The 71,625-nt window shown below is 45.5% G+C and overlaps 1 protein-coding gene across 1 annotated transcript; it reads left to right on the top strand.

Annotated features, from left to right (window-relative positions):
* Nucleotides 1-37,791: 37,791 nt before the first annotated feature.
* On the top strand, nucleotides 37,792-62,301 carry ZBTB10 (zinc finger and BTB domain containing 10). Its single transcript, XM_054167354.1, has 5 exons — nucleotides 37,792-38,995; nucleotides 46,372-47,269; nucleotides 57,923-58,096; nucleotides 60,062-60,237; nucleotides 61,137-62,301. Exons 1-5 carry the CDS (start codon nucleotides 38,051-38,053, stop codon nucleotides 61,440-61,442), a joined length of 2,499 nt encoding a protein of 832 aa, XP_054023329.1. The 5' UTR covers nucleotides 37,792-38,050; the 3' UTR covers nucleotides 61,443-62,301.
* The last annotated feature ends 9,324 nt before the right edge of the window (nucleotides 62,302-71,625 follow it).

The raw sequence follows: 71,625 nt of genomic DNA, 5'->3' as shown, positions 1-71,625 counted from the left end.
TCCCCTCCTCCAAACCTCAGCTTTTGTACAGTGTAACTGAGGATCGTTAACCACTCACCATATTCAGTTCTGGAAAAGACTGCATTTTGCTTATGGCTGAAAACCATAGAATCATAGAATTGTTTCAGTTGGAAAAGAACTCTAAGTTTGAGTCCAGCTGTCAACATAAGACCACCATGGCCATTAAACCATGTCCCAGAGTGCTATGCTCACAAGTTTCTTGAATGCTTCGAGGGACAGTGACTCCACCACCACTCTGAGCAGCCTGTTCCAATGCCTGACCACTCTTTCAGTAAAGAATTTTTAACTAACCCTCCCCTGGCACAAATTCAGGCGATTTCCTCTTGTTCTGTCACCTGATATGAGGGACAAGAGACCAACATCCACCTGGCTCCAGCCTCCTTCCAGGGAGTTGTAGAGAGCAATGAGGTCTCCCTTAGCCTCCTTTTCTCCAGACTAAATAAACCCAGTTCCCTCAGCCCCTCCCCACAGACCTGTTCTCGTAGGATGTTATCTTTGCTTCTCCAACAAAGCTGGCAGATAAGCCTGTCCAGAGCTGCCCGTTCCCACCCCCTCACTGCTCCCAGGCTGCCCCCGCAGCTGTGCCAACACTGCCTGTCTGCAGGGCTGCCCATAAACTGGATCACTGAACTTTAACTGGGTTAAAAGCCCTCAAAAAAAAAAACCCAACCCACCCCAAAACAAATCATAGCCAGGGCTGCACTGCTCACAAAAAAGAATGTAACATGAAACTGTGGCCTCCCTCAACCCCTCCTTCAAAACAGTCTCAGTTCCTTGATGAATAAAGTGCACTGAGTTTCCTCACTGTGGTCGTTCTAATTCTAATTCAGGATGGAAAAAGTCAGCACATCAGGTTTTCATAAAGAAGAGGAATTCCATTACTTTATTGGGGTCAGTCAAACAATTAGGGTACTTTCAAAGCAGGAAATAGATTTTTAAAGGCAAAAAAAAAAATAAATATGGTGATTCTTAGTGCTATTTTTGAACCCTATACAATTCCACCCCACCTCCTACCCCCTCCCCCCAAGACTTTCCTTTTTCCTTTCCTTCAGTTACCTTGTGGAGGGAAAGTAAAGATTGAAAACACACAAGCACAAGCTCCCTGTTTTGAGAGTATCCTCATCTTTGGCAGAGCTGAACAGAGGAGGAAGCCGTGTGCCTCCAGCTGCGCTCTACTGCCTCTTGAACAGGCAGGGATGCTGGCACCTCATGAAGACCAAGCACAGACAGACCTGGAAATCTTTTCACCTGCTGCCAGTGCAGCTCCTCTCATCAGAGGAAGCCCAATTTCCTCTTTTGCTCAAAAAGTTTCCTTCTGCTCTCTTGTTATCCTAAAATAACAGCAGGCTGTTGCCATTCATCTGTCCTCTCTTCCAGGTTCGGGCACATTTTACTTCTTCTCCTCAGAACTGCATGTCCTTCCACTCATCCACCTGAGACCACCAGGCACGAGGACTTCCACTCACTCACTCCACCTCCAGCTAGCACCCTAGAAATTATCCACAAATCCTGGCTGCTCCTTACCCAGCCCTTATGCAGCAAACAGGGAGCACAGAAAAAGCAGATGCTGCCCATCCCCATGCACCCCATCCATCCACTCATCCTTCACTTGGAACATCCTGTATCCCCAGCTGGACACATTCCCACTCTGATTCTCCAGATTTCCCAGCTTTGGGCAGCCAGTTGCCTGCCCTGGCTCTGAGCAGACCTGTTCACTGCCACTGGAGAGAAATGCCCATATGGATTATTTGCAAACCTGCCCCTTAGCTCGCTCCAATCCCAGCATAAGACATCACACAAGGAGCTGCACAGGATTTAGCAGCCAGAGACTCGACAGCTGCCTGTCTCTGCACAAATCTGAAGCAACAGGTCCACAGCAACTGCTTTGGTCATCTTCACACTGACATCTGCAGCCACCTCAAGGGTGGACAAAGCCCTCAGGTGGGAGTCAAGACCATCCTAGGCAAGGGGCAAGTAAGGTACACCAAAGTCCAGAGTAGGGAGTGCCCTGGACTTTGTTTTGCTTTAATTCAGGTTTGCTGAACTCAGTTTTCCCTAAGTCCTGTTCCTTCAAAGATCCTTTCACTCCACCTAGTTCTGGGTAAGGAAAAACTCAGATCCAAAGCCCAGGCTTTCAATATGTATTGCAGAACAGGGATTTCTGCATAAAGAGGACTGACAGAGTCTGGAAGTACATCAACATGGAAACAAGGACCTTTTACCTTCCAGCAAGAAAAAAAACCAACAACCAGCAACCATCTTCCAGAGAAATATTTAACTGTCTCTGCCTTCAGACAGACAGTCCAATGTGGGTGAGGGTGTGCTTATTTTGGCAAGACACTCCCAAATTGAGCTGTTTTGTGTGTGGTTAGGAGTGGTGGATGCAAGCTCAGTAATTTGCTAGGGGCATCTTGTGGTAAGCAGTTCTTGCGAGGAGGCTGACTACACAGCCAAAATGTAGGTCACCGGTGGGTGGAGTTCACAGCCTCCTCATTCCGAAGACAGGATGCAGAAATTACTTCTCCCACAGCATGTGAAATTATTGATGCAGGCTGAAAGCTTGGCCACTAAATATAAGCTTTCAGGATGATAATTTAATTGGCTGCTCATTTACGTTTGACGGTACATAATGCCCAGTGTGTTCCTGTTACTTGGGAGAACTTCAGGCCACGTGCAAAGACACAGGTCAGTGGGTGTGGGCACATGCAGCTCATAAACAAAACATATTTTGATCACAGCATCATAGAATCAATAAGCCTGGAAGAGACCTCAAAGATCGTCAAGTCCAACCTGTCACCACAGACCTCATGACTACTAGACCATGGCACCAAGTGCCACGTCCAGTCCCCTCTTGAACACCTCCAGGGATGGTGACTCCACCACCTCCCTGGGCAGCACATTCCAATGGCCAACAACTCTCTCTGTGAAGAACTTTCTCCTCACCTCGACCCTAAACTTCCCCTGGTACAGCTTGAGACTGTGTCCTCTTGTTCTGGTGCTGATTGCTTGGGAGAAGAGACCAACCCACAACTGGCTACAACCTCCCTTCAGGTAGTTGTAGAGAGCAATAATGTCACCTTGAGCCTCCTTTTCTCCAGGCTAAACAACCCTAGCTCCGTCAGCCTCTACTCATAGGGTTTGTGCTCGAGGCTTGAACATACAGTTGAAGATTATGAGTACTGTGTCCAGTTTTAGGTTCCTCAATTTAAGAAGGACATTGAGACACTTGAATGTGTCCAGAGAAGGGCAATAAGGCTGGGGAGAGGTCTCAAGCACAGCCCTATGAGGAGAGGCTGAGAGAGCTGGGGTTGTTTAGCCTGGAGAAGAGGAGGCTCAGGGAAGACCTTATTGCTGACTAAAACTACCTGAAAGGAGGTTGTAGCCAGGTGAGGGTTGGTCTCTTCTCCCAGGCAACTAGTGGCAGAACAAGAGGACACAGTCTCAAGCTGTGCCAAGGGAAGTTTAGGCTCGAGGTGAGAAGAAAGTTCTTCACAGAAAGAGTAATTGGCCAGTGGAATGTGCTGCCCAGGGAGGTCTTGGAGTCACCATCCCTGGAGGTGTTCAAAAAAGGATTGGATGTGGCACTTGGACCCATGGTTTAGTTGTCATGAGGTGTTAGGTATCAGGTAATAGGTTGGACTTGACTTCTTTTCCAACCTGGTTGATTCTGTGATTCACAATTCCAATACTGCCAACCTGTGTCCTTCTTTCTTAATGCACACTTCAAAGTGATCTTCTGGCTCCTAAGCTCTGATGGCCATTTAACTGTCAGGGCTTTCCAGCAATGGTGGGTGACAACCAGGAGGTTCTCCATCCACATCCCTCTGTCAGTTGCCTGGCCAAGCATTTAGTGAAGACAGTCAGGGCAGGGCACTGGCTGCTCAAATGGTCATTTAAAATAAGTTCTGTAGAGCAGCATGCCACTCTTTATCCTTCCTGCTGCAGGTACTGCAGAGAAAGGAAACCTTAATGATTTTTCTAAACAAAGAAGCCAAACCAACGCACTCTTTTATGTCTGCACACCCTCCATAGCCACCTTCACTCCAGGCTAAACCACTTCTGGATATCTGCATAATCTTAAACCTTAGCAAATTAGAAAATAAATACATGAGCATGCATTTGAACCAGCACATCCTCCTGCAGGCTTGATCTCTCTGTAGCTGCTGAAGTCGTCTGGCAGGGATGCTCCTTGCCGTCCCATCACACAGATCTGTGGTGAAAATGTTTCAGCAGTTTGCAGTGCAGAGAGAAGAGAAGAGAAGAGAAGAGAAGAGAAGAGAAGAGAAGAGAAGAGAAGAGAAGAGAAGAGAAGAGAAGAGAAGAGAAGAGAAGAGAAGAGAAGAGAAGAGAAGAGAAGAGAAGAGAAGAGAAGAGAAGAGAAGAGAAGAGAAGAGAAGAGAAGAGAAGAGAAGAGAAGAGAAGAGAAGAGAAGAGAAGAGAAGAGAGGAGAAGAGAGGAGAAGAGAGGAGAAGAGAGGAGAAGAGAGGAGAAGAGAGGAGAAGAGAGGAGAAGAGAGGAGAAGAGAGGAGAAGAGAGGAGAAGAGGAGAGGAGATTAGAGAAGAGAAGAGAATGGAATAGAATAGACCAGATGTTCCATCAGGATTGTCACCAGGAGGCTCTGGAGGGATCTGTAAAAATGAGCTGTGCCTGGAGCAGGCTGCGGTGCGTGAGCAGGTCTCTGCACGCAGTGGCTGCCCACACGTGGAGTTACTGCACATGGCACCTCTGGTACATGAAATATCAGGTTTTCTGCCCCAAATGGTAGCTTCTCTTGTCTCTGCCAATAGGAAAACTGACCAGGCCAGTTAGAAAGTGGCCCATTTGATGTCTGTGTGAGAGGCACCGGCAGGATTCATGAAACAAAGCTGGTGCTTAAGGCTTGAAACAAGCAGGACCCTCTTTTGAGCAAGTAACATAAACAGAATCTTGTGCCATAAAGCTTCATGTTTGTAGTCTGCTGCCCTGTGGGACTGGCATTAATTGTAGGCAAAGGTATTTCATGCAGGGGAAGCGCTGCTGGCACCAACAACAGCCCAGTATCAGGGCTGTCTTTGCTGCTGATTCTGAGCAGTCAGTCCTGACCAGGTGAAATCACCTGTCAGATTGATCCCTTCAAAGGGCAGGGATGCTCAGTTCATTGAGCCCAAAGCTGGAAATTAAACTAGCAACAGAACAACTACGACAGACTAGTCAAAGGGGGCTCAGGAAATAAGTTCTTAGGCACCTAAGAAACTTCACAGGTGGAAACACAAGTGTCCCAGAAGAGGTAGATACTGCAGGATGAGGGAGGGTTTCTGTCCCTTGGGTCTAGGCTGCCAAATTCCACTTGGGTTGGGAGGTTTAGGCTCGATATTAGGAAAAGTTTCTTGACTGAAAGGATTGTCAAACATTGGAAGGATCTGCCCAGGGCAGTGCTGGAGTAACCATCCCTGGGGGTGTTCAAGCTGTGTGTGTGGACCTGGGGCTTAGGGACATGGTTTAGTGGTGACCCTTCAGTGCTGAGTCGAAGGTTGCAGTGGATGATCTTCGAGGTCTCTTCCAGTCAGATATGTTCTGTGATTAGGCACCTGATTGGGTTGCAGTGGATGATCTTCAAGGTCTCTTCCAGTCAGATATGTTCTGTGATTAGGCAGCTGATTGCTTTTCTGGATTTGGTTGTATATTGAGCACACACAGGAAGACTGTGGTGGAGTAGGGGATTGATCACTGATTTTCCAAATTCCAGCCCAGTGCCTTAACCACAGGTTCCTCCTCCAGTGGTTCTGACCTCATATGGATGCTACTGTGCCATTGCTATTTATTTCCCTGAACTTATTCCAAATTAGCACTGATACCAGAAAAGGAATAGACCCTTTCATCACAAAATAAACACAAATAGTCCATCAATGTTAATGATACAATTTGTGTGTGGTAAATACAGCTTCCCACTGGGCTGGCAGATGGAGTTTCTTGTGTCTGAGATCAAACAGTGATTATTTTAATGGGCTTTGTCTCAGTAATATGTTTTAACATTATGGTTAGTATCTGGCAATTATGCTAGGCTAACACCCAAGAGTAATGGAAGGACTGAGGTAAATGCACTCAGAACAGAGACCCCACCAAGTTCAACATAAATGTTTGCTGCCAAAGAATGATTTTCTATTACAAACAGGTATGTTCTCATTCATGCTGCTGCATAACTACCCAGGAGTAGCAAGTGGCCCTTGTCCCTTCCAGTGTCAAACAACTAAATCATGCTGAAGGCTTTAAATGCAAAACTTTTGATGCTTCTCATGCCAAACACTTCTCATGCCTATACAAACTGAATGCAGTGTAACACAATGTGCCATAATGTTATTATGTGGCTATCAGATACGTTATGCCTTATGCCATATGATAATGTCTTCATTATTAAGCCTTTGTTATATCCTCCCATCAGGTATTTTTCTGCATGGATAAGATGCCCTTCACCAAAAAAAACCTTCTGTTCTCACAATTTGTTTGCTTTTTCTCTGTGAACTTGGTGGTATCCTCAATGCTGGTTTCCCTAACTCCAGCACTGATTTGAACACAGTCTCAGGCTGCACCAGGGGAGGTTCAGGCTAGATGTTAGGAAAAAGTTCTATACAGAGAGAGTGATTGCCCATTGGAATGGGCTGCCTGGGGAGGTGGTGGAGTCGCCATCATTGGAGGTGTTCAGGAGAAGACTTGATGGGGTGCTTGGTGACGTGGGTTAGTTGTTTGGGTGGTGTTGGATTAATTGATGGGTTGGATGCGATGATCTTGAAGGTCTCTTCCAACCTGGTTTATTCTATGTATTCTATGTATTCTATGTATTCTAACTCAAGGGCTGCCCATGTCCTTCCAGTTACTTGGATGCATTAATACCTGATGGGACAGCTGTACTGTTCTCATAAATGGATTGTGGGATCAAACCCCAGGAATGACATGATCAAGAAGAGTATGCTGTTCTCACCAAGTTTCTTTTTCTCCTCACACTGAAGCCCATATGTCTTTGAAATACAGAAAAGGAAAGTGCCTTTTCCTTTTGGCAAATCCTCTAAGAAAGGTTCTGTGGGAAGGCAAAGGAAAAAAAAGAAGAAGAAGAAGAGGTGGAATATAGATGCCACTCCATCATCATTTTAATCACTTGGCCCTGGGAAGCAATCCAATCCATGTGATGTACAATCACTGGAGAGTAACCAAGTGCAAACACTTCCCCCTCTCCTCTGACAGCGCACCACAGGGACTAGATGCACCCCAGCAGCAATTCAGTCTGCTCAAGTGTGATCATCACCTCCTTCAATAACAACATATGGAACTGGGGGGGAACAATTATGCCCCTTCATCCATTTGGCGTCATGGCCACAGAGCCTCCTTCAAAGGCAGGTGCCAGAAAGAGCCCAGTGGGAGCTTATACAGTAGTCCTAGGAGGTTTAGGAGTTAGAGGCTGTGTTTTGAAGCATCTGTGCAGTCCATAGACTGAAGCTCAAGTCAGAAGAAAATTTTAACCACCTGGGCAGGAACTAACCTTTGGAAATCAGATAGCAAATGAAATGTGCTGGACCAGGTAGAAAGCTGGTCAGAGACATCCTTGTGATAGCCTGAGAGTCGGGCTGAATTGAATTTCAGGCGCTGCTTTTTTGCATCAGACTACCCAGCATGGAATAAAAGACTGCTCCTCTTCTGCCACTGACATGATGTGCTGTTCTCCAAATGCATCAATCTTTTAAAAACTGAAAGCAGCCTCAGATCCTCACCTCCAGCTGTCACTGCTTTGGCTGTGAAGCTTCCTGGCACTGTACTTGAGAGGCTTCTCTGCCTTTTTTTTTTTCTGATCCCAAGAGCTTTATAAGCTTTGTAAGTAAAACTGAAGCTATTTAAAAATAATGCTGTTTGGATAGCAAATTCAGGCTCTCAGAAGTTAGGAAGTACCAGATCTGTGCAACTGCAGTTTTGCTCCCTTTTAAATTCACTTTGTGCTGTTCTGTCAGCAAGTACATGAGCTACTTGCTTACTTTAATTATGGCTCTGTCATTAATGTCAGCACCATCCTAAGCATGCACAGAGGGGAAATAATTACAGTGGCACAAGCAGCCAAATAATTTCCTCTTCTAAGCACTTGCCTTCGTGACCTAGCTAACAGTAAACCAGCCTTCCTCCTGACCTTCATCTGTACCTCTGTTTCCTTCCTAACCACCATAACCTAGCCACTGCAACAGCAGCAGCATTTGGAGCTCTGAACCTTGTGTACTGTGTATTGAACTGAGATTCAAGACTGTAGCAGCAACTAGCCAGAAGGAAAGCTGTACTCTTAATGCCATGCAGAGATTGCAGGGCCCCAGTTCAAGAAGGGTCAGCATAAAGTCTGAGCTGGTAGTCTTTGTGCCTTGTGCAGAAGTCAGAGACCTTCTGCTATACGTGTTGCTGCTGACACACACAGCAATTAGGCAGCAGGGCCATGGGCCATGTCTACTTGATGTTACTCTGTCTGCTCTTTTCTGCTTAAAAGCTGAAGAGTGAGAGAAGGCTTGGTGTCTCCAGTGTCATGTTATTCCTGGGGAAACCCTAAAATAGGAGCATGTATGCCACATGAAGGAGATAATCCAAAATAGCTCTCTCAACCTTCAGAGTTTTTCCTCTCAAAATACAGTCTGAGTGTCTTAGTCTCCAGGTTTTATGCTAGGAGAAGAAACACATATCCAGGTGACAACACAGAATTTTCACTAAGAAAGAGGTTCCTGAGCACCTTATTTTCTGGAGTAAATAGGTTAGCTTAGTGTGGCTTACAATGAAGTACACACAGCTGGGCACTTTAAGCACTGTCCTACCTCAAAATCTGAGGGGGATCTTACAGGCTAGACCCTAAGCTCTGTGGAAAGGCAGAGTTTGTGACAAACTGAGTAGAATACTATAAAGAACAAATATTAATTTACTCTTTTTTTTTTTAAGCAGACTTAACTCCCACTGTTCATCACATTCCTCATCTCACTTCTTCCCCAGCAGATTCCATTTGTAGGATAATTACTGAAGTCTTTTATCTTGAGACTTTTTGTTTCTTGATTGGCTGCCCTGTGCAGATAAAATCTTACCATAGCTCCTGGCACACATGGTTGCCAGTCACATGCTCTCTGCCAAGCTCAGCTCCGTGACCCAGTTGTCAGGATCAGAGCCCACTAGGAGAGATTCTGTGCTCGGTGAAACTCAATTCTCACCTCTCCCTGGTAGCTTATTTCTCCTGGACATGCAGGAACATTATTGTCTATCAAGACACATACCCTTGCATGAGATGTGCTCAAAGCTGCTAGTAGACCAAAAGATGTTAATGAGAGGGACACACAGAGGTGATCACACAAGTTGGCTTCCCTAGAGGTGGTGGCAAGATGTATGTTGCATGCTGGTGGAGAAACAGATGGAAAACACCATCAGAAAGGCTTAGCATTTGATTACTCCTTTGCTTCCAGTGGTGTCACACCCAGCAGTGACTCCATGGGGTGCTAAACCCACCGGGATGTGTGTCCTGCTGCCAGCTCCAATGCATCACAGCCATCTGACAAAAGGTGTTGACGGGCTGCAAAATCTTTCTGCCACTTCAAGTCTGTTCAAACGACACTTGAAGCAGCAGTTTTATACCTAAAGATTGCCCTTTTTCTTTTCTTTTCTTTTTCTTCTGATTAGGTGTAATCTGTCCTCATCCAGATGGCATTCTTCTGGGTAATTCAACACAAATACAATCCTGAGTTCACATCACACCTGCACAGGGGTGGTTATCCACAGCTGTAACCAGAGCAGAGCCATGTCCTGATACACAGCATAGTGGCAAAGGACTCAAAACTCCTAAGAAATAAGATCTTATTTCAAGCTCTTTCAGGAACTGCCAGATTGCCCTTTGGCAGCTCACTGAATCTCTTTGTCTCTCTCCTCTTTACCCCCCAAAAGGGGACGATAATTACTTTCCCATGCAGGGAGGAAGGGATGACAAATGGGAAGTGTTGCTATCCTACAAACAAGCCTTAGCTTCTCAGGATTAATTCACATTCAGACTCGTTAGTCTCAGGAGTTGCAAAAACTTTTGCTTCTGCTCTCATGTGTGTGGGAGTAGATCATCACTGGCTCCCCTGAAGTTAATAATGAAGCTGGGCTGAGTAAATGCAGAGCCAAACCCTCCCAGCAATGAAACACCCCAGCCCCACTCTCACAGGAGCTGAACTTCCTCCAGCCATTTTCAGCATCTTTACAATCCTCCCGTGACAAAAGACACCTGCTTCATACTTTACTCCTCCAGGAACCCATACAGATCTAATGTTTCTATAGCTGACCTGTTTCCCATGTCAAGAGTTGAATTTTCTCACCTGAAGAGCAGTTAGGTCACCCACTATGGTGTTTAACTCCTGTGCACAGACACCATGGAACAAGAAGGTTTCACGGCCTTTACCAACAGTGAAGACCACACACACAACAAATCCAGAATCAGAATCACAGAAACATTCAGGTTGGAAAAGACCCTCAGGATCACCAAGTCCAACCAATAACCCTACTCTACAAGGTGCACCCCTAAACCATATCCCCAAGCACAGCATCCAAATGTTATTTGGATGTTTATTTAAACATCCAAATTTAAACACATCCAGGGCTGGTGACTCAACCACCTCCCTGGGCAGCACATTCCAATGCCTGACCACTCTTACTGGGAAAAAATGTTTCCTAATGTCCAGTCTAAACCTACCCAGTCATAGCTTGAAGCCATTCCCTCTTGTTCTACCAGCACCAGCCTCTCCACAGCGTCCTTTCTGGTAATTGCAGAGAGCAACGAGGTCTCCCCTCAGCCTCCTCTTTTCCAAATTAAACAGCCCCAGCTCCTTCAGTTGCTCTTCATAAGATTTATTCTCCAGTCACTCACTAATCTCTGCAGTACCTATTTTACTTAACTGTTGCTGAATGATGAGGATTATTCCAAATGGAGAGTGCACTACTCCACAAAGGATGGTGAGCACCAGCTCTAGCGTCTCCCCTGCCTCCGTAACCATGCTGTCTGACGCCAAGAAGCCCTGCTGCACGTTGTACCTTCCAGGCTCCTCCCAGGTTTCATACACTTCCTTTAGCACCCAAAACACACCTGGCAGAAATCTGTTATGATGCATTCAGCCTTTTGACATGAGGAAGACATGAAACTGCAGGTTAAGCTGCAGCTATATTGCATTACTTCTGAGAGCTGGTGCATAGTAAGTAAATCTTATATACGTGGCTCCCACTGCTTACAGATCTGGAATAGCTGAGGGGTCTGTTTCTTTGTTTGTTTGTTTGAAATGTGTACCATATATCACAAAATAAAGAAACATTTCTCTGTAATATTTTTGCATCTTCTGTAGACTTCCAGCCCAGCCCAAAGTTCAGTAAAATTCTCTCTGCTTTAGTGTAAGATGTGTTCTTTCAGAAGCAGGTATTACTTTTCTGGGAAGAAACTAGGTAGTTGATGATCTCTGAGGTCTTTTCCAACCTTGTTGATTCTATGGTTTGTAGCTCTGGACTCTATACCTCAGATAGGAGCCCTCAGAAGATGCAAGGAGAGGGATGGTGCTCCACAGCACGGATGCATACAGAGCAACCATGCCCTCCCATCAGGGACAGCAAATTTTTAGGGTGACTGGCAACAAATACATTTGAGAAAAGACTGCAGCTTCTGGTTGCTGGAACCTAACCCAATCTGACAGTGAGAGAAATGGCTCCAACAGTGCCCCGTGCTGCTCCCCTATATAAGTAGACCCAGAACAGGCTAATGGTAGAAGACAGCAAGCCAGCTGCATAGGCAGAATTTAAGTCCAATGTGGTGGGGATCCTGGCTTCTCTGCAGCTCAGAGACCACTGCTGTAGCAATGCTCCTACCATTTCAGTCAGCCCCTGCTGCTGCCAGGAATTTAGGCTGCAAACTACTTTTCCCTCTTTCTCCCTCAGCTACCACCTAGACTTGGCATCTTCTGCACGGCGGCTGCCAGGACACTGATCTGCAGGACCCTGAGCTCCCCACCACCTCAAATGGCCCAACCTTGCTCCAGCTTCCACACATGGGCTCCCACTACAGTCACTCACCCAGCCTGGCCTACCCTGTTTTACCTAGATGGGGGGAAACAAGTAGGAGACAGCATGAGGTTTCTCCCCCTGCCCATGGATCATTCTGGCAGCGCTGCCTCAGCTGCCCAAGAGTCCTTGCCTTATAAAGACCATTTTGCCTGTGGCTCACAGCCATGCCCTGTATACATAAAGAGAAACTGAAATGTTCCAGGCTCCACTGGCATCTTATGAGCATAACATACAGACCTGCACCTCCTTTTTGCCAAACCAGCTGCTTTGGTTGGGGTGGCTTCAGCAGGGTGGGGAGCAAGCTGCTGTGCTGGCCAGGGTGGCACCAGCTCAGTGAGCTAGCTGCCATGAGGAACTCCCTTCACAGATATCACTGCTGTTTTTTCTTAAGATGGCTATTGGTCTAGAGTCTTCACAAGAAAAGGTCTCAGATTCCTGGTACTAGCAAGAGACTGCATTGCCTCTACATCACACAGACATTTGTACAGCTCTGGTAGCCACCACCCATACTTCAAGAGCTACCTGGTACTAAAGCTGTGCTGGAGGGAGTTGTAGTGGAAGCCTACCTCAAAAATTCAGCCAGGACAGCTCACATCTTCCCACTTAAAAATCTGCAGAGTGCAGAACACCAGCACTTCATCCTCAGCAGCATTACATGGCAAGAGAAGGGCAGCACAGCCAGAGGGTGGATACATCAGCTCTCAAGCTATAATGCACTCAAATACCTCACAGCAGGTAAAAGGCTGCTGCCGCAGACAGAAACGGTCTGAGCATCATTCCTGTTCAAAACAGAGTCACAGAGGAGGCTGTGGTATGGGGCAGGAACAGGCAAGAAACTGGTTCTTGGCTCCTCTCCTGCAGTTAAAGGCGCTTGAAGGGAAAAGCAGGCTCAGGGACTTTATGTAATGCCTTTTCCAGTGAGAAGGACCAGGAAACTCTGCCTTTATTTACAGAAGCACTGGGAAACACCTTTTTTGGACACAAGAATATTTGGCTACTGGCAGTAACAAAATTGTGTCCTATCAACCTGTTACTATTCAGTCCAGGCAAGAAAACCTTGGGAAGTCTGTGGCCTAAGCCTCTCCCTCAGAAGCAGTGATTTAGAGTAAATATAAATTATTTCCCCCAGACATATTGCTTTGTGTATGCCCACATATATCCTCCATTCAGCTCCAACTACACAAGCAGTGACCTCTCCTGTTTACAGGAGGGACAGCTGGCCACACAAGCATTTCTCTTTTTGCCCTTTTGGCTACATGAGCCCTTCTGATACAAATACACCAAAGGCTTCTAGATCAGTTGATTTATGCTGAAAGCCCAGCTTTAGCTTCAGGCTTATGTTAACTGATTCCCATTGGAGCTGTTTTTGTTAGCCCATCAATGCTCTACTTCCTCAGCAAAGATGTTTCACAGCAAAATGCTGCTGTAGCTTCCCGTATGATCCTTCCTGCTGCTCCCAGGCAGGGCTCTGATCCCAGAGTGATACCTGTAATACAGAGAACTGGTAGATCAGACACCATTGCAGCTTACCACACTTGGCTCTTCTGCTTTATCAGGCTAGCAGGGGCTTTTTGTGCCTCTCCTCAGTCAGGCTGGGAGTCCACCATCATCTCCCACCCATTCCCCACGGTGGGCATGTCAGGCTGGAAGGGTCCAGCTCCTTTCAGACAGCAGACAGTGAGAAGAATGGATAGACTCTATATGTAGGTGTAGGAAGAGAAGGTCTTGACATGACACATCCTCAAATATACTGCAGTCCTACAATGACTGAACCTGGGACAAAACCATATATATAATACAAAGTTTCTGTAACTTACATATGGAAACAGGCAAGAAGCACTTTCAGGTCACTCCCAACAGATTAGCTGCTTCTTGATTCAGTGGCCCAGAGAGGTTGTGAAGTCTCCTTCCCTAGAGACTTTCAAAGCCTCTTTGGATGCATTTCTGTGTGGCCTGCCCTAGGTGACCCTGCTTTGGCAGGGCAGTTGGACTTGATGATCACTGGAGGTTCCTTCCAACCCCTACCATGCTATGATTCTATGTGTAGCAACAGGAAGGAGAGAATCATGACAAAGAAAAAGCTCCTGAATTAAACCTGGGATTTCTTATAGTATTTTTCCCCCCCAAAGTAGGCATGTGTGTTCTCCAGCCTGGCCCAAGACCAAGAGCAGATTCTGCAGGGCAAAGGAGATAAACAAAGCAGTTTGAATGAGCAAATAGACAGCATACACAGCTAGAGCAGAAGTGAGAGCGGAGGGAGAGGCTTCAAAAGGTAAGGAGGCTTGTTTTGCCAGAAGCAGGATCAAGTCCTGCCTGCAGCCTGGAAACAAGCTCAGATCAGGAGCACCCAGCTCCCCACAGCTGCTATATTTGCAACACTAAAATTATTTTCTGCAAAAAACCCCTTCAGACAGGTTGATGTGGTATCTGCAGTTCCAGTCCAGACTTTGCACAGAAAATCTAGGTGTGCTGAATATAGACCAGGAATACCTTGGAGCACGAAGAAAAAAAGAGTTATATGGGGAGGAAATATGTTTGTAGTCATTTCAGCTAGTGGCAGGGGTTGAAAAAACATGGGTTCAGTAATAGGGACTCAATTCAGTTGCCTAAATAAGTAATTTACTGCCCTCAAGGTGCCCTAGAGAGTCCTGTCTGATCCCCTACTGCTCCAGTGGGACATGGGCAGCCACTAGGCACAGTGCTTTACCCATCAGTGTACGTGGATGTCTCACACATCCATGAGGACACTCTGTGACACCAACTACCTGTGTCCAGCAAAATGACCCTGATCCCTCAGTGTCACTAGCAGAGCACTCACAATTGTCAGACAGGACCACCAGGACAAAGGAAACCAACACTAAATACAGGTATAGAAACTGGGGGGGAACACCCCCAACTGACAAGAAGTAGACAAGGAGTAGAAAACTACTAAAGTGTAACTTGAAGAAGTTAGAGCAAAGACCAGAATGCAACAGTGTGTACAGCAATACACCCACAAAAAAGTATTTGCACTGATGGATGCAGATTTGTCCCTTAGTCACAACCTGGGATTGCTCACAGGGTTGTGATGAGAGAACTCCTGCTGGTCACTGAGGGTGTACCCCAGGGGTTCTGGGCAACCTTATCACAGCTCACCTTATCACAGTACATTAGAGGTTGGAAAGGACCTCCAGAGATCTTCAAGTCCAACCCCCCTGCCAAAGCAGGATCACTTAGGGTAGTCTGCACAGGAATGCATCCAGACAGGTTTTGACTGTGTCCAGAGAAGGAGACTCCACAGCCCCTCTGGGCAGCCTGTTCCAGGGCTCTATCACCCTCACTGTAAAGAATTTTCTCCTCAGGTTGTGGTGAAATCTTTTATGGTCAAGCTTAAATCTGTTGCTCCTTGTCTTATTATTGCACACCACCAAAAAGAGCTTGTCCCCCTCCACTTGACAGCCACCCCTCAGATATTTAAAGACATTGATGAGATCCCCTCTCAGTCTTCTCTGCTCGAGACTAAACAGCCCCAGGGCTCTCAGTCTGTCTTCATAGGGGAGATGCTCAAGTCCCCTAATCATCCTCGTGGCTCTCCATTGGGCTCCCTCCAGCAGGTCTCTGTCTCTCTTGAACTGGGGAGCCCAAAACTGGACTCAGTATTCCAGGTGCAGTCTCACAAGGGCAGACTAAAGGGGAAAGAGAACCTCCCTAGACCTGCTGGCCACACTTTTCTTGATGCACCTCAGGATACCATTGTCTCTCTTGGCCACAAGGGCACATTGCTGCCACGTGGATAACTTACTGTCCCCTAGGACTCCAAGGTCTTTTCTTTATGGAGCTGCTTTCCAGCAGGGCAGACCCTGAGCAGGGACTTGGACCACACAATTTGCAGAGGTTCTGTGATTGCTTGTGGGAAAAAATAGTTATGTGCTCTCTCTACCCTACAGTTTCTTCCATCCAGAAACATAGGACATAGCTGATGAGCACATAGTGAGCATGGTCAAGGTATCTGCCAGAAACAGCACACTGGTAATGACACTGGTAGACAAGAGACCACAGCTTGATTGGTATGAGTTTTACAATCAAATCCTTTTGCAAACCATGCAAACATTCTCTTCAAGATATTCACAGTGTAATTGGGTTGTGGATATTGCTTCTACAATATCAGCTAAGGGCAGTAAGCACATAGACTGTAGAGAAGCCAGGTGTTCTGTGAAACATAACTTGAAAGATGCAGAAGATCTCATATGAATGATAAAAAAGAAAGGAATACTCAAGAGCCAGCAGCCTATAAAACAGCCTAAGGAAAATCAGCAGTGAATTACACCAGAGGAATGCCTGTGAAGGGAGGAGAAGGAACACAACCACACAGAGCAAACTTTGCCAGTGCAGGCCATTCAGAAGGACTAGTCAGAAATGGAAGATGTGATAGCATCCACCTAAGGAAAAGGTAGGCATGAGCACCCCGTGACAGATGGTAGCAGCTGAATAACTGAGAAGGGCATGATAAATGAGAAATCTATTTAAGGAAGAACTGTGCAGGAGGTGTAAACACATCTTCACAAAAATGTTTTTGAAGTCCTGGTCAAGGGGATCTCCAAGATGAAATGGCACAGATGATTCAAACTGGGAAGATTCCAACCTGAAAGGGAAGAAAGTTTGGGCAATAGCTGTTCAACCTATGGCAGATTCTTGGAGTTTGGGGAGCTCGTCATCCCACTGTGTGAGGAAAGCAGAAAAGATCCAGGTGCACATACAAAAGAAAGTTCTGGGTTGGTTTTGGTGGGTTTTGGTTGGTTGGGGGGCTTTGGGGGGGGGTGTTGTTGGTTTGGGGTTTTTTTTTAAGGGCAAGACTGAAAAAAAGGGAAAGATATAAAATAATTTCTTGTCCATGGAGAAGAAAAACTGCCACAGGACACAGGGTCAGGTTCATCCCTGCATTTGAACTGAGCTGGCCACAGAAATGAGGTGTCTGAGAGTCTCTCAGATGTTCAAGTGTGATACAGGAACTGCTTCCCGGCCAAGATCTTTGTGATAGGATCCCTTGTAAGAGACAAGACTGTTACCAAGACTGTCCCCTTGACTCTGCCTGCCAAAGACTTTATTAGAAGAACTTCTTAGGTTCACAGAGTAGCACTGGATATGGGACTAGGACAACCCACTAAACCAGAAAGGACAAATTCTGGGGCATAGGCCATGAACAGAGATCAGAGAATGAAGTACGAGCAACAGTTAGAAATACAGCAAAATGCATCTGCACAACAGGAGACTGAGATCAAAAAGAGGGGAAGAAAGTCAGAAAAAATGTCATGAAGATAACAAGTATCACCATCAGCAATGCTGGTATCACTGTCTTCGTTAGCCAAAGATAAACACCAACCCCAAACCTGCAAAGATGGCTTTGATTGGGAGAATTAGGCACTCAGGAGGAGTCTGGACTTTCTCCAGCTCCATTCAACAGTCAAAGGGGTGAGCAAGATGAAAAGCAGAAACCTGTCAATGCAAAAGAGTGTCACAGATGCCAGAATGTGAAACAAGAAGACTGAAGATGAAGAACTACAGCAGTAAGACACACCGAGTCCACAACCAGCTCAGGGAAACGCTCCATGCCCCACATCACCATAGCAGTTACAGGAACTGCTAGGACAAGAAGGTCGGGGGAGAATCTCACACACAAGTTTTTCCAGTCTGTGATATCACCTAAAAGGATCTCAACCTAATGTGGTCTGCCAATGGCCAAAACTCTTCTTGAGGAGATGTGGCATTTTGTGACCCTGCAGGCCACACACCCCTGGTGCAGACCAGAAGCTGAATGCTACAGGTAGAACATAATCTGCCAACCTTCTTGAAGACATTTTGCAAGAGCCCACAATGGAAAAAAAGAGAGTTGGGAAAGGGATTTGCTTTCCAGCTGAGCTCCTGCCTCCTTCCAATGTAAAATTATTCCTTTCCATACTCCTCTCAAGGAGTGACTAGGGGAACCTCCTCTTTGCAGGACAGCCTAACAAGCATCTACCCCAACCGAACTGCACAGCATCTAGCAACTGCCAGAAGTCTAGCATCCACAGGGACTTGTGGAGAAAACATCCACACACTAAGCTAATGCATATTAGGTGTGTGAGAGAGCTTCTCTGCCCTTGATGATCCCAGTGAAGAAGTCCACTAGTGTTTGCTGACATCACACCTGTTTCTTCTCCCTCCTGTCCCACATGAAACTGATCTGTTCCTGCACTTGGACACCCTGATAACTCACAAAGATTAAATCAGACATGCAGGACATGAAGCAAAGATACATGATCTCTGAAGACAAGGTCTGATGATGCAGTCGTGTGGGTTTGCTGTTAATGTGACAAAGACCTCTGAGGCAGGTTGTGAGACCTCTGTCTGTGCTAGTTCCCAACTTTGGTGCAGGGTCATCACCCGAGAGAAGGGCAGCTCCTGGAATGTTGTAATACTTAACAGCATCTCCAGAGCTTACAGGTGAACCATGTAACCCAATCATCCAACACTGAAGGAAGTGATTCTGTGATTCTAAACACCCAACTCAGAAGCAGGTTTCTGCTGCAGCCTGCAAGCTTACAAAATAGCTGCAGCTTGGTGTTAACCAGCTCAGTGTTGGCAAGTCAGCCGTGGGTACCAGAGTGGAACATCATGGTCACGTTTTTCATGGCACAGACCTGAAAACTTGATGTAAGCATGTGTGCTTTACCCTATGTTACAGCCTAGGCCATTGTGTAAGATGTTAGGAGTTCACACATTAAGTGATGAAGGTGCTTCACATTGACTGCAGAGTGAGAAGAACACCCACAAGAGGGCTGGAAGTGCAGCTGAGATGTTGCCTGTTTACATCCTGGCTTGTTAGCAGCAACATGAACATCTGCCTGTACTTCATGCCACTGTATGCATCATTGGAACAGGACACAGGACACCTAGATTTGCAGTTTCATTTCCCCTGAACATGATGGCATGTCTATAACAACATCATTATTTATTATCATCATCATCATGATGAACAACAACATGCATCTGGAGGAGGAGGGTAGCAGGGAGTAGCTAAAGGGCTTGCAGTCCTCTTTTCCCCATGAACACTACCCAGTTTAACACACACTCCAGGCCATGTAATACTGGAACATTCTTCTGCCTGTGCTTCTAGCTCAGACAGCAGCTGCATTGAGCCACATTTCAAAGGACTGAGTCTGCATCTGTGTTTACTGGGTTGTATACATTGGCCAAAAGCCTTCTAGTAATAAGTGTGAAACCATCTTTGCTGGGAGGTGAGGGAGCAAGAGTGGGAAACTTTGCATGCTTGTAATTTCCTATATAACCAGGCAATATGATTGTTTTGTTTTGAGATGGGGGTAAGCCCCAAAATGATACCAGATTTGCAGGGACATTCAGCAATGGTTCTTTTCCAGAAGTCTGAGGCAAAATTTGCAGTGTGTCAAATCACACTACTGAGTGCAATTTACAGCTTGTTATGCCATAGCTGCTTAGATTAATTAATTAATTAATTGATTAAGGGTGCTTTTCAGGAGCAGCCACGGGACACTGTAGCTGACAGCAGGTAGAGCTATCTTGAAAACATTGCATAAGCAGGAATGAATTAATTCTCTGGGCAGGCTAGAACAATTCATTGACTTTATTTCTTAACTGAGAAATTTAAACAAAGAAGGATAGTGGTGATGTGTTGGCTAAGAATGTGGGAGGGGGGCGGGGGGAAGGCATGTTTCTGTCCATTTGAGCAACATGCTAACTCTCAATTACATTCACTAATTAAGGGCAACAAAGTTGGTGAGGGGTTTGGAACACAAGCCCTGTGAGGAGAGGCTGAGGGAGCTGGGGTTGCTTAGCCTGGAGAGGAGGAGGCTCAGGGGAGACCTTATTGCTCTCTACAACTATCTTAAGGGAGGTTGTAGACAGACGGATGTTGGACTCTTCTCCCAGGCAACCAGCACCGGAACAAGAGGACACAGTCTCAAGCTGTGCCAGGGGAGGTTTAGGCTGGATGTTAGGAAGAAGTTCTACACAGAGAGAGTGATTGCCCATTGGAATGGGCTGCCTGGGGAGGTGGTGGAGTCACCACCATTAGAGGTGTTCAGGAGGAGACTTGATGGGGTGCTTGGTGCCATGGTTTAGTTGATTAGGTGGTATTGGATGATAGGTTGGACGTGATGATCTTGGAGGTCTCTTCCAACCTGGTTCATTCTATTCTATTCTATTCTATTCTATTCTATTCTATTCTATTCTATTCTATTCTATTCTAATTTCTTCAGACACACTTCCAGAAATACTAGGAAGTCACACTTCTGGTCACAAAGCTTTCAGTCTATTTGCTATCACACCACAACTTACTTTTTGCTTTCGAGGTTAACAGTTGTTCAGAGACAAGGTTTAGTATATTCAAGATTTGCATAGTTCACACAAACACAATTAATTCCCTGTCTTTTTTTTTCCCCAGATGAACATTTGCTTGTGACTTCTATGTCTATGGTAGATTTAAAATAATGATACAAAATGGTTTAGGTTGGAAGGGACCTTAAAGATCATCTAGTTCCAAGCCCCTGTAGGGGTGCAGGGACACCTCCCACCAGCCCAGGTTGCTCAAGGCCTTATCCAACCTGGTCTTGCAGACCTCCAGGGAGGGGGCATTCACAGCTTCCCTAGGCAACTTGTTCCAGAGTCTCACCATCCTCACTGTAAAGAATTTGTTCCTAGTATCCAGTCTAAATCTACCCTCCTCAAGCTTAATCCATTCCTTCTTGTTCTATCACTACAAGCCCTTGTAAAAAGTCCCTTCCCAGCTTTCTTGTGGGTCCCTTTCAAATACTGGAAGGCTCTCCCCAGAGCCTTCTCTTCTCCAGGCTGAATGGATCCAACTCTTTCAGCCTGTCCCCATAGGGGAGGTGCTCCAGCCCTCTGATCATCTTCGTGGTCTCCTCTGGACCCTCTCCACAAGTTCAATGTTCTTCTTATGCTGGGGGCACCAGATCTGGATGCAGTGCTCCAGGTGGGGGTCTCAGAAGAGCAGAGCAGAAGGACAGAATCACCTCCCTTGCCTGCTGGTCACAATTCTCTCGATGCAGCCCAGGACAGGGTTGGCCTTCTGGGCTGCAAGTGCACAGTGCCAGCTCACGTTGAGTTTATCATCAGCTGACACCCCCAAGTCCACCTCCTCAAGACTTCTCTCGAGCTACTCCTTGCCCAGCCTATATTTGTGCTTGGGACTGCCCTGGCCCAGGTGCAAGACCTTGCACTTGGCCTGATAGTTACTGAGCTGTTACATAAAATGATATGGAAATGATACTAAAACTCCCTCCTTCATACACAGCTCAGCTTCAGAGGAAATATTTAACACCTGAAAAAGTTAAATGATAGGTTTATGCAAAACTTGTCAGGGAAGATCTTGTTTTACATCAAGCTAAATTCAGAATTCCCTTCTCTTGGGAAGTGTCAGTATCTGTTTTCATTCTGGTTTATGATCTCAAAGAGAGCTGATGTTTCAACATTTCCTACATGAAACCTGCACGAACTCAGAAAGAGGAATCAGACTCCAGCAACAGGCAAAGACATAGACTTGTTCAAGCTGGTCCAGAGGAGGGCCACAAAAATTATTAGAAGGCTGGCATGCCTCTCCCATGCTGGAAGGATGACAGCTGGGGATGTTCAGCCTGGAAAAGAGAAGGCTCTGAGGAGACCTTACTGTGACTTTTCAGTACTTAAAAGAGCTTATAAAAAAATTGTTGAGAGATTTTTTACCAGGGTCTGTAAGTGGCAGGGCAAGAGGCAACGTTTTTTAGCTGATGGTGGGCAGGTATAGATTGGATGTAAGGGAAGGATATGAGGGTGGTGAGACACTGAACATGCTGCCCAGAGAAGCTGAGGAGGCTTCAAGCCTGGGAGTGTTCAGAGCCAGGGTGGATGGGGATGGAGTGTATCCTTAGCAAGCTCACTGGTGATACCAAATTGGGAGGGGTGGCTGATACCCAGTCAGGCTGTGCTGCCATCCAACCAAACCTGGACAGGCTGCAGAGCCTGGTCATCCTGCTGGAAAGCAGCTCCATGAAGAAAAGACCTTGGAGTCCTAGGGGACAGTAAGTTATCCACGTGGCAGCAATGTGCCCTTGTGGCCAAAAGAGACAATGGTATCCTGAGGTGCATCAAGAAAAGTGTGGCCAGCAGGTCTAGGGAGGTTCTCCTCCCCCTCTCCTCTGCCCTGGTAAGACTGCACCTGGAATACTGAGTCCAGTTTTGGGTTTCCCAATCCAAGAGAGGTAGGGATCTAGTGGAGAGAGTCAACAGAGAGCTATGAGGATGATTAAGGGACTAGACCATCTCTCCTCTGAAGACAGACTGTTAAGTCTTGAAAAGAGAAGTCTGAGAAGGGATCTTATTCATGCTTATAACTAGGGGTGAGTGTCAAGATGAAAGTGCCAGTCTCTCTTCAGTGGTGTCCAGTAATAGGACAAAGAACAATGGGTATAAGCTGGAACACAGAAAGTTCCACCTCAAAATGAGGAGAAAATTCCCCACTGTGAGGTTGCTGGAGCACTGGAACAGGCTGCCCAGAGAGATTTTGGAGTCTCCTCTGGAGACTTTCAAAACTCACCTGGATGCATTCCTGTGTGTCCTGCCCTAGGTGATCCTGCTTTGGCAGAAGGATTGGATTAGAGGATCTCTAGAGGTCCCTTCCAACCCCTGACATTCTATGATTCTATGACTCTATGGGGCCTTGAACAACCTGGCCTAGTGGGAGGTGTCCCTGCCCATGGTATGGGGGGTTGGAACTAGGTGATCTTTGAAGGTGTCTTTTAACCCAACCCATTCTGTGATTCTCTACACTTATTAATAGATGTAAACTCAGCTGCAGTTTCATTCATTGTTTGACCAACTTGATTGCATTTTTCACCAATGGTTACTCTCCCACACACAAAGATACCAATAGCTGCATCTGACTGTTCAGAGGTACTATCTCCAGGTACATCCTGGAGAAGCACAGAAGAGGCATTTCAGAACTTTTGATTAGGAGAAATCATGGTGGAGAATCATGTTGAAACAAGGCTAAAAAGACTTTGCTTCCAATCATCTCACTGTTGAACTTTCATTTCCTATGGTGGTGTAGCTCCATAGTTTGAAGGGGCTTCTTGTTTGGGGTAAAGGCAACCCATTCCTTCCCACAGGCACGGCAAGCTGGTCAGACTACATCATCCATAACACACCAGCCAAGGTGGTCAGAGGTAAAGCACTGTGCTACAGTGAGAGATCAGGTACATCAGACAAACTGAACAGAACAACCTTTAAAAACTGCTTATAAGAATTCCAAATTTTGGTCAGAAAGTACATTTTCTAATGCAAAATGTTACTTTCTAGTCAGTCTTAATGACTTCTAAAGCCTAGACTGCTGTCACCACAAGGGTGGGGAGACAGTGGAACAGGTTGCCCAGAGAGGTGGTAGAAGCCTCATCCCTGGAGGGTTTTTAAGGCCAGGCTGGATGTGGCTCTGAGCAACCTGATCTAGTGTGAGGTGTCCCTGCCCATGGCAGGAGGGTTGGAACTAGGTGATCCTTGAGGTCCCTTCCAAGCCCAACAATTCCATGATTCTATGATTCTATGATTCTTGTCACTACCAATAAGGTGGTGAATGAAGTATGAAGTTAGTCTGTTCCCATTCCCACTTGCAGCATCTGGAGACTAGATCCTGGGTGAACGCCTTGCTATAAATGAGGTGGAAACATGCAGCCTGGCTCTTCTAGTACTTTCCCTTGTGCAAAGGACACAGAAGTGGAGAAAGTTTTGCCTCCAGGTTCATTCCAATGCATGCCATGCCTAGATGAGTTGGGCAGGCACCAAGGATAAACAGTAATGTACCTCCAGGATGGTCGGGGTTCACTGCCCTGTGTATTCATGGTATTTATGACTCAGAATACATCTTTGATCCCATTTTGGAAGCAAGCAATTTAAAGGCTGGTCTATATTTAGAGTTGTGCCAACAAAGCAATCCAGCTTTATTGAAATACGACCCAAGAAAGCTTCTCGAAGCAAGCTCAAGAAATGAGCTTATTTTACAGCCAGATGCTGCTAGAGCCACTGATTTACAGTCACTGACCCAGGGTTCCACACTCAGGATGCCACTGCAGAAGGAAGAAAACGATAGAGAAATCTTAAACAAGTAGTATCCAATTAAAAAATGCATATATAACGCCCGTTGACCTGAAATGAACATTTAATTCACATTGCTGCAGCATTTGAGTCGAGTAGAAACGGCAAGAAACACAGCTTTCCATCACACACCAGCCCCTTCACGTACTCAGCCCATTGCAGCAACACCCAACTGCTTTCCAGTCGAGCATTAAGCAACAGCCTTTGTTCTCCCTTCCTCTGCCCCAGGGGAGAGGTTTGTGGGATGATTTGCTATGATAATTTGGGTGCTTGTCTTTAATGTCTATGTTGCAATGTATTTATGTCATAAAGGCAGGTTAAAGAAATGCTGTTTACATTTGGATGATGATGATTGTGATAGTCTGAGCTCCTGAGGGAATTCATTCCATACTCTGGGACCAGACTTGGAAAGTCTTTAACCTCCTGCACATTAAGGCCAAAGAGTAAATTTTGTTTTCATTACTTTTATCTTCCCTCCCCCCTCCTCTGGAGCTTTATCTCATCCCCTAGATCACTGGTTTTGAAAGTGAGGTGTACACACCCAAGGGCTGTGCAAGACAACCCATTGGGGTACAGGTAGAAAATGCATTTTGCACCCTTAATAAATAAAATCTGTAAGGTGATTATTTTATCCTTTTGCTTATTCTCATTTAATTTCTATTCTGGTGTATGTTTTATAATGCACATAGTACATTAGGGCAGTAGTACATGCATGTAACTTGTAAATAAACAGCAATACATGCGTTGCCGGGGTGTGCTCAGGGTTTGAGTGGTATTTTAGTGACAGAGGTACTCTACCACTACAAGTCCTTGTAAACAGTCACAGTATCACAGTATAACTAAGGTTGGAAGAGACCCCAAGGATCATCAAGTCCAACCTCTCTCGACAGACCTCACGACTAGACCATGGCACCAAGTGCCACGTCCAATCTCCCCTTGAACACCTCCAGGAACGGTGACTCCACCACCTCCCTGGGCAGCACATTCCAATGACGAACGACTCGCTCAGTGAAGAACTTTCTCCTCACCTCGAGCCTAAACCTCCCCTGGCGCAGCTTGAGACTGTGTCCTCTTGTTCTGGTGCTGGTTGCCTGGGAGAAGAGACCAACCCCTTCCTGTCTACAACCACCTTTCAGGTAGTTGTAGAGAGCAATGAGGTCACCCCTGAGCCTCCTCTTCTCCAGGCTAAGCAACCCCAGCTCCCTCAGCCTCTCCTCATAGGGCTGTGCTCAAGGCCCCTCCCCAGCCTTGTTGCCCTTCTCTGGACACGTTCAAGTGTTTCAATGTCCTTCTTAAACTGAGGGGCCCAGAACTGGACACAGTCCAACCCTAGCTTTCTGGTAGGCCCCCTTCAGGAGAGTTATGAAGAAGTCAATGGGAAAAGCAAACCAACAAACAAAAACCAACTGAGACTGAAAAAGAAACCCTGTCAAGGGTACTGAAAATAAACACTGCTGCTGTAGAGAGCTGCAAGAACCTCCCCGGGCTTCATGGATTTCCTTGGTGCCAGGAATCTCCTGCAGAAATAGTATGTATCTGCTGCCTAACCAAGAGGTGGAAGGAATGTGAGAATAGGGCATAACAGATCTGCAGACACAGGAACCTCCTGGCTAAAGAGAGATCATTAAACATCACCAGCTTCTCAAGCTCCAGATTGGCTGTCGGCGAGAAACCCACAACTGCTTCCAAACTAGGGACTGTGGGTTTGTGCATTCACACAAAGAAAACTACAGCCCAGGTGTAAATCCCTGGAAGGAATTTCTGTGAGCACCTCTTCTTGTCTTGCAGAGACTTCGGAGACCCAAGAGCTGACACCATTATGTCATGTCTTCACAAAGCCAGCTGAGTGCTGCAATGAGTGGTGGACGTAGTGGGGTGACAGGCACTAAGTGCTGTGGCATTAGCACCCTGTCTGGAAAATGCAGCCTCCCTAGATTACATCAAAATCCTACAGAGGTGCCAACTGTCATTTTCTAATCCATGTGCATGAATGTGTCTGCAGGGCTTTTTCTTTGTTGTTGTTGTTGTTGGTGGTTTTGTTTACTCTGCTTTAACATAATTAAGTGCAGGATGATATACACCTAATTTCTAGGAACGCTAGAATACACAGACACAAAGTCAAGCAGTCACTTTGATTTAATGTCAGTGGTACTATGCCTTCTCCAATCCTCTAACACAGAAGAACAATTACACATCTTCCAGTTTACTTCCAGCTTCAGAAAAGCCTGAGTAGGTGCACAGAGGTAAGCCTGAAGTCCTTCTGGCTACAGCAGGATGTTACAGGCATTAGAGTTCACAGTTTGGCAATGTTATAAAAATAGAGGTATTTTTCCCTTGTGAAAACAGGCATGCCTTTCTGAAACACCCATTTGGCAACAACAATGCTCCCCACAGCAACACAGGGCTGTTAAGATTCAGTAGATGAGGACAGCAGCTTGTCCAAACCACAGAAAGGAGGAAAAGGAGGAAAAATACAGGATGTTGAGCAAGAATTGGTGGTGGTGATCATAGAAACGTAGAATGTATTGGGTTGGAAGGGACCTCTAAAGGTCAACCAGTTCAACCTCCCTGCAGCAAGCAGGGACATTCCCAGCTAGATCAGGTTGCTCAAAGCCCCATCAAGCCTGACCTTGAATGTCTCCAGGAATGGGGCATCCACCATCTCCCTGGGCAACTGTTCTAGTGTTCCAGGGCCTTTGTAGTAAAGAACTTCTTCCTTATGTCCAAGGTAAATCTACCCTGATCTAATTTAAAATGTTTGCTCCTTATTCTAGTGCTACATGCTCTTGTGAACAGTCCATCTCCAGCTTTCCTGTAGGCCCCCTTCACATACTGGAAGGCCCACTCCTCCAGCTTGTCCAGGTCCCTCTGGCAGACTGGCCACATCACTTGGCTTGGTGTCCTCTGCAAGCTTGCTGAGGGTGCAGTCAATCCCACTGTCTGTATCAATGAAGATATCAAAGAGCACTGGTCCAAGTATAGACCCCTGAGGGTCACCACTTGCCACCCATCTCCATCAAGACATCAAGCTGTTGACCACCACCCTTTGTGTGTGATCATCCAACCAATTCCTTGTCCACAGGACATCCCACCCATCAAATACCCATGTCTCCAGTTTAGTGAGCAGGATGTTGTGGGGGACTGTGTCAAAGGCTTCACAAAAGTCCAGACAGATTACATCTGTTGGTCTTCCCTTGTCCACTGATGTATTTGCTTCATTGCAGAAAGCCACTAAGTTGGTCATGAAGGACTTACCCTTAGTAAATTCATCCTAGCTGTCCTGAATCACCTCCCTGTCCTCCATGTGCCTTATCAGATAGTCTAGGAGGAGGTGTTCCATGATCTTCCCAGGCACAGAGGTGAGGCTGACCATTTCTGTTCCAAGGAAGGCAGAGCCTGGCTCCACCAATCCATCTCCTGTTCAGCCTCCCTGATGTTTCTTAGCCTTCCCAACTCCTACTTCGGCTCTCCTCGCAAGCTGAGCAGCTCATTCCCTGGTCACAGCATGCAGGCACTGTCCCTGCTGCCCTCTGGGCGAGTGCCAGGCTCAGGCAGTCCCTGCAGCCAGACACCTGAACAGCCGTGCACTTGTGTGCCAGCCACACGCTTGTGTGCCAGCCGTGCCTGGGTCACCATGGTCCTGCAGGCAATGGCTTTGGGGCAAGTGGAGCCCACAGGTGGCTGCTCTGCTGGGGGGTGATGCCTGCTGGCAGCACTGCCTGCAACTGCTCCGGTACCAGGGGCATCGGTGCTGTCCCACCCGATGCCAAGGCAGAGCTGCCCTTGGCCAGGAGCTCACTGCCCACTCAGGGAAAGGTCATCTTCGCTCTTTTGCCACTTTGCCACAACCCCTGCTCTGGAGCCCTGCACTTTGGCAACTTGTCTGAGATGGCAGCCACCTCAGGGTTCAAACTGCCATCCTCACTCCCCTCCCCACCTACAGCGAGTCATGGCTGATGCTCCCCAGGAACTGTCTGCCTGCTTAGGGGCCTGGGGGCACCCTGGCACTCCTGTGCTTCTGCCTTTGCTCTGCTATGGGAAGGTTCCTCCGCCACAACCCTCCACTCCAGAGCCCTGTGCCTCAGCGACCTCCTTGGACACATTCAGGGTCTGTGCCATAGAGAAGGGAACAGCCACCAATGTTCAGGCAATGCTTTCCCATGCTAGACAAGACCATAGAATCATAGCATGGTGGGGGTTGGAAGGGACCTCTGGAGATCAAGTCCAACATCCCTGCCAAAGCAGGACCATCTAGGCCAGGCCACACAGGAACACATCCAGGCAGGTTCTGAAAGTCTTCAGAGAAGGAGCAATGGCCATGGGCATTACTACTATTGCTGTCATTTGGACAGGGGAATGAAATAAGCATTGCATGGTGATCACCACTGGGTGTAGGAAGCCATACAGTGCTCTGCGTGGAGAGGAGCACATTGGCATGGCTGAAGGCTTTTATGGTCTGGGGAAATGCACATCAGAGAGGGAGATGGCACAAGGGCAGTGCAAAGGCACTGTGGAATCCTTCACTTGCTTGCTCTGGGAAAAGGAAAAGGGGAGCATTAGGTCAGGCAATGAGAGATGAAGTGGGCATGGGACTTTAGCAGGGACAAAGTGGAATGTCAGGGTCCTGAGCCCATCCTCCCAGGGGTTTGGCTGTCTGGGCTCAGGGCCAGCTCAGAGATAGCGCAGCTGGTGACCTTGGGGAAAGTACTTCACAAAAGCAATGCAGGGAAGGCTTCAGCCAGGGCTGCCCCTCCTTCTCTTGGGAACTGCTTTGAAGTTGACTCTCTTCCCCTTGGTCTGTGCCAGAGTCACACTGCAGCTGCACTGCAGCCATGGCCCTGCATTGCCTGCCAAGGGCTGCCAGAAGAGATCCGTGTGACTGTGTCTGGCACTGGCAGCAGCAGGAACTGCTGCATCCTCTGATGACTACATCGGTGACAGCATTTGAAAGTGCTCACTCTGTTCCTTACTGACCTGGCATTAGCATATTTGCCAACACATTTCACTCAGTTTAAGGAATTTTGGGTTAGATTTGATTTTCTGAGTGACTAAAAATACTGTGTGAAAATATTTTTAGGAACTACTCAAATTCCCTGCAGTAAATATAGTTACTTATGGCTGCTGTATGGTAGGAGTAGCAAAGTGTGCCACAGTAAATCAGTTTCTATTTTTCCTTATCTCCTCCCACTCACATTGTCCTACAAGGAGGGCATTTTAATAAGTAAAATGTTCAAGTTTCATTCCTCCTCATCACTGCATGGATTAACTCCACTCAGCTGAGATTCTGCAGCCTATGGCCACCGCAGTAAACTGCTCAGTAATTAATATGAGGAAGGTTTAATGAAGATAGATGCTTTCAATGAAGTTTGGTAACCAGACAAAGACAGTGCCATCGACTCTTTGACAAACTTAGAAAGAGGAAAAATGTCCAAGATCATCTAGAAAAACAAGAGATGGAATGCAGGCTAAAAAGAAAGGGCCAAATTGGCTGACCTGAAGTCAGGAGTCAGACGGTTGGGAGGAGGCTGTAACCTGACCGAACAGGCACTGATCAAAGTCACAGGGAAAGTGTGGTTGTTTAACGACCCAGAGGAGCTTCATTCCCTTCCTGATCAGAGTGTATCTTTCACAGCTCCTCCACTCCCTCACAAAACACATCTGTCCTAGTTGTAGACTGAAAAATACAGGACTACTATGGAGGACAATCAAAGAAATAATACCATGAATGAGCTGTTTTTCCAGTCAGGTAAAGCTTGAAATGCAGCAGCTTTCAGAGCTGCTCTCCCTTCAGAGTAGGCATCTAACCCAAAGACAGACAAAGGGATCAGAAAGATATGAATAAGAAAGACTAACAAATCCTAAGTAGTAACAGGCTACTTTATAAGAGGAATGGGACTATGAGGAAATGCCTTGCATTTGCTGAGGCTAAATTGGCCAAAGCTATAGCCATAGAACTACAGAAAAAAGTCCCAAGGAGCAAGTGAGCAGAATTCCACCTCCTGCAGCTTGCTTCTGATCAGGTATTCCAGTCCTACTTCAGAAAAGAATAAATCTCTTCAGCAAACCCCTACAAACCCTATGTCATTTCCTTAGGGAAGCACACAAACCCATACATATCTGGAGGTAAACAATGCTCAAGTGCTTTGCTGGGGGAAAAAAAAACCCAAATCATTCATGTAGGCTGCAGGTGACTGACCAAAAGAAACAGCAGTGCTGTCCATGTGTAGAATAAAAGAATGAAAACCAAACCAAACAACAACAGAACAAAACCACCACCAACTACAAAAAAAACCCACAAACAAACAAACAAAAACACCAAAGTTGCAAAGCTACAACATTAAGAAGATCAGGGCTAAGCAGAATGTTCTAAAAGAAGCAATCTAGTCAGCAGACAAAATAGCAGCAGCAGCAGATAAAGCACAGGCTCTTGCTAGGGACATCTAGAAGCTCCAGCCTGAAAATACAAGACAATACAATCTAAAGAGATTAGGAACACTGAAAAGAAGAGAACAGCAGAAGTAATGAATCTGCCATGAAGCAACAGTCACCAAAGGCAGTGTGGGGGTCTGTGAAAGGAGGGAAGTCACTACACATACCATGGCCTGTCAGGCAAGGGGATGGTGCAGTCAGAGAAGACTCTACAACAGGAAGAACACACCTAAAAAGAGAGTGGCAGGGTCATTGTTCACAGCCAGGCAGACAAAGGTCTTCCCAGAGGCCTGTGTGCAACTGGGCCCCTCTAGGTTTAGAAGAAAGAGGGGTCACACACACAGTGACCATGAGAAAATGTGCAGATGGGGAAGGAAGACTGAACCCCACTGCATTCCTCCAGCGGTACAAAGCCAGTGGGACATAGCACCGAAACAGTCCCTCAGCTGAGGGGCAGCAGTGCTACCCTGCTTCCAGGGCTCTCATGCATCTGGCACCCCTTAAAGGAAAAGCTCAGGTTCTGGAAAAGGAAACAAAGGATTTAATTCTACAAGACTAGACATTGACGTTTACCTGTTAGACCTTTTCACATTGTTTTGCCAAGGAAGAAGGCTTCAGTGCTTCTGGATGCTTTATATTGCCAGAGAAACATGAAAGTACTTAGTGTGAAAGAGAAATTAAGCCAGGAACGTGTTACAGAAAAGGCAGGGACACATTTGGAAGAGCTGTAATACCCACAGCACAAGCAGGACTAAATCACGTGCTGGCACTCAGCTGGCAGCCAGGTGTGCCAGTCAGTGACGTTGCTGCTCTTCCAGTTGTTTCTTACCACTCCTCTGCTGAGAGCTTCTGCCCCTGCAGCTCTGTTGGCAGAAGGTATTAAGTGAGCACTCCCTCGTGTGCGTCCAAGCCAGATGGATTAGTCAATGATTGAGGGTTTAAACCAACCTGCCTGCTTTGCCTGAAGCACACAAAAGTGCTCTTAAACAAACTCTTCTAGCAGCAATGTTGTGGCAGTAGTAATTGCAGCACCAAAGGGGTAGCATGTAAGTGCAAACTGGCAAAATCTTCAAATGGCACAAAGTGGAGCACACTGTCTGCCCACAGCTCTATGAGTATGCACAAGTTACAGCATCTTAGATGCACACCATTGTCCATAGGTGTATTTTAATTTGCAGCAAATACAAAGTTAATGCAGTGACACTGAAAATCCTCCTGCCCTGGGCTAGGTTAAAGCACATTATCTCATACTGGCTGTGTGCTAGGAACGTGCAAGGGAACGGTTATCAGATGATGGATGGGAAGTTTTCATTCATGCTACCTTCCTAACCCAAGATCATAAGGTAGGATTGTGCAAAACAAAGTAATTAACTTGAGAAAGGTTGTGATTCATCTTTCCAAATATCACTTACAAGGTATTCTGAGAGGAATAACTGCACAAGCTCAGTTTGAATACAGTTTACTACAGAAAGAGCTGCTGACTGCAGTCCAAACATTCTGCTGACCCTCTACAAAGGTGCAAGTTTCTGTTACTGGAAATTAGACTTCCCAAAGCTTTCTCTGATTGTAATCTGGAAGCAAGGATTGTTGTCCTGGGTTGTATTAGAAGGGGTGTGGTCAGTAGGTCGAGGGAGGTTCTCTTCCCTCTCTACTCTGCCCTGGTGAGGCCAGATCTGGAATATTGTGTCCAGTTCTGGGCCCCTCAGTTCAAGGACCTCAGGGAACTGCTTCAGCACAGAGCCACGAAAATGATTGAGGGTGTGGAACATCTTCCTTACAAGGAGAGACTGAGGGAGCTGAGGCTCTTCAGCTCAGAGGAGACTTAGGGGCAACCTCATTCATGTTCATAAACATGTGAAGGGTGAGTGCCATGAGGATGGAGCCAGGCTCTGCTCGGTGATGCCCAATGACAGGGCAAGGGGCAATGGGTGGAAGTTAAGGTATAGGAAATTCCATGGAAACAAGAGAAAGAATTATTTCACTGTAAGGGTGACAGAACACTGGAACAGGCTACCCGGGGTGCTATGGAGTCTCCCTCTCTGGAGATATTTAAGACTCACCTGCACGAGTTCCTGTGTGGACTGGTATAGGTGATCCTGCTCTGGCACAGGGGTTGGACTGTATGATCTCTCAAGGTCCCTTCCAGCCCCTAACATTCTGTGATTGTGACATGGATGGATGTGCCTGTACCAGGCTAGACACAAGCACACAAGCCTTCCCAAGGCACTTGGTACTCCCTAGGCATCTGAACCCATGCCACCAAAATCTGCTTTGCTGTATTTGCTTCAGCAGTACCTGAGCATGCAGTGTAAGCACAACCTCAGGCTAGGGACAGCATCAAGGTTTCCAAGTCCTGCCTCATGAGCTTTGATCGTTGTGTTCTCTTTCTGGTGCTTGTTCTGTGGAGCAGCACAGTTCATACTACACCATGACAGCTTATACTATTAATTTTCTGCTATGGACAGAATGGGTACTTGTGTCCAATAATAAGGCTCTGATTCTGACACTTACTCTGCTGTATGATCCCCACAGCAGATCAGCCTCTTTCTTTTTCACTTGAGAGACAAAAAAAGCCTCCTCTCCTGTCAGTGAAATTGTAGCTTCCAAAACCCCTTAGTGTGCAGGAGTATTTGGACTGAAACTGCCATATACCAAGGAATACAGACATCTAGTTAACACACCATGTTAGTGAAACTTCAACTCTGAAAAACATTTTGAATCTTCCTTCCTGTATGAGCAGGCACAGCAAAAATAACCTGTAGAGTTAGGACAACATCCCTCCAGTTTCAAAAGCTATCTTGGAAGAGTCAGCCTCACCATGAGAGCGTTTTTTAGGTCACAGCAGGAATTTCAGGACACAAATCTTTCCTGCTATAACATGCTGTTAGCATCAGTAGTATTTTGCTGCAAATGCTATGGTTGGTATACACTGGAATTGCACAGTGTGTCTCTCTTGGCATGATCTATTTCTCACTCATTTCTGTAAGAGCTAGATCAGACTTTACACACTCTCCTCAGCTGTGACAGGAGGTACTGGATGTGTGTAACAAGCTCACTCCCCCTACGAATACAACACTGTCCCTAATCAGCAGGGCACCCTGCATCAGGCATCACACAAGAAAGAGAATTTAATCCTCAGAGTCTTGCACAGAGGGGTTTATCACCTAAAAAGGAGAAGCAGCAGCTTGTAGTTTGTTTGTTGGAATCCTGATTCAGCAGAATACACAAACACAGATTTAAATGACTTTGAGGCGTATTAAATATGGAATTGATTAGTGATGAGTTTGATAAACTGTTCTCCCCAGACATCTGTACAGCTGGAACAATTAACAGGATTCTCTGTGATGTTCACTCCCTTTCACAGCATTATGCCCATTTAATCATTTTTCAGACTTGTAGATCCTGGAGACCAAAAAGTGGCAAGTGATGCCTTCCCACAGCGTGCTCCCTGTACAAAGCACTCGGTGGCTGGCAACTGCATAGTTCAGATTTGGAGCAGTGTCCGTATCGTCAGTGACTCTTAATTCTGCTCTTGTGTGAGCTCTTCATTTGCAGGAAGCCCAATCAGTTTCTCATTCTTTCTCCATGAACAGAAGGAGATTTTTGTGTCTTTCCATAACACAGGAGAGAAAGAAATAGAGGGACCCAGATGACTTACAGAGAAGTAAGGAAGCTGCATGCTGATTCAGACCCAATAAACCAGCGTTTGCTATCTACAGTACTAGGATGGTTAACCACTAAAGATTTCTTTCCTACACTGTCCCATCAAAGAATGGAAAAGGAAAGAGATTGCAGCTGTTGTCCAAATGTATGGATTTGGGCAGCAAACTACTGACTCTCAAGAGACTGTGGGTGAAAAGGGTATGTTAAAAACTTAGCATCAGGTGTACACCAATGATTATTTTTTTCATTATGAATCTTAGTAGCATGTGGGTTGGACAGAGGAACTGAAAACCAATTGATGAGGAAGCAGCAAATGAATGTCCCTAAAAATAACTACATATTTGGTATGGTATCTCAGGATGCTTTTTGAACTATGCAGTGCCATCACAAATACAATCTAGAACCTCACTTGCAGGAAGGCAGTCTGAAGAGACTTTTGGCAGTGATGATTACGTGGGTTGAGAGTGTTTGCAAATTACTTAGTGATAAAAAAGTGTTATGTGAAAGTTAAGATTAGCTGGGGAGACCTGTGTCCCTGAAGAGACCCAGTAAAATAGCATTATCAAACAGACCAGTAAGTCCTCAGTTCTGACCTCAAATACGACCTCAACCCTCCTTTGTGTGACAGAGCCATCATAGACAAATTACCCACAATTAATTGGTTAATTCACAGGACACAGAATGATAGGTGTCAGAAGGGAACTCTGGAGATCATCTAGCCCAACACCCCCGCCAGAGCAGGTTCACCTAGTTTCCTTTCTTGAGTGCATTACACAGCAGTGAAATCCCTTGCAGCAAGGTGGCAAGGCAAAAGCACGATGAAACCGTTTGGGAAGAGCTATTAGCACAGGTTTCTTCAGCAAACATTTAGGAGAGTCTGACATGTTGTCCCTGAGCAACCAGCTGTAACTTTGAGGCTGGCCCTGCTTTGAACTGAGCGAACTCTGGAGGCTTCCTCCAATCTAAATGACTTTATGGGTCTGTATTGATTTGTTAGCATTCTGCCTGCTGCAATCAAATAACACCTTATTCCACTACAAAATATGGACCCTAAACCTCATTATCCCACCATTCCTCCCATGTATCTTCTCCCAGCTCATTCCTGGATGTCCACTGGGTAGGCTTGAAGCATACCAATCCTGAGTGCAGGTTTATGTTCCCCGAGGTCACAAGCAGTCTGATTTGTAAATGGGAATCTTAATTCACAGGACTTAATGTATACACTCACTGCATTCACATATAGTCAGAGATCATCTGCACCACCAAACATTCATTTAAAGCCAACATAAAACGGGTGAAAAATCCTAAGGCAGGTAAGTGCTGAGGCACCAGTCATCTGGCAAACATCGACAGGCAAGGATCAAGCACCACAGGAATGCAAAAACATTGACACATCATGAAGCCTAAACCTTTATGAAATACTGGTCTGGTTTCTATTTTCTGGAAGCTGTACAATGTTCCCATTATACAGGGACAGGGTCCCTTCGAAGTACCCAGATCTGAATCACTATCTCCACCCTGTGCCCCAGCAAGGCACAGCAAATCTCTAAATCATCTCCCATCATTTCCCTGCCCCATTTGCCTAACTTCAGACCACCTTTGCTCCTCTCCTGGAAATCCAATACTGCCTCTTACGGTTCCTCTGTTTCTCTCTAACAGACTCTCCCCTCCTTTCCCCCCTAGAATTTCAGAAAGACTTTATTAATCTGCCCAGAATATAAATTCATTTTCTACCAAAACCACATTTTTCTCCTTTTCCCAAGTGACTCTGGGAAGGAGGAAGGTGCTTCTGTTCACGGCATTACCTGCAGCATGTGTAGTATTCTTGTAAAGCCTTCTCAAAAGTCCAAGTCAGCTCTCCTAGATCCCTGCATGTTCACAGGCCAAGACACAGAGGAATCTCTCTTAATCCTGAATACATGATATGACAGTGACAGCACCATGCTTCATCACTGGGAAGTCTCTCTGACATCTCCTATCGGTTGCACTCAGTCTGGCTGGGATGGAGTTAATTTTCTTCATAGCAGGCTGTGTGGGGCTGTGATTCAGATCTGGGAGAAGAACCATTTGCTCAATGCGGAGGCCTACTCTGCTTCTTACTCTTGTTCCCCACAGTGAACAGATTGAGGGTGCCAAAGAGGTTGGGAGGTGACACAGCCAGGCAGATGGCCTGAACCCATGAGTTTCTTCCATGCTGTAGATCATGCACTGTGTTCAGTTTTGAGGCCCTCAGAAGGACACTGAGGTACTGAAATGGGTCCAGAGAAGGGCAATGAAGCAGGTGAAGGGTCTGGAGAACAGGTCTGGTGAGGAACGGCTGAAGGAACCAGGACTGTTTAGTCTGGAGGAAAGGAAGCTGAGGGGAGACCTTCTCACTCTCTACAACTCCCTGAAAAGAGGTTGGAGCCTGGTGACTCTTGGTCTCTTCTCCCAGGTAATAAGTGATAGGAGGAGATGTCATAGCCTCAAGTTGCACCAGGGAAGGTTTAGGTCAAATTCAAGCAACTTCTTTACTGAAAGAGTTCTCAAAGACTGGAACAGGCTCCCAGGGAGTGGTTGAATCCCCATCTGTGGAGGTCTCGAAAAGAAGCAAAGATGTGGTGCTGAGCAACACGGTTTACCACCACCCTGGGTAGAGTTAGAGAATGTTTGGACTCGGTGATCTGAAAGGTCTTTTCCAACCAAGACAACTCTGTTCTATGCTCCACAGCAGAGCAGAGAGGCTGGAGTTTAGGGAAGTTAACCATCTTTTCCCGAGGAGCTGGCTGGGCATCGGTCTACCCACAGGAGGTGCAAAGCAATCACCTTGGCACCGCTTCACCTTTCTCTTTCACCTCTTGGCATCACTTTGTATCTCAACCTACAAGTTTCTTTTCCTGTCCTGTTCCCCTGCGCCAGGGAGCGTGTGCCCGGTGCGGTCACCCCACGGCCCATACCCACCATCCACTCCACTTCCCTCTCCTCCCGCCGCGCCTCGAGCTTTCGCTCCGCGGACGGACCCGCCCCGCCGGCACGTGCGGGCGGGCGCGCACACGCCGCACGCGCCGTCCGCTAGCTCGCGCTTGCGCCTACGTCTCCGCCGCTCCGCGCCTAACGGTACCGCTGCGCTTGGCCCTGCCGAGCGGCTCCGGGGGGTCGGACCCGCGACGCTGCCCCCACCCGCCCCTCGGGACCCGCGGGCCGGCCATGCGCCTGCGCGGGCGGAAGGGGCGTTGGGGGGAGGGAAAGGGGGCTGCGGCCCCTCACGGCGGGGGGGTGCGCGGGGGGGTGCGTGACCCCCTCCCCCCCCCCCCCCCGCCGTGTGGCGGCCGGGGCGGGGCGAGGCGGGCGGCGCGTGACGCGCCCCAGCTGTCGGTCGCGCCCGCCCCGCCGGCCCCCCCCGCCGCCTGCCCGCCCCCCGAGCTCCGCGCTCCCCCTCCCCTGCGGTGGCTCTCCCGGTGCATTGTGGGAAGCAGCCCGTTGTTCATTTGCCATTCGACCTGATCCGGGGCCTGTTGGGACGGAAGCGCTGCCGAGCGGGATCCATTGTGGGGAGACTGCGGGCGGTGATCTAGGCCGGGGTTTGGGGGTGGGGGGGGAAGAGCGGCCAGACTTCGTTTTCTTTCAGCCGCCACCCCCGCCCTTCCCGCACGGCAGCCGGCGCCTCTCTCCCCCCCCCCACCCCTTCCCGCGGGCAGAGCCCTCGGCCGGGTGGGGAGCGGCGGACTAGGGGCGTGAGGAGGCGGCGGGCGAGGGGCACCCGCCATGTTCGCGGAGATGAACCGGCGGACTCTGGCGTTCCGGGGCGGCGGCCTGGTCAGCGCCGCGGCGGCGACGGCGGCCGGCAGCGGAGCCGGCGGCGCGGCCGAGGCCTGGGACCGGCAGGACCCTGAGCCGCTGAACGGGCGCGGGGCAGACGAGGAAGTGGAGCTGGAGGGGCTGGAGGCCGAGGAACTGGAGGCCACCACCGAGGAGAAGGAGCTGCTGCTGCCTCAGGACGCCGTCTCGCCCCCCGCCGCCGGCCCCATGTTCGCCGAGAGAAACCGCCGGTCACTGGCCTTTCGGGGCGGCGGGGGGCTCCTCGCCGCCCCCTCTGCCGCTAACAATGGCTGCGAGGCCTCGGCCTGGCCGCGGAAGCACTTCAATGGGCGGGGGGCGGACGAGGAGATGGAGCTGGAGGGCGCGGAGAGCCTGGAGCCGGAGGGTCTGCTGGAGGGGAAGGAGCTGGTCCAGGACGGCGGCTCCCTGAGTGACAGCAGCGACGACGAGGAGGACGGCGAAGGGGGCAGCCTGGGCGATGGCAGCGGCGCGGAGGGCGGCAGCTGCAGCAGCAGCAGGCGGTCTGGGGGCGACGGAGGGGACGAGGCGGAGGGCAGCAGCGTGGGCGCGGGGGAGGGGGAGAGCATCAGGCATTTCCCGCTGGCCAGGCCCAAGTCGCTGCTGCAGAAGCTGCACATCTCCTTCCAGGGCTCCTGGCTCAAGGAGTTCCCATGGCTCTACTACTGCCAGGAGACCGGTCTCATGTCCTGCGCTTGGTGCACTGCCGCCGCGGCCGCCGCCGCCCCTCCCGAGCTGATCATGGCCGGCGGGGCCCTGCCCGGGGGGCACGACGAGCTCTGCAAGGGCACCCGCAATTACAAGCGGGCCCTGCTGCTGCGGCACCACCTCTCCGCCGAGCATCGACTCAACGAGCCCGTCAGCGCCGAGCAGGTAAGGGGGCAGCGGCGGTGTCCCTTTGCCGCGGCTGGTGGGGGTTTTATGGCCACGTGTGTGGGGTGATTTAAATGGCTTCCTGTGCTGCTTGCTGCCCGGTGGGCTGGGCACACAGTGCTGCTGCCGCACGCCGGCTGCGGAGCGGGAGGCCAGTCCGCGGTGCGTTCTGCGGGGAGTCCTGCGGTGAGTCCTGCGGTGAGTCCCGCTGGATCTGGGCAGACTGAGCGCTGCCGCTCTGTAGCCGGCAGCGTTTGCGCGAACTGGTGGCTGTGCCCGGTTAACGTTACCGGTTCGGGGGGAGCGAGTGCCGCTTTTACTTGTTTATCTGGTGAAGATAAACCGGCGATGTGGGAAAAGTTGCGTATGGGTAGCGGCACTGATTTAAAAATACTCGATACAACTTCCTCCTGCGGTACCGGAGTGTCCGGTAGTGACTGCGTGTGAAACTGCGGCTTCCCAGCGTGAAACTGGAATTTCTCTGGTGTTCCGAACGGTGTAGTCCCTGTGCACTAGTGGGTAACTTGGTGTAGTCAAGACATTCTCGCCTAAATCTCTTTTTTCCCGACTGTGTTGCTTTAGATTGAGCTACCGAGCAAGAAGTCTGCAATTGCTTGGTGCATGTTGGAGATAAACATGCGGTTTCCTGAAAGCCGTGTTAATATGCCAGCGCTCCTCTCGGGCTTTAGGACTACTGAAACTCCTCGTGTTCCCTGCTGAACTTAAAATTACTGTGTTTCTTGGCTGCTCTTAGCAGTGAGGCAGGGCTGACTCTGGAACATACGTGGATGAAAAACTCCTAAAGAATACTGGCGTTGAATCACCAGTCTTCTGCAGCTTTTCCTCCTAAGGATGTTTGCGCTGCAGAACGTCCCCGGGACTGCCTTACTGGCTTTAAACTTGCCAGCGGGAGCAAACTGGATGTGCACTCAGACTAGGACTCGAGCTGTTAGCCGAAATTAATCCCCAGTCACTCCGTTTTTCACTCTTAAGAGCTCAGTTAATTAAAGCCCCCCCTTGGTTGTATGAATGTATCCGAACTGCGGTGCAGTAGTTCTATAGAGTTTGGTGCACGAACTTTTTAAGGAGCTCGGAGTACCTTGGACAAGAGCTGCTATTCTAATATTTGGGTAGGATATCGGGATGGCAGATAAAATGTTAGTGGAATGTAAGTTTTCTTGGAACTAGCTGGAAGAAGTACACAAGTTTTACATAAAAGTACTGCAGGAAAACCTTATGCTGCATGTTACCCAAAGCAGCATTTTTGGATTTATAAATGCCCCATTCACCTTCAAATGAGTGATGTTACCTTTTCAGTACGTGTGTTTGAGGCAGCTGTTGTTAGAGACGCTCCATGGCAGTAGGTCATCTTATCTGTTTCCTCCAATCTGGGATTTGCTGTTCACTCTGCAGTATTTTAGCCAAACTGCCTTTAAATTATTTCTTTCTAATTCATTCTGATTTTTTTTCTCCCTTTTTTTTTTGTCTTTGAAAATGTTAATTTTGTTTAATGTTGCTGCAGTATGTTCCTTTTACCATCTTGTTGCCTAGTTTCTGACTATGAGTTGTGAGTGATTACCCTGCGAAGGTATGTCCTGTCACTGTGTAGTCTCCTGTGTCACTAGATGTTGCTAATTTATCCCACCCTTGGACGTTTGTTTCCCTCCTGTTAAGCTGGCTCTGGCCAGCCTGATCTAGTGTGGGGTGTCCCTGCCCATGGCAGGGGGGTTGGAGCTAGATGATCCTTGTGGTCCTTTCCAACCCTGACTGGTACTATGAAGTAAAACATATATGTATTCCAACCAGATTTTCCTACTAAACTTAACAGGTTTTTCTTTCTGTTCTCCTATCCCCAGTCTGTTGTAAGACTATTGAATTCTGGAAGGGGGGAGGGAACATTGGCTTATGTGTCACAGTAGCCCCAAAGTTAATGTAAGCATTTATTTGAAGATTAACCTTTCAGCATTGTGGGAATCTTTATAATATTGGACAGAGTAAGCTTCTGCGAGGTAGCTGTGCAGAGATGGGTGTTTGCAGGTGGAAAATGGTGCTGGATGCATCCCTGTCTAGTCACATTTCAGTTAAATTCCCACAAGGGAAGGAACTGCAGGCTTGCCAGATTCAGTGTAGGGCTTTTTTGTGATGTACTTCTGGCTTACACTTGCTTTATCGAAAATCTGATTAAGAATCTTGTTTTCTTTCTGCTTTTATGTTTAATTTCCATATCCATTCATGCTTTTAATACCACTTGAATTTCTCTTGATACATATGTTCAAATTAATACCAAAACAATAGCCCTCCCCTCCCCCTCCTTTTTTTTGAATGATACAATACCAGCTACTGGGAACAAAAGAAAGTAATTTGTACACTGACCATATTTCCACCATACATAATGAGGCAGCAAAACCATTTAGATTGAATGAAACTTGGGTGAGATCTTTCAGCCTTTGTCTTGGAGACAACACACGTATTCCTGACTTGACAAGCTTCAACTGCAGGGCATGTTTAGCAGCTGCTAATAAACATATGGCATAGTGCCACTGTTCAAGTGAGAAAAGGAAACTGGAGGTGTCAAGACAGTAAAGCAGTGGAAATTTCTATAGGTCTGTTGGATATTACCGAAATGAGTGATGATTTTGGTTTATTTTGAGGATATGTTTAATTTGGAATGCCAAAATACAACACAAGTGGTTGCAGCTGCTGTAATTCAAGGGTGTTGAGTTGTCACTTGCTGCTTCTGAGACAAAATTTTGACTTTTTTTCAATCTGTTCTGCTGCTTTTAAAAATAATGTCTCCACATTAAAGCTTAAGGAAAGATATTATCAGATTGAAACTACTTCTCCTCCCCCCCCCCCCCCCCCCCCTTTTTAAATAGACTGTGTTTCAAAAAGTCTTGAGAAGTAGACACTTGCTGAGAAATGGCTGCAAAAGATGTTCAGTTCTGTGATCAATTTAAATCTATAAGATGCAGATTTATTGGCTGCTGTGGGTTCCTCCCCTCAAAGCAGCTTCTTAAAACCTTTTTCTCTCTGGCCATAATTTGAAGCTGAGCTTTGGAAATGCTGCCAGAAGAGCTTTCTCCAGCCTAACAGGCGTGTTGGTTTAAAGCAGAAGCTCTCCGAAAGGAGGGAGGTCTTTGATGTGTTGGTTTTTTCCATGTGAACTCTAATTGTTTGCTTTGTGTGAGCAGCGATGAATAGAAGTTGTGCTTTGGATGTAAGAGTTACATTATAGTGCTCCTAGGTTAACATTTGGAATTACTTCTAGCAGAGCAAAAAAGCTGAGGAGGTCAGGTCTTCAGAGCAAGTGCTATCACTTACTGTATTTTTATGTAGTGTTTTTAGCAGACCTCCAGCCATGGATGTTAGGCATTTAATGGGACAGTTCTAACTGCTGAGGTGCAATGGCACCTGAAACAGCGGTGGAACATCATGTATGCAGCTGATAGGACCATCTTTTGAGATAGTTTTCCTCTGTAGCTTCATGTGCTTTAAGTTTCTGATAGCTTGCTTTTGTTAGAGGATCCATCTTTCAGGCTAGGAATTAATCTAGGGCCATGGGGTACCTCAGTAGAGTAAGGTGTGGTAGTTGGGAAGGGATTTCAAAAGCGTGGCATTACTACTTCTAACAATCCATATAGCTGAGATAGATGGTATGGCTAGATTGGGATTGGGTGTTTCTCCTTTTTTGTTTTGATTTTAATCCCCCAGGAGACAGCATATGCTGGTGAACCAGGAGGAGAAGGAAAAGCAAGTTTGTAGGAGCAGGTTTTGATCATCTCTTTCTGCTATTAACTTCTGGGCAAGTCTGATTAGTGATTTATATACACTTATTTCTGGATGTGTTCAGATGAGTCTAATTGAAACTGAGCAGTCCTGGTTGCCTTGAGCAGTCTGTTCTGTTGGACCACTTCTAATCTCACCTACAGAGAGAAGCTTTTCAGAGGTGCGATGCTGTGGATTCCACAGATAAAAATGAAATGGCCCTGATTTTTGTTTGAGATTTCCAATCAGCTTTTATTGAAGGACAGGGCGGTTTGGTGTTGAGGTAACTTAGGGGATGGAAATATTTGGTCTTGATTCTGAAGATATGATTAACATATAAGCAAATACCATTAGTTTGTGGCTCTCACCAGAAAAACACTACCCTTATGGTGATGTACCAGGAACACAACCTAGCAACAGAAGCTTGAAGACACACTTTTTTTCAGTGTTCTGTGATTATTTTCTGCACTTACACTGTTGAACTGTTTCACTTGTTCTTGTACCAAGGGGAGATGTTTAAAACTCTCAGAGGGATATTACATTTCTGTTTTTCTCACAGTAAATGTTAATTCTGCTTGTCACACTTGGTGTGCATAGGCCCAAGAACTGGTCACATGGTTTTCATTTCATGTGAGATGTGGCACTAGGGTTAGGTACTTCCACACCAGCAGTTAAACAGCTGTTCCAGTGTTGCAGTTAGTTTTAAAAGGCTTCATGCAGTCATTGATGTAAAGCTGTACTATTGATCTCTTGCCCTCAACACACTCCCTGATAGATAGCTTGGACATCAGTTCCCTAATACCGCTTGTTTTCACCCAGCCTTCTGGTCTTTCCATAATGAAGCCTTCAGTCTTTATTTTCTGGAGCATATTTATGATTTGCAGCTTCTTTTCATCCTCCTGGCTTGTCATTTTCATGGGAAAACAAAAAAATACACATTTCAAATCTAGATTTCCTCTTTTATTGGCTTGATATGCTGGATAAACAGTTAAAACGTGCTCGATCTCCATTCGTGAATCAGGCATTTGTAAAAAGAGATGATCTGGCCCTGATTATCTGTCCAATTTTTGTGGTGTTTAAGGTGTTCCCAGAGAATGAAATTGTCAGCTCTCATGGCACCTACCTAACATTTACTGTGTGAGGTGTGAGTCGCTCATGATTGACTTTGACTAGAGTGACAAGTGCTTTAGGGTACTACAATTTTCAGCTTAATCTGATCCAAAGTCAGTGTAACTGGTGTTTTGAAACTATGCAGTGCTCTGTTGCTGGAGTGACAGGAAGCTAGTCCAGATCTGAAATCCACTGAGAATTTATAGAGCCACACTTAGCTGTCACACGTTTGAGACATGCTTTCTCTCTCAGAGCTCTGATCCGAGGGAGTGCTTGGGTATGTCAGGGAGCGTGCAGAAAATACCAAGGCAAGGTTGGACAGAGATCTGTTGCTTGTTTTCATGTAAAAGCCTAATTGCTTTTGTTTCTGCCTCTTCACTGAAGTGTGGGGTTTTTTTGTGTGGAAAGAGTGGAGATCTAAAAGCAACTGAAATGTGATGTCAAAGTGGAGTTTCTCTGTAGGAGATGATGAAATAATACTGTTTCCTTTTTGGTTGTGCTGGGCATCCTTTGCTGCTTGTAGATGTAAATACCATTTTAGAGGATACAGTTACAGGCTAAGTTCTCATCCCAGTGATCCACACTGGGGTGATTATAACCTGAGGTGAGTAGTCCTATAATACACTAATTCCTATGGGGTGGGAAGTGACTTTAAAAAAACCACACCAAGCAGACAAAAAGAAGCAACACCAAAAAAGCAGCTGGTTTCCACCATAGTTCCAAATAAAGGGTAGTACTTTTTTAGCCCCAGTGTAGATTATAAGCTTGTGGCATCATTAACATTACCTTGTTACTGCTGATTTTGATCTGGTCTTGAGGCAGTTGAGCTTGAACCTCTAGCCCCAAAATATGAGATTATTTTTCAGAAAGTGAGGAGAAAATAATAATACAATTTGCAAAATCTGGTATTCTCTCATCCTGAAGCACATTGGAGCCAGCTAGTTTTGCACTGGCCTTATCACAGTATCACTAAGGTTGGAAGAGACCTTGAGGATCGAGTCCAACCTGTCTCCACAGACCTCATGACTAGACCATGGCACCAAGTGCCACATCCAATCCCCTCTTGAACACCTCCAGGGATGGTGACTCCACCACCTCCCTGGGCAGCCCATTCCAATGACTAATGACTCTCTGGGTGAAGAACTTTCTCCTCACCTCGAGTCTAAACCTCCCCTGGTGCAGCTTGAGACTGTGTCCCCTTGTTCTGGTGCTGGTTGCCTGGGAGAACAGACCAACCCCTTCCTGTCTACAACCACCTTTCAGGTAGTTGTAGAGGGCAATGAGGTCACCCCTGGGCCTCCTCTTCTCCAGGCTAAACAATCCCAGCTCCCTCAGCCTCTCCATTTGCTAGAGGAAAAGAGAAAGTCTTAGAGGTACAGTATGAAACAGTCATCGTTGCTGCTCTTGATGGCAGCACATGTCCATCAATGAAAGTATGGCCTCAAATATGCCTGTGTGTAGTCTGCTTTCTCTTAGCTGTTGCTTTGTAGCAGTTCTGAATTGTCTGTCTAAACAACAGTTAAAAGTTTTCTAAAAGCTCTAAAATCCAGTTCAGATCTCTTGTTATCCCAGCCTCTCAGTATCTGAACTAATCTTTCATAAACAACTCTTTTCTTGATGTTAGATTGCCTCATAGTACTTCCAGCAAAAATTTCAAGCCATGTGTGAGGTCACATCTTAAAGGGTTGTAGAGAGACAAATGAATACATGTTGTCTGTACATCAAGTATGTACCAGTGAAAGGTGTTGCTGCTGGAAAGTTTCAGTGCAGCTTGATTCAAGAAAGTCGTTTCAGTGATGGAAGCTTAACTTTTGGTCGCCTGCAATATCCTCTCCTTGTCACGTCATATAGCCATTTAATCCTGAACCTGCCACGACTAGAAAATAAAGAATAAATGCCTACTTTGCAGAGCTGCATGAGAAATATATCTCCTGTTATTACTCCTCCAGTAACATGTTTTCTTTAAAACAGTTAGATGGGGAGATACAGGCCTAATCTTGACGTATTCATCTCTCAGCATGAGAAAATCTTGAATGGGTTGTCAGGGTTCTACTTAACCTTTTGAACTGGAGATTTGTGGGGAAGAGCAAGGGGTTGGATACATGAGAACCGGGTAGTTAAATCTTTGGGCAGAGAGACTCGTGAATCTTCACCATACTGGGTTAAGAAACACAAGCGCTTCACACTTAACTAAGCCTTCCCTTGCTTTTGACTGAAATATCACTTCCTTTGCCCTCGAGGCAGTTCTGCTGGTTGTGGTGGTGGTGGTTCAGATTCGAGGGCAGAGGGTGCAGCATGAGATCATGTTTCTTAGCTTTCAGAACTATTTTTTGTAATTACATATTCCTGCTTGCCTTTATGACCAAGAACATAAATTAAAAATAATGGTTTGAATAACATTCTCGATTTGAGTTTGTTTTCATATCCTTATTACAGCGTTGGAGGACTAAGGAGAGCATTCATTAAGAACTAATTATGGTTGTGGTTTGTTTTAATTGCAGGAGTCAGAGTTGCCCTCGGAACTGAATAATGAAGGATACTGTGATTTTAACAGCAGGCCAAATGAGAACTCGTACTGCTATCAGCTCCTGCAAGAGCTCAACGAGCAGAGGAAGAAAGGCATTCTTTGTGATGTTAATATTGTGGTGAGCGGGAGGGTCTTCAGAGCTCACAAGAACATCCTGGTTGCAGGCAGCCGCTTCTTTAAGACTCTCTATTGCTTTACAAACAAAGAAAGCCGTAACCAAACCACTGTTACCTATTTAGATGTTGTTGCTGTTCAAGGTTTTTCTGTCATCTTGGACTTCTTATACTCTGGTAACCTCGTGCTTACGAGCCAAAATGCCATTGAAGTGATGTCAGTGGCCAGCTACCTTCAGATGACGGAGGTTGTCCAGTCCTGCCGCAACTTCATTAAAGATGCCTTAAACATAAGTATCAAATCGGAAGCTCCAGAGACCGTTGTTGTGGATTACAACAGAAGATCTGTTAGTAGGGATGGTTTGTCCCCAAGGGATCAGAAAGTTGCCAGCTTCTGGGCAACACGAAACCTTACCAACTTGGCAAGCAGCATCAAAACTGAGAACGATGGTTACTCGATCGATGAGGGCCAAATGGAAAGCTACCAAATGAATGACTGCAGCTGGGTCCAGGACAGCTCACCTGAAACTGCTGAAAATGAATCTCAAGGTGAGGGAAAAGTTTTTGTATGGAATGACATGGGTGCACAAGGACAATCAGTTCAAGAACCTGGAAAAGCAAGAAGGAAAAACCAAACAGCAAAGAGGTTTATTTATAATATACCACCAAATACTGAAGAGAACTCAGAAGATTGCTCGGTGTTGCAGCCCTCAGTCCCCTATCCAGAAGAAGATTTGTCATTTATTAAAGAAGAAACAGGTAAATATTGCTTAATGTCAGTCATGTCACTTGGAAACTAAGTTATTGAATACAAAAATGCATTAGAGTGTAACATTTGTAAAAGGATGTTGGTTAGGATCTTCTAGTAAAGTCCTCATACTAGCTGGGTTACTAATCTGATGATCTGATTCTCCGCTTAGGGTGCAGCAGTGTATCTTCAGCTAGAGAAGGGAATGACAGTGTTGTGCCATGTGGTGTTTGTGTTTGATGCCTGAGTTGGGGATCCTCACTAGCTGCTAGAAACCAACATTTTTACATTTAATCTGTAGCCTCTATTAGGCACAACATCAAGGAGTGGTAACTGGTGCCTATTGATGTTAGCTGGTTGCATGGAGAGAAAAGGCCTTCATCATTTCCTTCCCTACACTAGCAAAAGATTTTTCTGGTGATGTTCCTTACCTGTGTGTCACCTGGGAAGAGCAGTCAGCTTTCAGCTGCTTTTTATTGAAGGGGTGTCTGGAAGACTACAGAATGGCTAATATAATAGAAACGCTTAAAGTAGACGTCTGAAATGGATTGGAAGAAGATGCCACAATATGACACAGGGTAGAGGGAGTACTTTTTGTTGAACAGTTCTCTTTAAGCAGATCTCAAGAGTGACTAAATTCATAGTTGTTTTGGTTTTTTTTTCTTCCCTTAAGGATTTATGGTTAATGTAAATGCTACAGTAAGATTAAATATCTGTTTGCTAAACAAATGTGGTCACACAAAGAATTAAAAGCAGTCTGTTCAGTGTAGCTGGGATTTGGGGCGATGTCATTAAGCTCAGGATTTTACTGTTAAAATTATTATACTGTATGAGTAGTTGAAGTATGTATTTGAAACACTGCCATCTACCTGTATCACTTCTAGATGAATTAGCAGTTTGACTCCTAAGGTGGATTTGAGACATCAGGGACAAAGCTCTTTAGATGTGCCTATTTCTAAAGCATTTTTCAAATGTGTGCCTCCTCCAAATGTCAAGGGACTGGATATCCTCTGCTTCCCAGGCTCAAGGGGTAGCATTAGGAGAGAAATTAAAAAGTCAGAATCCACAGCTGTGAGTGTAGCATATTGCTTGATACTGGTGTATTCCAGTAACAAACTACGGCTTTGAAAGCAGCCTGAGAGTATTTATTTTGGTGGAAGACTGTCCTTCATTTCTGCCTGGACTTGTCTGAAAACAAGGCTAAGAGAAATCCTTTTGGGGGTAGCAGGGACAGGCTGTTTCTGCTGGGGCCTTGCAGTGCCTGTGCCCACAGTGCTGCAGGTGCCTGTTGGGGCAGCTGGTGGCTGCTGAGGTGCAGGAGGCAGTGGATGAAAGTAGGGCAGGCCAGCAGAAGCCATGTGGTGCCTTCGCCCTGGGCCCAACAGATAGAGGCATGAGCATCACAGTGCAGAGTGCTGCAGGCTGGAGCTGTGGACTGCATCTCTGGCAAGGAAGCAGGAGCAGCCACTACAAGCTGTGGCCATAGAGTTGGCCAGTAGTGTGGTGCAGTAGGAGCCACTATGGAGAAGCAGCTGTGGTGAGAAGCTCACATTAATCTGTAAATGCTTCAGGGGGGTTGCCTGGCTTCACCTCTGAACTCAGTGGGCAGGTTTGCTTCAGCTTTGCCATTCACTTTGGCAGTGTGTGCTCAGGAAAGTGAATTTCTGGATCTTCTCTTGCTGCCCAAGCTTTCCTGGACTGCACAGGGTTTCCTCTGCTGAAGTGAAAATAGAAGCCTTTTTAGAACCGTATTATGGCCTGCCAATAAACAAAGGCTAAGAGGCCCTGAGTCCATGGAATCAGGTTAGCTAAATTACAAGGTACATCTTTTCATTTGTTTGTTTGTACAAAATGCCTCCAAAATACACTCACACAATACATTGGATGAAAAGAGCAGTATTAGAGGCTAGGGACACACAGAATTTGTGTTGTGATGCTGGCCTGAAACCATTGAAAGTTCTGTGATTGCAAGGAGTTTGCTTTATTGAACTGTGAAATAGTGTCAGCTAATGATCTTGGTTACTTTCAGAGCACAACATAAGTGGCACCAAGGAAATAATTCCATTTCCTGTCAAAGTTAGAACTGGTTTGGAAGCTGTTTCTAATAAACCCTTTTACAGAGTTCCTCCATGCATACACATTGTTTGAAAAAGGAAGAGCTAACTGGAAGTAGGACTTGGTACTTTCATCCATAATCTGTGTTTCAGCATCTGTTTCCTCCCCTACTGCTGCCTAGGTTTTTCTTTGCTCTGCAGATACATTCCACTCTTAGTCTTCTTTCAGTTGCTCCCTCTATGCCCAAGAAAAGGTGGTGGAAGAGGGAGGAGTGGAGAATTGGAAGAATGACAAGAATGAGTTGTAGAGTAACTGGCAGGTTATTCGGTAACTTTTTAGTTGTGGATTAAATCTCTTGTGGAGATGAAAAGCTACCAAGAATAATAATCACTGGGAGTTAAAAATGCCTAAGAAAATATCTTCTGGAACAGATAAGACAATGCTGTGAGAAGAAAAAGAATAGTAAATTCTTATGATGAATGCTAAGGAATGCTCTGTCCCTATGTGCTGCTGAGGGATAATCAACACCAGCTTGTGGTTGTGAGATGTCCAGTTACATGCAAAGGGAGTTGCTGTATCCTTGATTTATGGTTTTGGTGTTTCTGTGAGGGAAAAGGAGCACCACAGATATGGTAGAAAGGAAGCCTGATTAAGAACGTGCCTCTCACTCCAAAAATGTACCCCCAAAGCCACTACCTTGAATGCCATAGTAAGTGGATTTTCTAGTTGGGCCCTGCTAGATAAATACTACATAATAAACACTGGAAGCTTTCTGAGCTATCTGCTCCTTGCTAAAATGTGAGTTTTCCTACAGGTATCCATAAGGATATGTCTGCTTCTTCCTTTCACCCTGTGTTTCCAGTGAGTTTATATTTAACACTTTCCCTGCAAAAGTAGTACTTTGAGCTTCAAAGAACTCCATGAAGTTGAGATGGATTTTAAATTGCGTGTACCCCCTTACTTCATTTACCTTCTCTTGCTGCAACTTTGAAACCTTCTCCTGTTTTACCTCTCTTAATGAAATGAGCTGTGTTTCTTCACACTGAAAGTTCCCACCCATTGTACTGTTTTCCCTTCTAGTTGATAATCTGCTGAAAAAAAACACCATTGTTCCTGTTTTTACAGCCATGGTGCATCCTACTATTCACTATTTACCATGGTGAAAAGAAGTGTAGTCAGTCTGCATCTCTTAGTCAGTTTCCAGTTCATAACAAAAGCTCTGTGATTCTAATTCATTGCATTCTTCTCTCCCTTCATATGTTTTATCACTTCTGGAATTAGTTTTTCATTTGGGCTTGTTTTGTGCAGTACAGGTGTCCTATCCTCAGGCTTCAGAACACAACTGTGAAATGCTGGTCATGCTTTCCAGAGCTGACTGTGTTGATTCTTAAGGAGACTTATCCCAAAGCTTCATGAAGCTACCACCAGATTTGTCACCATGATTTTCAGAGTAGATAATGTTGTGCCCAGACAGAAGTTAACTGTGCTATTTCTTCAGCTGGCTTTCCTCCTGCAGCTCAAAGTTGTAGCTCAGTCAGTCAAATCTAATTATTTTATCACATGCTGAGTAGTGAAAGTGTTTACTGCAGATGTTTCAGATCCTTTTGGACTGCAGTTTTCAGAGTAGTGTGGAGCTTTTTTTAAACCTCTGTGAAGATTAGAGTACAACTTCCTTTAAAAAGCCTTCTTTCCAGATAGTAATTGCCCTGGAAAGTCAAGTCTTGTTTTTATTCACAGCTCCCTTATCACCTACATGCTTGACTTCACATGCCTGGCCATTCCCATGTGATATTGAGGGAGCTAAAAGACCACTTTAAGGCTTCTTAAAATATTCTTCATGCCTTCTGACACTGCAGGGGGGGGAAAACCCATGATGCTAGGTTTCTTACTTGACCTGTAAGGTTTCTGTGTTTGGTAGGCCTGTTTGCTTCAGAGTTAAGCCACCTTAACTCCCAGTGAAAGCACTGCGTTGCTGGAGTGACTGTCACCCAAGAATTTATGGAGATGTAAATGGATCAGCTGCTGTTTATTTACTCTTGGTGTTGTGTGGTTTTGGGTTTGTTTGTTAAATGTGAGGGAAGGGATAGATCATCCTCAGCGTTGGTAGCTGTCTAGTGGCATGTAGTTTATCTAAAAGATGTTACCTTCAGCTTCCCTTTTTCAGCCCCTCTATCCTTGCCGACTTGTTTTGCTCAGTTGCTAGGTTTGCTGCCCAACCATTTATTCTCTGTGTACATTCTGGAATTCTTGTGTACAGAGCCTGGAGGCATATTTTTGGGGTGGAGGGGAGAGTCAGGGAGCCAGTTTGTGGCAGGTATTGGTAAATACATCCAACCAGAAGTGCGTTCATAGTTCGCAAGGTTTGTACTGCAGCATAGCAAGCTTGTGCTGTGCATTTACCCCAGAGGTCTGTGTAGTACACACAGTGCAGTGCACACGTGTTGGTAGGAGCACAGCTTCAGCAGGCAGTTTCACTTCAGCTGCTAGCCTTTGTTGGTCAGCTTCAGTCATTCAAACCTTCACATTGGAAACAGTGGAGAGGGGAGTTAGCAAGATCAGAATTGCTATTTTTACTGTGAAAGTGTAGCCACAATTGGAGAACTTCAGTCACTTCTGGCTATTCCCAGGGCTGGGGGTGGACATTTTTGAAAAGCTGATCTTTTAATCTGGAAAAAAAAGCCCAAGCCCTTTTGTCATGCAGCAGTTGTCTTTCATGCTCAGGTCGTATGTATGACAAGTATGAGCTGCGTAAAAGTTGCAATCTTTTACACATCTGCTCACTTGTGACTTGAGTTGATCCCCATCTCTAGGGTGTAATGTTCTGTATTTGTAAGGAGAGCATGATGCCAACCCAGCAGGCTTAGATTGTCATGTACTCCCAGGGCTTCTGCAGGCTTCCCAGGGAGGCTTCTGGGGGTTGGTTGGTTTGTTTTGGTTGGAAGGTTTGGATGTTTTCCTTCTTGCTTTGATATTTTTACAGGTTTGGGCCTCTGTCTAGTACCTTCCCTTTCTTCAAATATCAGTCTAAAGACAAAGTTAAGCTTTGGTAAAGTAAGTCTGGAATGAATGGTGCTAATCTGGGTGTTGATCAGTTACACCATATGGCTTGTTAAAATGGTAGCTATAGCAGTTCTCCAGTGCTGGTGCAGAGAGAAACGGATGGCTTTACTTTCTCAGGGAGTGCTGATATTAGGACTGAGATGGGAATACACTTTTTTTTTAATGGAATGCTTTTTTACCCCTACATTAGGGAGAAACTGGCAGCTTTGAGGAAATGCAGGCCTATTTCCTTGGATTTGTTCTGCAATCACATTTTTAAAGAGCACCATTTTATGCTCCTGTTTTCTTGCTAAGATGTTTAGTTTGATTACCAGAGAGTATCCCAGAACAGTTGGGTTTTTCTACTGAAGGATCTTAATCCTAAGTGCCAGTCAGTCTGCAGGAGTTTCATGCAGCCTTTCAGGTGTGTATCTCCCTGAAAGTCCTACTCCTATTAATGTGTTAAATATAAGACTTGAGGCGAAGGGATAGTGAACTGTTCATATGAAAAAGTCTTTGAGTTATCTCTTGAATATGTTACTTGAGAAAACTCTTGCATCTTTAAATCATCTTGTTTGTGATGCAGTGTTCATGTTCTGACCCTTGTGCTCACAATACAGTCCAGAAGTTTATGGATCACAGAATCAGAATAAAGTTCTATGGATGAAGGTATTTCCTTGACAGGCAAGTCAAGAAGGGCTGTTGTCCAGAAAACAGTTTACTGAGTCTCCATACTGTTTAACATCTTCATCAGAGATCAGGATAGTAGGACAGGAGACATTCTCAGCAAGTTTGCAGATGACATCAAAATGGGGGGGAGTGGTTGATATGCTAGAGGTCAAGACTGGGTGGTTGTTCAGGTGGACTTCCAGTAATTGACCAACAGTAGGGAGAAGGCTGAGGGATCAACCTGCTGTCTTCTGCTGCCTTAAGGGGGCTACAGAGAAAACCCTGATGTGTGTAGTGAAAGGGCAAGAGTTGGTTGTCCCAAGTTGCAGCTAAAGAGGTTGAGGACGTACATGAAGAAAACCACTCTCATGGCTAGTGGTTATGTTGGAACAGATTGCTTAGAGGCCTTATGGAATCTCCTATCCTTGCAGTTATGTAAAACTTGGCAAAGTCCAAAGCAACATCCAGTCCAGCTTTGATGTGAGCCCTGCTGTGAGTAGGAGGTAGGTGACCTTCAGAGATCCCTCCAGACCCAAGTTTTTGTTTGAGTCTCTGATAATACAGTCTGAGAACAATAACTTCCTGAGAACAGTAACTCGCACAAATAACTGGTCCGATTGAGGACAGCTCTTGCTGTCTTGCCTTTCACTGTGGGCAGAGATCAGCAAAACAGCTTTCTAAGGTAGATGGCACCCCTGTCTCAGGGAGTAGATTTTCAGGGAATATATGATAAGCAAGTGGATGAGATATTTGACATCAGCTGATGGTTATCTGTCAGTGATCTGTCCCCATAGTCAAGTCAATGAACCACTCTTTTTTCATGAAGGGGAAATAAGGAAAACTCAGAGCGGTTGGGAGGATGAGTAAGACTGCATTGATGAAGTGTCTCAAGTTCATCTCAGCTGCCTCTTGGAGCAGACAGCTCAGAAGTAACATGCTTTGATCCCTTTTCAGAAGCCAGGTTCAAGGTGTGACTAGTGCTCTGGGAGCAGGTGGAGTGCAATGTATTTTCTTTCCCTCACCTCCCCAGAATGTCAGTCATGGCAGTGCTGGCTTTCTCTGCCGTGTTGCCCAACATGAGCAACAAATCCAGTTCTCTAATAGCAGCCAGATTGTATCAGTAGATTAGCACTGCTCTCTTCACAATCCTTGGAAGCTATGGCCTAAGTCTACTTTGTCTTTTTTAATTGATCTGTAAGAGCAGTCAAAGTCATAACAACTGGTGGGAAAATAGTAGTACTCCTTTTCCTCTGTTTTTGACATTGTATTTAGTGTTAACTTCTGATTGCTTTATACATATTAACTTCATTACAGGCAACTGTGTCTATTCCCTACTTGATGATTCTTTTTCTTCACAAAAAACCCCAACCTGTTTTTGGTCACAAATGTTTCTATTCAGTTGGGTTCTCTCCTTTTGACACCCCTCCTGCTTCATGCCTTCAAAACTGAAAATCAGCGAGTCTGGCCTCTGGTTATGATTTTTCCTGAGAATAAGCAAGGTAGAATGTAAAGTCCTTCCAGAAGGTTTTGGTTAGTTGTCTAGAAGCCTACACAATTACTTCATTATGTTTCACTCTCTTTATCTCTTCTCAAATGGACATCTTAAGAATTTCAGTGCTGGCACTTAATCTTATTATTTGTATTCGATTTTGTTTTTACTGCTTTGGATTTAGTGGGTTTTAAGATGGGGCTACTGATAGAAACCTCTTCTTCATGCAAGGTAGAAGTTGGGGACTAAGGGACATTGGATTATTAAATTTCACTCCTTTTAGGAATCAACTAAACTATAAAAAAGTACCCTTAGATCAGAGGAAAGGTGTCAGATGCCTTGGTTGGGAGATACAGAACATTATTGCTTCTGATTAACCCTTATGGGTCTTCCTTACTGCTGTCTAGGTTTGCACCCCCAGCCTGCCAGTACAACTGCATGTGTAGCTATTACCTGTCTGCTCTCAAAATCCCCTGGGTTGAAGCTGACAGAGCAGGTCAGATGATTGCTATAGCTGCAGTTATGCAAGCAGGTTTCAGGGGACAGTTGCCCGAGTGGGAGAAGATGCTGGGAGCCACAGGGGTCCATAACATCTTACACTTGGCTCTGCTGGGGCTGGGAGCTTATCTGACTGTAGGCCACCTGGAAAACTAGCAGAGGCAGGCTGTTGCACTTCCACTGCCATATGTGATTCATGCCTCTCCTGTATGGATGAGCCACTGGACATGAAAAAGGCCTTTTTTGTTGTTTTCTTCTGAGCACATTGTCTGTGTGCTTAATGTAGAAAGCAAGTTTTCTAGGTCAACAAATTATTCCAAGAATAAGCATTAGGTTTAATTATGATCTGCTTAGTCCTGTACTGTGCAGAGACAGAAGTGTCTAGCAACCTCTTATCTCTTGTGGTATCTGTGCCAGTGCTCTTTCATGTTCTAGCAGGTCTTCTCATCAAACTGGAGGTAGAAAGATTCAGTAGCTATTAACTGCACTAAACTGCAGCTTTTAAGTCTGTCTGTATGCCAAGTCTTCAGTTAAGATCTAGATCTGTGCAGGGTTTTAAGCTTCTCACTTCTCTCAAACTTCAGTACCAGCTGTGAGCATGACTGTCCCCGGTGACATTCAGTTTGTGTTCTCTTAAATCTAGAACTGTTCAAGTGCCAGTGTTCTGGATGTGCTCTGCTTGGTGCCACTCAGTCTTTGCTGTATGCTCACTTGGGAGGAAGAAGCTGTGCCATGTCTCCTGTGCACAGCATGCATGTTAAATCTGGGAGCAGTAAATGCTGCTTCTGTTGAGCTTGCAGATACTTCTCCCATAAGGGAGGGAAATATTTTGATCACTTATCTTCCACTGACTTCAATGTCAACTAAAGACAAAGCAGCTCTGTTAGAGAGGAAAAACCTGTGAAGAAAAGTACTAATATTTTTTAAGCATTATAAAAGCTGGTTTGGTTTTTTTCTGCTGGATCCTGAGATCTGCTTTAACTTGGAGGCTTTTAGCCTTGAGGTCAAGTCATCTTCGCTGTTGCCCAGAGCTGGACAACACTGCTTCCTTGCTACTCCTGTCTTGTGTGTTACAGAAGGAAGTTGTACTGCTCACCTCAAAGGAATGTGTAGTTGGCATGTCTATAGGGTATCTGTGTTGTATTCCTTGAGCTGTTGTGAGATGCCATTGCTGAAGTTCATGGCTCCAAATTAGTGTCAGGAGTTCTTGCCTCTTTTGGACATAACAATAGTTATTAGAGTTAGTAACTAAAGGAAAAATACTTTCCTCACTACTTTGTTTCTTGAGAGGGAGATTTATTCCCCCCTTTTTTCACTGTATACCAAAATAACTGGGTGGGTGACCTAAAATCCTGGGATTTCTCTTCTTTCCTCCACTAGAGCTCTGCTTTGTAAAAGCTCTGATAGAACACCTTATTTGGCAGCCATGATTTGTCTCTGCTCATTGTTTGCCATTGTCTGAAGGATAGAACTGCAAGCTTCCTATTTGGTAATTGATTTCCTTTGGAACTCTTGTCTTAGGCTGCAGATGATACCACTGCTGCCAACTAACACTGCCTGAGCAGTAAACAGAACTACTGTGTGTGCCTAGTGCCGTGAGGGTTTGCAGTCTGCTGTGCTCCTGCAAAACTGGAGCTTGGGACTGCCAATGTGCAGCTTACTGCTAGCTGCATGAAATTCTGCTTTGCACTAAGAACTTCCTTTGCCAGGAAAGTCCTTAAAATCAGCAGCAGGGGGAGAAAGGAAAGAAGTACACTTGGGCTATTAAAATGTATGGTCTCAGGTTTGAAAGTAAAACTGTTTCTATTTGCTGGGAAGCCCTTCAGGAGACTTTTCACAACAGTGGCACTGGAAGTCCAGCATGAGGAGCTGAGCACCATCCAAACAAATAAAAGGAGATCTGCCAGTTTCCACTGCAGCTGGTTTGTTTGACAACTGTGTGCCTGGGAGGAAAGTAATGGCTTTCTGAGTTCATGTTTTCCAGCAAACTCCTGTCTTGGGGATTGGAGGGAAGAATGATTTATTTATTTTGTTTGTATTACTTTTTTTTTCCCCACTGGTGCCAGTAGAGTCTTTGCCCCACAAGCAGATGCTAAGTGCAGCTTTCTTGTGCACTATTTATAGTTGTGTGCTGGGTAATAGTGATTCCATATTCACTCCTATGGTTCTTCCCTGTTACAGAAGTCTGCAGTTAAACCAGCAAGGACCTTTTTAAGGCACTATTCAGTTATGAGTGGTTGGGTTTTTTTCTTCTATTTTCTTTTTTTTTTAACCTTTTAAAGAAGGGGGGGAAAAGGTTAGAAAGAGCAAGCAAACTGCACAAAGAGCTTCTCTGAAGACCAAAAGTAAATATGCAAAGTAGTCTTCTGGGCTGGTGTATTCCACATAATTATGGTCTCTTGAATTGATGTGGTTATAGAGTGATGATTATTGAAAAATGGACTTAGAGATCACTGTAGGATACTTTATATAAACCAAGATATTTAAAGCACTTAACATACCACTGAGATATTTTAAGTCAGAAAAAAATGACACCTCCAGCAGAAAATGTTTACTTTTGTACCAGTTAGACTGCCTGTGGCAGACCAGATGAAGTCACTGCACAGAGCAGTTGTAAAGAGAATCCAGTGGAAAACTTTTTAGCTATGTGGTGGTGATAGTGAGTGAATAAATATCCTTGGTGGGAAAGTTCCTGGAGTATGAAAAAGGCTTTGAGTTTTTCTCAGGACGGTGCCATGGAGAGCAGTTCAAATTAACACAGTTACTTCTTCATTTCAGTATTGAAGGCAGGGGAAAAACAGTTACAATCACGATTGTAAGATTTGAAACTCTCTCTTCTAAAAGGATGGATAGTTTGTGAAACAACATGGCTGGTCAGAACCCAGGCAGCTAAAGTAAAAACTGTCTGTAACAGGTACTTCAAGTGACTTCAAGTACGGACTGCTGCCGGGTACTTCAAATGACTTCAAGTACGGACTGCTGCCGGGTACTTCAAGTGACTTGAAGTATGGACTGCTGCCGGGTACTTCAAGCGACTTCAAGTATGGACTGCTGCCAGAGTCTTGGCCAAAAGAAGCTTGGGAAAATGGCAAGTATTACCTGCTGGAGGGGAGGTGGTTCTTTAGCTTTTGATAGGCGTGCTTGATCTGCTGTGTCACTGCTGGTAATATTGGGTTCCTTTGTTTAGAGATGTATATGATGAAATGTTTATGTAAGCCTTTTCCATATCATTTGCCTTTCTGGATAATGTAAACAGGAGTCATTTCTTGGAGGGAGAAAAAGGCATTCAAATATGTGGAAAAGGAAAAGCAGAACACGATTCGTATCAGCTGTTCTGTTCCTGAGTATGAAAACCTGAGGTCTTCAGTGATAGCATTTTTCCCCCTTACTAATCCAGCTACAGAGGAACGGGCTTTTAAATGGACCACTTGGATGATGAAGATACAAAGTTAAACATAAATTTAAAAGTAGCTCTTACTGCTTTATTGTAATGAAGATTTCTAATTCAATGCAGCCATAGCTCAAGCCCTTTAGTCAAACCTATGCTACATAACCTGCCCTCTCACAGCTTATGTGCCTCTCTTAGTAGTTCAAGCAAGCAATTATCTGTAATTATTTTTCTGTCTGAAAACATACCAAAACCCCATCACATCTAAAATTGCTGGGTCTTCAAAATGCATGAAGTCTTCAGTACAAAAAGGATCTTAAGGATGACTGGGTCACTGTGATGCTGACTGCTTCTCTGTAACTTCCAGCTGTAAATAGCTCAGTTTTACAGTGGGAGAAATTGGGTCATCAGAAGGTAAAGGTCACTAGCAGGCAAGGGATTAGAACTTGGGTCTTAGGTCTGCCTGTTCTTCAACCATTAAATTCCCAGGTACAGCCCTGATGCCTGCCTGTCTGCCACAGCCCTGCTGATGTGCCATTTGAAATCTTTTCTGAACTTACTTTCCTTAAAGCAAGCCATGGTGTGACATGATGTTGACATGCAGCTTGCATGAGTGCTCCAGTACACCAAGGCAAACTTCTGTGTATTAGAAACATTTAGCTTCTCTGTTACGATGGATTTTAAAGCTGGGAGGAGGCATCTTAGATCCAGACATGCAGGCCCATGAGTATAGCACACAATTCCTTTTGCTTTTTTTGTGCCAGCATGAACATTATAAACCTTATGCATATAATCATGTAGCCTTTGCTGGTGCTTCTACATGGTTCTGATCACGCCATAAGTGTTCTTACCTACAGAAGGTTGAGTCAGGACCCTGTTACCCAAAATAATCCTTGTATTCCTGTGTGGCCTTCTTCATAGCTGTCACACTGTCCTGAGCTTTCCTGTTTCAGCTATTTTGCAGGTGTCCTTTGAGCAGGTTGTGCTATCCTTGGTCCAAGGGTATGTGAATGGCTCTCTTCCATCATAAAGAGGAAGTGGGATATTGCTACTTCCAGACTGCTTTTTCTGCTCTCTATTTTTCCCTACTGTTAGCTATTCTCTACCAAAAGTCTATTTTGGTCTAAGATCTGAACCAGTAACTTCCCTTTTAGATACTTCAGAATTACTCTCCTTCTTACTGTCCTACTCCTTTGGTCAATATTTGTTCTTGCTTAGTTATACTTTATTTATTTGTAGAGTCAGATCTTGGCAGGCAGTTCCTGTACATAATTCTACTTAGAATATTGGGAGAGAAGATTATATCTGTCAAAATGCTGCAGAGCTAGAGAGTTTCTAATCCAGAATAAAGCATTTCCTGCTGTAGGTGACCTCTAGAGAATGGAATACTGCTAAGTTGTAGCTAACTTAGATTGATAAAATAAGACTTCTTTTCAAATAGTTGATCTGTGCTTGCATAGCAAAAGCTCCTTGGTTACAAATGTTTTTCTAGCAAGATCATTTGTGGTTTCTGCAGGCAGGCATTGTCCTAGTTCGGATGATGAGAAGTCATGAAGGTCCTTTGTTGTTTGGCACCTTTGTGCACGCATTGTGCACCAGGAAGAACATAGTGAAATGGTTTTGTGTGTGTTTCACCTTCTTTTCTCCTGATGGCTTATCTTGTAGGTGATTCCTCTGCTTTAATCATGAACAAGTTGAAGTGTCCACACTGTAATTATGTAGCCAAATACAGAAGAACACTAAAGAGACACTTGCTCATTCACACAGGCGTGAGATCTTTCAGTTGTGACATCTGTGGGAAGCTGTTTACTCGAAGAGAGCATGTAAAGAGACATTCCTTGGTAGGTAACCTCAAGGGTGTGTGTGTGTCTGCACAGGGACCAGTGGGGCTTTGTGGGAGAAGCACTGTTCTCTGACCTACCATCATGGAAATGGTTTTCTCTTGGTCTAAACTGGACAAAGATAAGCATCTCTTTTGTCATAAATTGTACCACTTACATTTTTAGTGGAAAAATGCAATATCAATTAAGGCAGTTGCTAATTTCAGGATGATTTTGAAAGTGATGTGTTAAGAGATGCAGTGTATGTAAGTATTCTGTAGGTAATGAAAGGCAGTTTTGGCTTGGTGTTACTGAAACAAAGTTGTGCTACAGGGCTTCATCCTCATTTTCTATGAGGACACCTTGTTCATCAGCAGTGATGCAAATTCTGCTTAAATACTTGTCTCAACTAGACCAAGCTATAGCATAGAGTCTGCTTTAAGGCTCAGGGAAGAGTGAAACATATCTGAGATGCATAAAGTAAATGTCCTTCTGACTTGCATTATACCAGTACAATAATCAGCAACGGAGCTTAGCCTGTCCTGTGCATGTTGCATAAGTTGGGATTTGGCTTGAGTGCTGTTTAGCTGGGGATCCAGAGCAAGTATTATCTGGCTTGGGTGGTTTGCAGGTGCTTTGTGTCTAGTCTGTAAAGAAGTCAGAATCATCGAATCAGTCAGGGTTGGAAGGGACCACGAGGATCATCTAGTTCCAACCCCCCCCCTGCCACGGGCAGGGACACCTCACACCAGATCACCCTGGCCAGAGCCACAGAGCAGCACTTCTCTGAACAGTGTTGGGCATCCTTTGGAAGAGTTCACAAAGCAAGTTTCTGTATTAGCAGTGACTCGTTTTTCTAGTAGTGTATGCAAATGCAGCCTGGTTGTGTGTTTTCAGCTCTTGATGTTTATCTTCTGTAGGTGCATAAAAAGGATAAAAAGTACAAATGCATGGTGTGTAAGAAGATCTTCATGCTAGCGGCCAGCGTTGGAATAAGACACGGATCGCGACGTTACGGAGTTTGTGTAGACTGTGCAGATAAATCTCAACCTGGAGGGCAAGAGGGAGCAGACCAGGTGCAGGACACAGATTTCCCTCGGGATGAAGAATACGAGGAGAACGAAGTGGGAGAGGGTGACGAGGAGCTGGGTGACGACGTAGAGGAACAGAACGAGCAGTCTCGATGGGACGAGTCTGGGGAGGTCTGCATGCCTTTAGATGACTGACAGAGCATCTGACTTGAGGGTGCCACAGGCGGACACTGCACGGGTGGACCCACGTCCACCTGGGGACTGAAGGCTTGCAAATATGGTACAGGCTGGATGGTAGTTATGTTGCTGTGAAACATGTAGGGTCAAAGCCTTATAGCAAAAAAAAAAAAAAAGAAAAAAAGAAAAAAAAGGATTATTAATTTTTTTATGATATTTGCACAGGACTGTACAGCATCCAACCATTTGGTTGAATTATACAGAGTCCTCACATCTACAGTCAGTTATCAAAAGAAAAATGTATTTTTTATTATTTATAGGCTATAGCTACTCGGGTCCTCTTCAGACATAGTAGTGACTGTACTTCTGTTACACATTCATGTGTCTGTGGACATGAATGAAGAGAATGGCTACTTGGTATGGAAACACAGAGACAGCTTTCCCAGACCCACCCGCACCTGGTCAGTGAAGCGGTAAAGCTAATTTGGGCTAGCAGCCCTCCTTCCCACAAGCATGTCTTGGCCATACAAATCTTACCTCTCCCTCACTCTCGATAGGTGAAAGCCAATCATTTGAAATACGCATCAGAGCTAATGCCAGCCCCCTGCCGAGGCGCGGCGCGCACGGGCGGACGTGTGCCCGCGGCTGGCAGAGGTGGTACGCACTGGAGAAGCTAATGATGGCATTAACTTAGCGGCTGTTCCTTCACAGATTTGAGTTCTCAGTAACAGGGGGATCGCTTCCGCAGTTCCAAAATGATCTTGCCGAAGAAATGACCAATCACAGACCAACAGACTGAGCAGAGCACGGGTAACTCCTCTGCCCCTCAGTCGAGAGAGGTAGTCCTGTTGAAAGCTATCTGATGTGCTCCCTCCCTCCCTCCCTCCTCTAAGGCTCCCTTCCGCTCAAACTTTCTGACTTCCCTGGTGTATACCTCAGTCCCACAGAATAAAAACACAAGGAATGGAGAAAGTGTCATATTAAACAGCTCGTTGGTTGGTAACTTCTTACTCGTCTGGTTTCTGGCTAGTCGGTGTGGTGTGACTCGGACACTAGGCTCTTGTGCCCATCCTTCGTCATTCAAATGAACACAAACGACTTTTTTATTCTTTTGTACTTTAAGGGGCTGTTGCTAGCGTGTAATATAAACCAATTACATTCAACTTGATCAATTAATTTGCTGGATTCTTATTTTTTTTTGAACAGAAAGTCCAAAGCTAAATACTGCTGAGTTGTTTACTTTTCAGGATGATGTTCCCTACACTCTTCTAAACAGTTTGCTAGGACACATTCAAACTTGAACTTTTGTAGCCGCGTGGATTTTCCTCTTTGTTTTCCTGAGCTTGTAACGTTGTACCAATGATTTCAGACCCCTTTCCTAGGGAGAGGAGGGCGTTACACCTTCATCCTGAGCTCCTCTGTCTCGTCTAGCCTGAGGCCAGTGACTTCAGGCAATCATTGGCACAATACATCTGACGTAGTACGATGTCACCACGAGTATATATGCAGAGCATTCACCACAACACGTAGCTAGGCCAGTGTCACAGTACTGTATACAACTACACACAATGGAGGGTCACCATATTTTTCAGCTTTGTTTCATTTTCAAATGAGAATATTTTTTTTTTTTTCCCCTACTTTATATCAGGTAACTAAATTATGCTAGTTGTGTGGACAGCTATGAACTCTTGACGGACAGACTCTTAATGGTGCTCCACCTGATGGCAGTTGGTATGTATTTAAAGAGACAAGCTTTGCTGTTGTCCCTTACATCGGTGGAACAGCAACGTGCTGTTAAGGCATTGGTTTTGCTGACTGAAGCTGAGATAATTTTGAACTACACTTACATGGGAATTAAAACCCTTCTCTTTGTTTTTTTAATCATCCACTTGTTTCCTTGCTAGTTTCCACCTCGTGGTAAACCTGACAGGTGGTCAGGTTTTTTTTAGGGGAGGGTGGGGTGCCTTTTTTGGTTTCTTTGAGGTTTTGTTTGGGCTTTTAGTTTTTTCTCTCCAATGAAGAATCCATCTTACTGTTCTAAACTCCAATGAGTAACATGTAATTCTGGTGGGGTCCAAAGTAGAAATTAGGTTGGGCAAAGATGATATGAATGACAAAGTATTTTAAACGTTTAAAGTAATGTTCTGCTTTGTGAATATGTAAGTATAGCATAAAGATTCTTCCCCCCCCCCTCCCCCCATCCCATTTATCCCCCTTTAAAACCATAGTTTACAATTGGTAGATCTGTCTATATATATAAATATATATATATATATCTCTGAAAGTCACCTAAATCTGCTTTACTAGGATACTGCTCACTTAATACTTAGAAACTGGACCTGGCTCTACATTCTCAATGTATTTTCCTTTTGTTTTGGTTTGATTATTTTTGGGTTTGTTTTTGTTTTGTTTTGTTTTGTTTGGTTTTTTTTTTTTTTCCCCTGAAGGTGTGAACTTTATTCTCTTGGAACTGAATCTTCTTTTACTACTTAAAATCATTTATGTATATCTGGTAAATTATGACCAAATTTGTTGTTAGACTGCATACAGTAAATTGAAATATACACTTGGTACACTACAGCATTGTTGTGCTTTTGTTCTGGTTCTGTTTGGAAAAGCAGGCTTCCACAGCAATCAGGGGTATTTAGAAAGACTCAGTTCTTCCTCCCTGGCCTTAATGTTCTATTGCATTGTGACAGTCATCACTTCCTCAGTAACACTTCACTGCTGGCTTTTAGAAGCTGCATGTAACTACCCTTGGAAAGGCTGGAGTTAGATGATGGATGACTGGTTAAGTGAAGTAGCCCAGTGGAGGTCCCCTGTTCTTCTGATTCTCCAGCATAAGAACTTTGGATGCTCTCTACAGTCTGGGTTTTCTGAGCTGTTTATTCAAAAGTTACTTGATATATATATATTGACATATATGATATATATATTACTTCTGTTGGGACCTCTAAATGAAGAAAATGTCTTAAGAATGACATTAAAAGGGACAGCCCAAGTTTCTTCTTAGAAAAAGAAGGAAGAGATTGCAGTTTGCACTAGAAATCCTCTTGCCCTTAAATGCTGGAGCTGTGCTGTAGTAATGTGGCAGTGAGTTTTAGTTTGTCTTGGCTTGGGATTTATTGTGGGTTTCCCTCCTTTTTAACAGAAGAAAGACCAATGCCATTAAACTGTCTTCCTTTCAGTTTAAAAGAGACCCAGTCTTTCTTTTTGTCTTCTCAAACCACATGTCTGAGATGTGCTGACTTGGAGCAGTGCCACAGCAGAGCAGTTTTAGGAAAAGAATTCTGGGTGCTCTAAAACCAGACAAAAAGAGTTGTGATGTTGGGGTTCCCCCCCCTTTCAGTGGGTTGGCTTTTGCTTTCTGGTCTCTTCAAGGAGTGGTGGTGATAAACAAAGGTCACCCCAGAAGGGAGCTGTGATGCAGGACAAAAATCAATAAGTAAACTTGCTCTGATTAGAAGCTGCTGCCCAGGGAGGTGTGATCTAAGTAAGACAGAGAAGGCAACACACATTTGTCTCACACCAGTGTCACTGTAGTGCCACAGCGAGCACTGCCAGGTGTGATGCCAGATGCACCTTGCAGGTAAATGGCATTGTTTTCAGTTGTGTAGAGGCTGTTCAGGGGTCAGCATGCAAACAGATATTCCAGTGAAGTTCTCGAAACCAGTTTTGAAAAGCAGAAATGAAACTCGATAGCCAACACCCCAAGGCACACTAGGAAGTGAGGGTTACTAAGGGGCTGTTGGCCCCACTGCACAGTGTGTTACCTTTGGAGAGGTGACTTTCTGCAGTGCAGAGCTTGGGGTATTGCTCCAGGCCCCTCTTCCTTCTGCAAGAATCTGCACTGTCAGGTGAAGAAAAGCTTGGGGCCAGGACACTGAGAGATACCATGTGGTGGGCTTCTAGTTGTGGGTCACAGCAGTAATGCTGTTAGCAGAGGATACCTCCTCTGCCTGGCTTTAAGTTGGTAAGGCTTTTAATAGGATTTTCTTTTAATGAGGCCAATCTCTGTGGCTTGCCTGTGCCTGGTTTTGCTTCACTTGACTTTTCCTGCTCCTGTCGCTTAGTCGCAGGAGCCTCCCACCTCTTCTGAAGTATTGCTGTAGTCTGCTGAGTCCACGCAGGCAGAGCACACTCTGCAAGAGCTGCGCCTCTTTGACTGTCCCTCTGTGTTTCAGTGGCTTTGGACACTAAGGAGAAAAGAAAGCAAAGTAACTGATACTACCAGCAGCCTGAAAAACTTGTGCCAAAAGATGGTGAGAGAGGACTGAGCACAGTGTGATCAGAAAGAAGCTTTTGGATGTGAGTTGTTGCCATGTCTCTGTTTTGCTCCTTGGGTGTTCTGGCCAATTCGCTGTTAACTCTCTCTAGCACAGCTTGGTAACAACATTCTGGAGCAGCAGCTCTGCAGAAAGCCCAGTTTTGAGTGTATTCTGTGTCTCCAGAATGTTCAGGCTCTGCAGAGGCAGCTCCACTGAGTGGCTCTCTGGAGAGGCTCTACCCTACACCCTTGTGTTAGCATCCCTCCTGACTGTGTAATCTGTTACCCATTTCACAGTTGGTAAATGTTTGCTCCTTAGAAATGAGCTCTGCCTTTCTTTAACGTTTTAATGGCACATTACTGTGTTTCTCTAAACAGTGTGGTAAAGGTTAAATATTGACACTGTGGATAAAATGAAATAAATTGGGTTTTATGTAATATCCTTTAACAAACCTGTAACACAAGAAGTCTTTTGTAACAGAGAAAATACAGGTTTGAGACCCTGGGGCACTGCTGAGCAGAACCCTCTGAGGGGTTGAAGATCCCACATCCAATTCACTGTGGTTTTTTTTTTTTAAACACTTCTATATGAGAAAAAGGTGAAAATGAAGTCAAAATATCCTGTGACTTAAACTGGGAAATAAAATCAGCTTAACAAGTGCTTTGCATTTTACATTGCTGCAGTTTGAAGCAAGCATTTAAAACGAGCTGTGGAAGGTTTTGCTGACTTGATTTGGATGAGTCCCTTCACAGACACAGGTGATTTCTCACCAACATTGGTATGTAAACATCATTTCATGGCTTCTAATACTATGTGCACCTGCCTTTAATTCACCACCCTACAAATAAATGTAAAAACCAAACACTTCCTCATTTCCTTATATCAATGTCTATCTGTGCCCTGCCTCCTCACCTCCCCGAGGAGCAGAGGCAGGGAGGTTTCTTTGGATGGGTAAATGCTGACATGGAATCATTTGCTGCAAATTGCTTCATTTCCCCTTCTGACATAGTTTCCCTTCAGAGGCACTTTAGACACAATCCAGTGAGTATAGAAGCAGAGGTGCTAGGGGTTTCTGAAGGCTGAGGCCTCTGTCTGAGCAGCTTTTCCTATTAGCTGGCTCTACACAGCTTTATCTGAGCTGTAGGTAAAGCACATCAGAAAACTGCCTTGTGGGGGGAAATCTGGTTTTGAGAGAGCCTGGAAAATGACTTGCAGGCTATTGAACAAGCTTCTGCATTGCTTTGAAAATTACCTGAATGATGTTTCTCAGAGTTGTTTCAAGACTTGACTATATTTCAGCTTGTCAGTTAAATGATACATAGGAATGGGATGTTTTCTTGTGAAATTTAAACAACAGTTTATATAAGTGTGTCAGGAAAAGACCTTTGGGTTCCACAGAGTGATGTTAACTTTGTAGCTGGAAAGGAGCAGCAGCAGGAGAAGAAATGTTTGTTAAAGTTCAGCAAACTTAATCCAATTAGAGGGGAATTAACACTAGGACAGCAAGCAGTTGTGGAAGATGAACTGCAAAGTTTGTAGGAGAGTCATGGGGAAAAACCCCACAAAACAGTGCTGAATGAAATGGTCTCTAGCAGCTGTTATAATGGGCCTGAAGTCTAGTTGCATTCATCAAGGGCAGGAGAAGGGTGTTTATCTTTGCAGTGGGCTTGAGCTGATGTTGCTGTAAAATCTTTAACTTGGGAAATGCTGAACTTTAAAGGCAACACCTAACATCAAACTTTTAATCAGTCAACCTCTTTCTAGCCCTTCACTGTGGAAATGCCTACAGGGCACCAAACTTGTGCTGGGAAACAGCCCCAGTTATTTTTAAATCAAATGAAGAGGGGTCTTTGAGCAGTTTCCCCCCTTCCAATGGTTTATTTCCCAAATGCCTATGGTGCAGGCACAGCCTTAGCTCAGTTCACTCAAGGATTTTATTCATACTGAATACCAAAGCCATCACCCTGGTAAGGAATGGTAGCTCCATCCCCCAGCCTGCCTTCAGCCTGAAAGAGTTGCTTTTCTCAGTCAGCATGGGCTGCATTCTCCTGCAATTACCTCTTGTTCAAGCAAGTCCCAAGTTCCTCTGCTGGGTATAGAGTGCAAAACATTATCAGTGAAGAAGTGTCACCAAGTAAATCCTACCTTTTTCTTCTTGTGTTTCTGTCTGCTGAAGTGGAGCAAGGACATTTCTGAAGCACTGCTTTAACTGACTGGCCACTTTAAAGGGGAAATGAGTGAATTAAGTAAGTTCTTAGGGAATGGTGCTTTGGTGAGTGACCTGTGTGTGCTCTGTCCTTCAGTGTTGTCATGTCAGCATCTTTCTGCAAGTTAGTCTCTGCATCTGCTTGAGAAATCAGAGGACTGAGGTCACAGAACACAACACTGACATCTCTGCTGCTGCTGTTGTCTTTCTTAAACCAAAGTACTTGGAAAAGAGCAGAGAGGGGGGAGGTTTACCTTGACTTCTGAGTAAGTGCAGTTCAGGAAGGTGCCTGCTTTTAAACCTTGCTGAGTCTTGATGTGCCAAGATGTTTATAAACTGCAGAGGATACAGAACATTGAGTCTGCAGAAATTACCATTGCCATGAGATCCCCACCAGCCTGGAGTACTGTGTCCAGCTCTGGAGCCCCCAAGACAAGAACATGGGCCTCTTTGTCAGTGGCCTCCTCTGGAGCCACTCTAAGATGATCTGAGGGCTGCAGCTCCTCTCCTGTGAAGACAGGCTGAGAGTTGAGGTGGTTCAGACTGGAAAAAAGAAGGCTCCAGGGAGACCTTAAACAGCCTTCCAGTATTTGAAGGAGGCTACAGGAGAGCTGGAGAGGGATGTTTTACAAAGGCATGGACTGACAGGATCAGGGATTAATGGCTTCAAACTGGAAGCAGCTCAATTGAAATCAGACATTAGAGTGGTGAGGCACTGGAACAGGTTGGCCAGAGCAGTGGTGGAGGCTCCAAGCCTGGAACTGTTCCAAGCCTGGCTCAATGGGGCCTTCAGCAACCTGGTCTAGTAGGAGGTGTCCCTGCCCATGGCAGGGAAGTTGGAACTAGATGATCTTTGAGGTCCCTTTCTAACCCAACCCAGGCTACAATTCCATGATTCTATATTTAAGTATCTTTTCAAAACCCCTGGATAATCTCAAAGTCATCTTTTCTGTCATATCTCTAACAGAACTTAGCACTTGAGAGGATCTACTCACTTTCTAGAGACAGCAAGATATGAATACACAAAGAAGCTGTCAATAACTCTTCCTGTGAAAAGTATTCTGCTCTGGGTTCCTCCTTCAATGATAGGTTTTGCCGTCTGGAAGGTGTAGAAGGGGACATGATGCCAACTATACATTCAGTGGGAAAACACCTCTTAATCTGAAAAAAAAAGATGTTTGTTTATGCATGCTGGAAGCAGACCTGTCCCTCAGAACCTCTTGCCCCTTCCTCCTGAAGTGTTTTGGTTTTGAAAGCTGAGGAGTGGCACACAGCCCCCAGTCTGACCTGGGGTGGTAACTTTGGTGCTTAGACACCACTTGAGTCCATGCAAATGTGATCCCCTTACAGTCATACACAGCTCCTAACTGCAGTAGTAACTCTTTGCGCTACTTTGGTAGCTGTTGAAGTGGTGAGGCCTGGTGACAGCATTTGACAGGGCTTTTCAAAAGGCCTTTTGGTGTCCATTTGTGCTCTGACCTGCTGAGTAACCTTGCAGAGGGTAGTTTGCCATTTACCTGTCTTTCCATATTGTTTTCTTTTTTACTGAGATACTTCATGAAGCTTTCCTGAAATACTGAGAAAAATGCTATGCAGGAGCCTGCTACTGGAGTACCTGTGGTGTTTGATGAGAATTATTGGAAGTTCCTCCCCTTTGATGTAGGTTTAGAAGAGAATCTAAAACTGAATGTGGTTTTAAGTTACCACATCAAATGATTTCACTTCAGAGTATGTTCATTGTGAAGGCAGATGACTCATTTCTTTATCATCACAGGCTAAAATCTTAAGCAACTGCTCTCCAAGAACAGTTCTCTGTTCTCTAAGAACAGGGCTCTTTAACAGCCTTGTTGTTGATTTGGACAGTAGGACTGAGGCACCTTCAGCAAGTTTGCTGAGGACACCAAGCTAAGTGGTCTGGTCACACTGGAGGGATGGAATATCATCCAGTGGACCCAGATCAGTGCCAGCCTCATGGAGTTCAACAAAGCCAAGGGCAAGGTCCTATACCTGGGTCAGGGCAATGCCCAGCAAAAATACAGGCTGGGTGGAGAATGGACAGAGAGCAGTACTGAGGAGAAGCACTTGGGGTGCTGGTTGATTGAGAAGCTCAACATGAGCTATGAATGTGTGCTTCCAGCCCAGAAAGCCAACTCTGAGTTGGCTACAAAAGGCATGGAGTGACAGGATAAGGAGAAGGGTTCAAAGTGGAAAAAGCTGTATTGACATTAGATGTTCTGCTGCTTGAGGGTGATGAGGCACTGGAACAGGTTGCCCAAAGAAGTTGCAGAGGCTTCAAGCCTGAAAGTGTTGAAAGGCAGATTGGATGGGGCCTTGAGCAATGTGGTACAGCAGGAGGTGTCCCAGCCTATGGCAGAAGGGTTAGAATAGATTTAAGGTCTCTTCCAACCCAAACTGTTCTATGATTCTCTGAAACACTTCTGTTCATTATGCACCAGATTTTCTTTTATTCCCCCCTACCCCCCTCTTCCCAGGCTTCCCTTGAGCTCAGTTCTTTCCTCTGCTTCTGTTTTCTGCTAGCTGGCTCTATCCCTCAACTGTCCCTCAAGATCAACAGGCTTACTTCCTTCCAGGAGCTTCAGAAAGGAGTTCTGTAGGAAGAACCCCAATGGAATTTGGAATGGAATCCATTCAATGGGAGCTGATAGTTAAAAACCACTTTATTTTTCTCAATGCAATCATAAGCATTAAGCAATGGAAGAATTGTCTTCCCCTGGGCTAGGTGGTGGGGTTTTCCTGAAACTGCCTTGCTCTTAGTGCTGTTAATGAAGGTGATTGATTGGCTTGCCCCACACCCATTGAAGCAGAACAGTTACAGGAAATATTTAGAGTGTATCATGGACATTGGCCAAACAACTGTGACTGTAAATCACCTGTAAATTCAGTGTGTCCTGAAGGTCCCTAGCATGCCAGAATACCTTAATGAAGTAGTTGACAGCAACCACCAACAGCTTTTGATTTTGGACTTGATGCCAGTTCTAAAACTTCAGGTGAAGTATCATAAAATGTAGTTTGGTTTTTTTCCCCCCTTGTAAGCAGTATTTGAGACTATATGGCACTAAAGAAGTTACTGCAAGCCATTTGTATTCCTGTTCCTTGCCCATCAGGCTCTCCAAGCTGCACATTTCAACACCAACACCTAACGACCTGAGGCTGGCACTGACACAGAGCCTGCCGGGCAGTCCTCTGCTGAAGAATGGCAGGAAACAGCAGGAAGTATCACAGCAGAGGGAACCCTCAGCTTGGGCACAGCAGGGAAGAGGACCCCTGCTTTTAAGAATTCCTTTCACAGTAGAAGTGCCTGGAATTAGATTTATGTACTTTGGAAGGAGGAAGAACTGAGTCAGCCCTGCTGGAATTTGAACTTTTGTGCTAGGGCGCCGAGATGGCTTCAAGTCTGAGCTCACACCGCATCCCCTGCACCAGCTCACAAGAGCTTTCTTAGCCTTGCAGCCTTCAGTCTGCAACCTGCTGTGGCTGTGTGAAGGGCAGAGTTTGGTTTTAAACCCACTTAAACCCCCAACTATATGTTTCATTATTTTTTACAACTGCTTCTAAGTCAGCACTTGAGGATCCCCTCTGTGACACCCCCATATTTAATGCAGCTGATAGAGGTAAAACATGCAGTACCTTCTCACGTGCAGCGAGGGCTTGGGCTTTCATCTTGCAGTTCTTACTTCACATAAGCAAGCTGTAGCTCCTTTGTTCC

The sequence above is a fragment of the Dryobates pubescens genome, chromosome 14, assembly GCF_014839835.1.
Source record: "Dryobates pubescens isolate bDryPub1 chromosome 14, bDryPub1.pri, whole genome shotgun sequence".
NCBI classification, from domain to species: Eukaryota; Metazoa; Chordata; class Aves; order Piciformes; family Picidae; genus Dryobates; species Dryobates pubescens.
This window is presented reverse-complemented; position numbering and strand designations above follow the sequence as displayed.

Excerpts from the sequence above, each read along its gene's own strand:
- ZBTB10 (XM_054167354.1), top strand. The coding sequence starts at position 38,051 with ATGTTCGCGGAGATGAACCGGCGGACTCTGGCGTTCCGGGGCGGCGGC. Across the intron at positions 38,996-46,371 it reads AGCCCGTCAGCGCCGAGCAG|GAGTCAGAGTTGCCCTCGGA; the intron begins GTAAGGGGGCAG and ends TTTTAATTGCAG. Across the intron at positions 47,270-57,922 it reads ATTTATTAAAGAAGAAACAG|GTACTTCAAGTGACTTCAAG; the intron begins GTAAATATTGCT and ends TGTCTGTAACAG.